Below are 69,418 nucleotides of genomic sequence, written 5' to 3' on the forward strand. Positions count from 1 at the left end.
TGCAAAGGGAAACTGTGCTCAGGGAACAAACCAGAGCCGCCATGCGGCTTGGCTCAGGATCCCAGCGCTTGCCTAGTTCTCACCTAGCCCTAGGCTCCCCATAGGGCCAAGGAGGGTCTGGGCTGCCTCTGGCTCCATGGGCACTGCTGCTTGGCTGGTGGTCTCCGCAGCTGGAACCCAACTCCAAGTGTCTTCCCCTTAGCGGAGAAGGTTGATTTGGCATAGAAAGGGCTTGATTGTACTGGCCCTATCAACGCACCCATAGCCTAGAGCTAGGGTGGGACCCACCTAAGGTGTAGCTCGGAAGTAGCACAAAACTCTCTTCTAGGAGCTGCATTCTGCAAAGGGAAACTGTGCTCGGGGAACAAACCTCAGCCCCAATGCCGCTTGGCTCAGGATCCCAGCGCTTGCCTAGTATTCAGCTAGCCCTAGGCTCCCATAGGGCCAAGGAGGGTCTGGGCTGCCTCTGGCTCCATGGGCACTGCTGCTTGGCTGGTGGTCTCCGCAGCTGGAAACCAACTCCAAGTGTCTTCTCCTTGGCAGAGAAGGATGATTTGGCCTGAAGAAGCCCAGTGTGCCATGGCCCTAGCAACCCACCCATAGCCAGCTCGGGAGGGAGCCACCTAGGGCCTAGCTCCGAAACAGCACAAAACGCGCTTCTAGGAGCTGCATTCTGCAAAGGGAAACTGTGCTCGGGGAACAAACCTCAGCCCCAATGCGGCTTGGCTCAGGATCCCAGCGCTTGCCTAGTTCTCACCTAGCCCTAGGCTCCCCATAGGGCCAAGGAGGGTCTGGGCTGCCTCTGGCTCCGTGGGCACTGCTGCTTGGCTGGTGGTCTCCGCAGCTGGCAACCAACTCCAAGCGTTTTCTCCTTAGCGGAGAAGGATGAGGTGGCATAGAAAGGCCTTGCTTGTACTGGCCCTATCAACCCACCCATAGCCTAGAACTAGGGTGGGACCCACCTATGCCCTAGCTCCGAAATAGCACAAAACTCGCTTCTAGGAGCTGCATTCTGCAAAGGGAAACTGTGCTCGGGGAACAAACCTCAGCCCCAATGCGGCTTGGCTCAGGATCCCAGCGCTTGCCTAGTTCTCACCTAGCCCTAGGCTCCCGACAGGGCCAAGGAGGGTCTGGGCTGCCTCTGGCTCCGTGGGCACTGCTGCTTGGCTGGTGGTCTCCGCAGCTGGAAACCAACTCCAAGCGTCTTCTCCTTGGCAGAGAAGGATGATTTGGCCTGAAGAAACTCAGTGTGCCATGGCCCTAGCACCACACCCATAGCCAGCTCTGCAGGGAGCCACCTAGGGCCTAGCTCCGAAACAGCACAAAACGTGCTTCCAGGAGCTGCATTCTGCAAAGGGAAACTGTGCTCAGGGAACAAACCACAGCCCCAATGCGGCTTGGCTCAGGATCCCAGCGCTTGCCTAGTTCTCACCTAGCCCTAGGCTCCCCATAGGGCCAAGGAGGGTCTGGGCTGCCTCTGGCTCCGTGCGCACTGCTGCTTGGCTGGTGGTCTCCGCAGCTGGAAACCAACTCCAAGCGTCTTCTCCTTGGCAGAGAAGGATGATTTGGCCTGAAGAAACCCAGTGTGCCATGGCCCTAGCAACCCACCCATAGCCAGCTCTGCAGGGAGCCACATAGGGCCTAGCTCCGAAACAGCACAAAACGTGCTTCCAGGAGCTGCACTCTGCAAAGGGAAACTGTGCTCAGGGAACAAACCACAGCCCCAATGCGGCTTGGCTCAGGATCCCAGCGCTTGCCTAGTTCTCGCCTAGCCCTAGGCTCCCGACAGGGCTAAGGAGGGTCTGGGCTTCCCCTGGCTCTGTGGGCACTGCTGCTTGGCTGGTGGTCTCCGCAGCTGGAACCCAACTCCAAGTGTCTTCTCCTTAGCGGAGAAGGTTGATTTGGCATAGAAAGGCCTTGATTGTACTGGCCCTTTCAACCCACCCATAGCCTAGATGTAGTGTGGGACCCACAAAGGGGCTATCTCGAAACAGCACAAAACGCGCTTCTAGGAGCTGCATTCTGCAAAGGGAAACTGTGCTCAGGGAACAAACCTCAGCCCCAATGCAGCTTGGCTCAGGATCCCAGTGCTTGCCTAGTTCTCACCTAGCCCTAGGCTCCCGACAGGGCCAAGGAGGGTCTGGGCTGCCTCTGGCTCCGTGGGCACTGCTGCTTGGCTGGTGGTCTCCGCAGCTGGCAACCAACTCCAAGCGTTTTCTCCTTAGCGGAGAAGGCTGATTTGGCATAGAAAGGCCTTGCTTGTACTGGCCCTATCAACGCACCCATAGCCTAGAACTAGGGTGGGACCCACCTATGCCCTAGCTCCGAAATAGCACAAAACTCGCTTCTAGGAGCTGCATTCTGCAAAGGGAAACTGTGCTCCGGGAACAAACCTCAGCCCCAATGCGGCTTGGCTCAGGATCCCAGCGCTTGCCTAGTTCTCACCTAGCCCTAGGCTCCCCATAGGGCCAAGGAGGGTCTGGGCTGCCTCTGGCTTCGTGGGCACTGCTGCTTGGCTGGTGGTCTCCGCAGCTGGAACCCAACTCCAAGCGTCTTCTCCTTCGCGGAGAAGGATGCGGTGGCATGAAAAAGCCCTGTGTGCACTGGCCGTATCCACCCAGCCATAGCCGGAAAGGGTGGGACCCACTTCTGGGCTACCTCGAAACAGCAGAAAACGCGCTTCTAGGAGCTGCATTCTGCAAAGGGAAACTGTGCTCAGGGAACAAACCTCAGCCCCAGTGCAGCTTGGCTCAGGATCCCAGCGCTTGCCTAGTTCTCACCTAGCCCTAGGCTCCCCATAGGGCCAAGGAGGGTCTGGGCTGCCTCTGGCTCCGTGGGCACTGCTGCTTGGCTGGTGGTCTCCGCAGCTGGAAACCAACTCCAAGCGTTTTCTCCCTAGCGGAGAAGGCTGATTTGGCATAGAAAGGCCTTGATTGTACTGGCCCTATCAACGCACCCATAGCCTAGAACTAGGGTGGGACCCACCTATGCCCTAGCTCCGAAATGGCACAAAACTCGCTTGTAGGAGCTGCATTCTGCAAAGGGAAACTGTGCTCAGGGAACAAACCAGAGCCGCCATGCGGCTTGGCTCAGGATCCCAGCGCTTGCCTAGTTCTCACCTAGCCCTAGGCTCCCCATAGGGCCAAGGAGGGTCTGGGCTGCCTCTGGCTCCATGGGCACTGCTGCTTGGCTGGTGGTCTCCGCAGCTGGAACCCAACTCCAAGTGTCTTCCCCTTAGCGGAGAAGGTTGATTTGGCATAGAAAGGGCTTGATTGTACTGGCCCTATCAACGCACCCATAGCCTAGAGCTAGGGTGGGACCCACCTAAGGTGTAGCTCGGAAGTAGCACAAAACTCTCTTCTAGGAGCTGCATTCTGCAAAGGGAAACTGTGCTCGGGGAACAAACCTCAGCCCCAATGCCGCTTGGCTCAGGATCCCAGCGCTTGCCTAGTATTCAGCTAGCCCTAGGCTCCCATAGGGCCAAGGAGGGTCTGGGCTGCCTCTGGCTCCATGGGCACTGCTGCTTGGCTGGTGGTCTCCGCAGCTGGAAACCAACTCCAAGTGTCTTCTCCTTGGCAGAGAAGGATGATTTGGCCTGAAGAAGCCCAGTGTGCCATGGCCCTAGCAACCCACCCATAGCCAGCTCGGGAGGGAGCCACCTAGGGCCTAGCTCCGAAACAGCACAAAACGCGCTTCTAGGAGCTGCATTCTGCAAAGGGAAACTGTGCTCGGGGAACAAACCTCAGCCCCAATGCGGCTTGGCTCAGGATCCCAGCGCTTGCCTAGTTCTCACCTAGCCCTAGGCTCCCCATAGGGCCAAGGAGGGTCTGGGCTGCCTCTGGCTCCGTGGGCACTGCTGCTTGGCTGGTGGTCTCCGCAGCTGGCAACCAACTCCAAGCGTTTTCTCCTTAGCGGAGAAGGATGAGGTGGCATAGAAAGGCCTTGCTTGTACTGGCCCTATCAACCCACCCATAGCCTAGAACTAGGGTGGGACCCACCTATGCCCTAGCTCCGAAATAGCACAAAACTCGCTTCTAGGAGCTGCATTCTGCAAAGGGAAACTGTGCTCGGGGAACAAACCTCAGCCCCAATGCGGCTTGGCTCAGGATCCCAGCGCTTGCCTAGTTCTCACCTAGCCCTAGGCTCCCGACAGGGCCAAGGAGGGTCTGGGCTGCCTCTGGCTCCGTGGGCACTGCTGCTTGGCTGGTGGTCTCCGCAGCTGGAAACCAACTCCAAGCGTCTTCTCCTTGGCAGAGAAGGATGATTTGGCCTGAAGAAACTCAGTGTGCCATGGCCCTAGCACCACACCCATAGCCAGCTCTGCAGGGAGCCACCTAGGGCCTAGCTCCGAAACAGCACAAAACGTGCTTCCAGGAGCTGCATTCTGCAAAGGGAAACTGTGCTCAGGGAACAAACCACAGCCCCAATGCGGCTTGGCTCAGGATCCCAGCGCTTGCCTAGTTCTCACCTAGCCCTAGGCTCCCCATAGGGCCAAGGAGGGTCTGGGCTGCCTCTGGCTCCGTGCGCACTGCTGCTTGGCTGGTGGTCTCCGCAGCTGGAAACCAACTCCAAGCGTCTTCTCCTTGGCAGAGAAGGATGATTTGGCCTGAAGAAACCCAGTGTGCCATGGCCCTAGCAACCCACCCATAGCCAGCTCTGCAGGGAGCCACATAGGGCCTAGCTCCGAAACAGCACAAAACGTGCTTCCAGGAGCTGCACTCTGCAAAGGGAAACTGTGCTCAGGGAACAAACCACAGCCCCAATGCGGCTTGGCTCAGGATCCCAGCGCTTGCCTAGTTCTCGCCTAGCCCTAGGCTCCCGACAGGGCTAAGGAGGGTCTGGGCTTCCTCTGGCTCTGTGGGCACTGCTGCTTGGCTGGTGGTCTCCGCAGCTGGAACCCAACTCCAAGTGTCTTCTCCTTAGCGGAGAAGGTTGATTTGGCATAGAAAGGCCTTGATTGTACTGGCCCTTTCAACCCACCCATAGCCTAGATGTAGTGTGGGACCCACAAAGGGGCTATCTCGAAACAGCACAAAACGCGCTTCTAGGAGCTGCATTCTGCAAAGGGAAACTGTGCTCAGGGAACAAACCTCAGCCCCAATGCAGCTTGGCTCAGGATCCCAGTGCTTGCCTAGTTCTCACCTAGCCCTAGGCTCCCGACAGGGCCAAGGAGGGTCTGGGCTGCCTCTGGCTCCGTGGGCACTGCTGCTTGGCTGGTGGTCTCCGCAGCTGGCAACCAACTCCAAGCGTTTTCTCCTTAGCGGAGAAGGCTGATTTGGCATAGAAAGGCCTTGCTTGTACTGGCCCTATCAACGCACCCATAGCCTAGAACTAGGGTGGGACCCACCTATGCCCTAGCTCCGAAATAGCACAAAACTCGCTTCTAGGAGCTGCATTCTGCAAAGGGAAACTGTGCTCCGGGAACAAACCTCAGCCCCAATGCGGCTTGGCTCAGGATCCCAGCGCTTGCCTAGTTCTCACCTAGCCCTAGGCTCCCCATAGGGCCAAGGAGGGTCTGGGCTGCCTCTGGCTTCGTGGGCACTGCTGCTTGGCTGGTGGTCTCCGCAGCTGGAACCCAACTCCAAGCGTCTTCTCCTTCGCGGAGAAGGATGCGGTGGCATGAAAAAGCCCTGTGTGCACTGGCCGTATCCACCCAGCCATAGCCGGAAAGGGTGGGACCCACTTCTGGGCTACCTCGAAACAGCAGAAAACGCGCTTCTAGGAGCTGCATTCTGCAAAGGGAAACTGTGCTCAGGGAACAAACCTCAGCCCCAGTGCAGCTTGGCTCAGGATCCCAGCGCTTGCCTAGTTCTCACCTAGCCCTAGGCTCCCCATAGGGCCAAGGAGGGTCTGGGCTGCCTCTGGCTCCGTGGGCACTGCTGCTTGGCTGGTGGTCTCCGCAGCTGGAAACCAACTCCAAGCGTTTTCTCCCTAGCGGAGAAGGCTGATTTGGCATAGAAAGGCCTTGATTGTACTGGCCCTATCAACGCACCCATAGCCTAGAACTAGGGTGGGACCCACCTATGCCCTAGCTCCGAAATAGCACAAAACTCGCTTCTAGGTGCTGCATTCTGCAAAGGGAAACTGTGCTCGGGGAACAAACCTCAGCCCCAATGCGGCTTGGCTCAGGATCCCAGAGCTTGCCTAGTTCTCACCTAGCCCTAGGCTCCCCATAGGGCCAAGGAGGGTCTGGGCTGCCTCTGGCTTCGTGGGCACTGCTGCTTGGCTGGTGGTCTCCGCAGCTGGAACCCAACTCCAAGCGTCTTCTCCTTCGCGGAGAAGGATGAGGTGGCATGAAAAAGCCCTGTGTGCACTGGCCCTATCCACCCAGCCATAGCCGGCTATGGTGGAACCCACCTATGGGCTACCTTGAGACAGCAGAAAACGCGCTTCTAGGAGCTGCATTCTGCAAAGGGAAACTGTGCTCGGGGAACAAACCTCAGCCCCAATGCAGATTGGCTCAGGATCCCAGCGCTTGCCTAGTTCTCACCTAGCCCTAGGCTCACCATAGGGCCAAGGAGGGTCTGGGCTGCCTCTGGCTCCGTGGGCACTGCTGCTTGGCTGGTGGTCTCCGCAGCTGGAAACCAACTCCAAGCGTCTTCTCCTTGACAGAGAAGGATGATTTGGCCTGAAGAAGCGCAGTGTGCCATGGCCCTAGCAACCCACCCATAGCCAGCTCGGGAGGGAGCCACCTAGGGCCTAGCTCCGAAACAGCACAAAACGTGCTTCCAGGAGCTGCATTCTGCAAAGGGAAACTGTGCTCAGGGAACAAACCTCAGCCCCAATGCCGCTTGGCTCAGGATCCCAGCGCTTGCCTAGTTCTCACCCAGCCCTAGGCTCCCAAAAGGGCCAAGGAGGCTCTGGGCTGCCTCTGGATCCATGGGCACTGCTGCTTGGCTGGTGGTCTCTGCAGCTGGAGCCCAATTCAAAGCGTCTTCCCCTTAGCAGAGAAGGCTGCTTTGGCATAGAAGGCCTTGATTGTACTGGCCCTATCAACCCACCCATAGCCTAGATGTAGTGTGGGACCCACAAAGGGGCTATCTCGAAACAGCACAAAACGCGCTTCTAGGAGCTGCATTCTGCAAAGGGAAACTGTGCTCAGGGAACAAACCTCAGCCCCAATGCAGCTTGGCTCAGGATCCCAGTGCTTGCCTAGTTCTCACCTAGCCCTAGGCTCCCGACAGGGCCAAGGAGGGTCTGGGCTGCCTCTGGCTCCGTGGGCACTGCTGCTTGGCTGGTGGTCTCCGCAGCTGGCAACCAACTCCAAGCGTTTTCTCCTTAGCGGAGAAAGCTGATTTGGCATAGAAAGGCCTTGCTTGTACTGGCCCTATCAACGCACCCATAGCCTAGAACTAGGGTGGGACCCACCTATGCCCTAGCTCCGAAATAGCACAAAACTCGCTTCTAAGAGCTGCATTCTGCAAAGGGAAACTGTGCTCCGGGAACAAACCTCAGCCCCAATGCGGCTTGGCTCAGGATCCCAGCGCTTGCCTAGTTCTCACCTAGCCCTAGGCTCCCCATAGGGCCAAGGAGGGTCTGGGCTGCCTCTGGCTCCGTGGGCACTGCTGCTTGGCTGGTGGTCTCCGCAGCTGGAACCCAACTCCAAGCGTCTTCTCCTTCGCGGAGAAGGATGCGGTGGCATGAAAAAGCCCTGTGTGCACTGGCCGTATCCACACAGCCATAGCCGGATAGGGTGGGACCCACTTCTGGGCTACCTCGAAACAGCAGAAAACGCGCTTCTAGGAGCTGCATTCTGCAAAGGGAAACTGTGCTCGGGGAACAAACCTCAGCCCCAGTGCAGCTTGGCTCAGGATCCCAGCGCTTGCCTAGTTCTCACCTAGCCCTAGGCTCCCCATAGGGCCAAGGAGGGTCTGGGCTGCCTCTGGCTCCGTGGGCACTGCTGCTTGGCTGGTGGTCTCCGCAGCTGGAAACCAACTCCAAGCGTTTTCTCCCTAGCGGAGAAGGCTGATTTGGCATAGAAAGGCCTTGCTTGTACTGGCCCTATCAACGAACCCATAGCCTAGAACTAGGGTGGGACCCACCTATGCCCTAGCTCCGAAATAGCACAAAACTCGCTTCTAAGAGCTGCATTCTGCAAAGGGAAACTGTGCTCCGGGAACAAACCTCAGCCCCAATGCGGCTTGGCTCAGGATCCCAGCGCTTGCCTAGTTCTCACCTAGCCCTAGGCTCCCCATAGGGCCAAGGAGGGTCTGGGCTGCCTCTGGCTCCGTGGGCACTGCTGCTTGGCTGGTGGTCTCCGCAGCTGGAAACCAACTCCAAGCGTCTTCTCCTTCGCGGAGAAGGATGCGGTGACGTGAAAAAGCCCTGTGTGCACTGGCCCTATCCACCCAGCCATAGCCAGCTAGGGTGGGACCCACTTATGGGCTACCACGAAACAGCAGAAAACGCGCTTCTAGGAGCTGCATTCTGCAAAGGGAAACTGTGCTCGGGGAACAAACCTCAGCCCCAATGCCGCTTGGCTCAGGATCCCAGCGCTTGCCTAGTATTCAGCTAGCCCTAGGCTCCCCATAGGGCCAAGGAGGGTCTGGACTGCCTCTGGCTCCGTGGGCACTGCTGCTTGGCTGGTGGTCTCCGCAGCTGGAAACCAACTCCAAGCGTCTTCTCCTTGACAGAGAAGGATGATTTGGCCTGAAGAAGCCCAGTGTGCCATGGCCCTACCAAAGCACCAATAGCCAGCTCGGGAGGGAGCCACATAGGGCCTAGCTCCGAAACAGCACAAAACGTGCTTCCAGGAGCAGCATTCTGCAAAGGGAAACTGTGCTCGGGGAACAAACCACAGCCCCAATGCGGCTTGGCTCAGGATCCCAGCGCTTGCCTAGTTCTCGCCTAGCCCTAGGCTCCCGACAGGGCCAAGGAGGGTCTGGGCTTCCTCTGGCTCTGTGGGCACTGCTGCTTGGCTGGTGGTCTCCGCAGCTGGAAACCAACTCCAAGCATCTTCTCCTTAGCGGAGAAGCATGATTTGGCATAAAAATGCCTTGATTGTCCTGGCCCTATCCCCCAGCTATAGCCTAGAGCTAGGGTGGGACAACAAATGGCGTAGCTCCGAAATGGCACAAAACTCGCTTGTAGGAGCTGCATTCTGCAAAGGGAAACTGTGCTCAGGGAACAAACCAGAGACGCCATGCGGCTTGGCTCAGGATCCCAGCGCTTGCCTAGTTCTCACCTAGCCCTAGGCTCCCCATAGGGCCAAGGAGGGTCTGGGCTGCCTCTGGCTCCATGGGCACTGCTGCTTGGCTGGTGGTCTCCGCAGCTGGAACCCAACTCCAAGTGTCTTCTCCTTAGCGGAGAAGGTTGATTTGGCATAGAAAGGCCTTGATTGTACTGGCCCTATCAACCCACCTATAGCCTAGATGTAGTGTGGGACCCACAAAGGGGCTATCTCGAAACAGCACAAAACGCGCTTCTAGGAGCTGCATTCTGCAAAGGGAAACTGTGCTCAGGGAACAAACCTCAGCCCCAATGCAGCTTGGCTCAGGATCCCAGTGCTTGCCTAGTTCTCACCTAGCCCTAGGCTCCCGACAGGGCCAAGGAGGGTCTGGGCTGCCTCTGGCTCCGTGGGCACTGCTGCTTGGCTGGTGGTCTCCGCAGCTGGAAACCAACTCCAAGCGTTTTATCCTTAGCGGAGAAGGCTGATTTGGCGTAGAAAGGCCTTGCTTGTACTGGCCCTATCAACGCACCCATAGCCTAGAACTAGGGTGGGACCCACCTATGCCCTAGCTCCGAAATAGCACAAAACTCGCTTCTAGGAGCTGCATTCTGCAAAGGGAAACTGTGCTCCGGGAACAAACCTCAGCCCCAATGCGGCTTGGCTCAGGATCCCAGCGCTTGCCTAGTTCTCACCTAGCTCTAGGCTCCCCATAGGGTCAAGGAGGGTCTGGGCTGCCTCTGGCTTCGTGGGCACTGCTGCTTGGCTGGTGGTCTCCGCAGCTGGAACCCAACTCCAAGCGTCTTCTCCTTCGCGGAGAAGGAGGAGGTGGCATGAAAAATCCCTGTGTGCACTGGCCCTATCCACCCAGCCATAGCCGGCTAGGGTGGAACCCACCTATGGGCTACCTCGAAACAGCAGAAAACGCGCTTCTAGGAGCTGCATTCTGCAAAGGGAAACTGTGCTCGGGGAACAAACCTCAGCCCCAATGCGGCTTGGCTCAGGATCCCAGCGCTTGCCTAGTATTCAGCTAGCCCTAGGCTCCCCATAGGGCCAAGGAGGGTCTGGGCTTCCTCTGGCTCTGTGGGCACTGCTGCTTGGCTGGTGGTCTCCGCAGCTGGAAACCAACTCCAAGCGTCTTCTCCTTGGCAGAGAAGGATGATTTGGCCTGAAGAAACCCAGTGTGCCATGGCCTTAGCAACCCACCCATAGCCAGCTCGGGAGGGAGCCACCTAGGGCCTAGCTCCGAAACAGCACAAAACGTGCTTCCAGGAGCTGCATTCTGCAAAGGGAAACTGTGCTCAGGGAACAAACCTCAGCCCCAATGCGGCTTGGCTCAGGATCCCAGCGCTTGCCTAGTTCTCGCCTAGCCCTTGGTTCCCAAAAGGCCAAGGAGGGTCTGGGCTGCCTCTGGATCCATGGGCACTGCTGCTTGGCTGGTGGTCTCCGCAGCTAGAGCCCAATTCAAAGCGTCTTGCCCTTAGCAGAGAAGGCTGATTTGGCATAGAAAGGCCTTGATTGTACTGGCCCTTTCAACCCACCCATAGCCTAGATGTAGGGTGGGACCCACAAAGGGGCTATCTCGAAACAGCACAAAACGCGCTTCTAGGAGCTGCATTCTGCAAAGGGAAACTGTGCTCGGGGAACAAACCTCAGCCCCAATGCCGCTTGGCTCATGAACCCACGCTTGCCTAGTATTCAGCTAGCCCTAGGCTCCCCATAGGGCCAAGGAGGGTCTTGGCAGCCTCTGGCTCCATGGGCACTGCTGCTTGGCTGGTGGCCTCCGCAGCTGGAAACCAACTCCAAGCGTTTTCTCCTTAGCGGAGAAGGCTGATTTGGCATAGAAAGGCCTTGCTTGTACTGGCCCTATCAACGCACCCATAGCCTAGAACTAGGGTGGGACCCACCTATGCCCTAGCTCCGAAATAGCACAAAACTCGCTTCTAGGAGCTGCATTCTGCAAAGGGAAACTGTGCTCGGGGAACAAACCACAGCCCCAATGCGGCTTGGCTCAGGATCCCAGCGCTTGCCTAGTTCTCGCCTAGCCCTAGGCTCCCGACAGGGCCAAGGAGGGTCTGGGCTTCCTCTGGCTCTGTGGGCACTGCTGCTTGGCTGGTGGTCTCCGCAGCTGGAACCCAACTCCAAGCATCTTCTCCTTAGCGGAGAAGCATGATTTGGCATAAAAATGCCTTGATTGTCCTGGACCTCTCCCCCAGCTATAGCCTAGAGCTAGGGTGGGACAACCAATGGCGTAGCTCCGAAATGGCACAAAACTCGCTTGTAGGAGCTGCATTCTGCAAAGGGAAACTGTGCTCAGGGAACAAACCAGAGCCGCCATGCGGCTTGGCTCAGGATCCCAGCGGTTGCCTAGTTCTCACCTAGCCCTAGGCTCCCCATAGGGCCAAGGAGGGTCTGGGCTGCCTCTGGCTCCATGGGCACTGCTGCTTGGCTGGTGGTCTCCGCAGCTGGAACCCAACTCCAAGTGTCTTCCCCTTAGCGGAGAAGGTTGATTTGGCATAGAAAGGGCTTGATTGTACTGGCCCTATCAACGCACCCATAGCCTAGAGCTAGGGTGGGACCCACCTAAGGTGTAGCTCGGAAGTAGCACAAAACTCTCTTCTAGGAGCTGCATTCTGCAAAGGGAAACTGTGCTCGGGGAACAAACCTCAGCCCCAATGCCGCTTGGCTCAGGATCCCAGCGCTTGCCTAGTATTCAGCTAGCCCTAGGCTCCCATAGGGCCAAGGAGGGTCTGGGCTGCCTCTGGCTCCATGGGCACTGCTGCTTGGCTGGTGGTCTCCGCAGCTGGAAACCAACTCCAAGTGTCTTCTCCTTGGCAGAGAAGGATGATTTGGCCTGAAGAAGCCCAGTGTGCCATGGCCCTAGCAACCCACCCATAGCCAGCTCGGGAGGGAGCCACCTAGGGCCTAGCTCCGAAACAGCACAAAACGCGCTTCTAGGAGCTGCATTCTGCAAAGGGAAACTGTGCTCGGGGAACAAACCTCAGTCCCAATGCATCTTGGCTCAGGATCGCAGCGCTTGCCCAGTTCTCACCTAGCCCTAGGCTCCCCATAGGGCCAAGGAGGGTCTGGGCTGCCTCTGGCTCCGTGGGCACTGCTGCTTGGCTGGTGGTCTCCGCAGCTGGCAACCAACTCCAAGCGTTTTCTCCTTAGCGGAGAAGGATGAGGTGGCATAGAAAGGCCTTGCTTGTACTGGCCCTATCAACCCACCCATAGCCTAGAACTAGGGTGGGACCCACCTATGCCCTAGCTCCGAAATAGCACAAAACTCGCTTCTAGGAGCTGCATTCTGCAAAGGGAAACTGTGCTCGGGGAACAAACCTCAGCCCCAATGCGGCTTGGCTCAGGATCCCAGCGCTTGCCTAGTTCTCACCTAGCCCTAGGCTCCCCATAGGGCCAAGGAGGGTCTGGGCTGCCTCTGGCTCCGTGGGCACTGCTGCTTGGCTGGTGGTCTCCGCAGCTGGAAACCAACTCCAAGCGTCTTCTCCTTGGCAGAGAAGGATGATTTGGCCTAAAGAAACTCAGTGTGCCATGGCCCTAGCACCACACCCATAGCCAGCTCTGCAGGGAGCCACCTAGGGCCTAGCTCCGAAACAGCACAAAACGTGCTTCCAGGAGCTGCATTCTGCAAAGGGAAACTGTGCTCAGGGAACAAACCACAGCCCCAATGCGGCTTGGCTCAGGATCCCAGCGCTTGCCTAGTTCTCACCTAGCCCTAGGCTCCCCATAGGGCCAAGGAGGGTCTGGGCTGCCTCTGGCTCCGTGCGCACTGCTGCTTGGCTGGTGGTCTCCGCAGCTGGAAACCAACTCCAAGCGTCTTCTCCTTGGCAGAGAAGGATGATTTGGCCTGAAGAAACCCAGTGTGCCATGGCCCTAGGAACCCACACATAGCCAGCTCTGCAGGGAGCCACATAGGGCCTAGCTCCGAAACAGCACAAAACGTGCTTCCAGGAGCTGCACTCTGCAAAGGGAAACTGTGCTCAGGGAACAAACCACAGCCCCAATGCGGCTTGGCTCAGGATCCCAGCGCTTGCCTAGTTCTCGCCTAGCCCTAGGCTCCCGACAGGGCCAAGGAGGGTCTGGGCTTCCTCTGGCTCTGTGGGCACTGCTGCTTGGCTGGTGGTCTCCGCAGCTGGAACCCAACTCCAAGTGTCTTCTCCTTAGCGGAGAAGGTTGATTTGGCATAGAAAGGCCTTGATTGTACTGGCCCTTTCAACCCACCCATAGCCTAGATGTAGTGTGGGACCCACAAAGGGGCTATCTCGAAACAGCACAAAACGCGCTTCTAGGAGCTGCATTCTGCAAAGGGAAACTGTGCTCAGGGAACAAACCTCAGCCCCAATGCAGCTTGGCTCAGGATCCCAGTGCTTGCCTAGTTCTCACCTAGCCCTAGGCTCCCGACAGGGCCAAGGAGGGTCTGGGCTGCCTCTGGCTCCGTGGGCACTGCTGCTTGGCTGGTGGTCTCCGCAGCTGGCAACCAACTCCAAGCGTTTTCTCCTTAGCGGAGAAGGCTGATTTGGCATAGAAAGGCCTTGCTTGTACTGGCCCTATCAACGCACCCATAGCCTAGAACTAGGGTGGGACCCACCTATGCCCTAGCTCCGAAATAGCACAAAACTCGCTTCTAGGAGCTGCATTCTGCAAAGGGAAACTGTGCTCCGGGAACAAACCTCAGCCCCAATGCGGCTTGGCTCAGGATCCCAGCGCTTGCCTAGTTCTCACCTAGCCCTAGGCTCCCCATAGGGCCAAGGAGGGTCTGGGCTGCCTCTGGCTTCGTGGGCACTGCTGCTTGGCTGGTGGTCTCTGCAGCTGGAACCCAACTCCAATCGTCTTCTCCTTCGCAGAGAAGGATGCGGTGGCATGAAAAAGCCCTGTGTGCACTGGCCGTATCCACACAGCCATAGCCGGATAGGGTGGGACCCACTTCTGGGCTACCTCGAAACAGCAGAAAACGCGCTTCTAGGAGCTGCATTCTGCAAAGGGAAACTGTGCTCGGGGAACAAACCTCAGCCCCAGTGCAGCTTGGCTCAGGATCCCAGCGCTTGCCTAGTTCTCACCTAGCCCTAGGCTCCCCATAGGGCCAAGGAGGGTCTGGGCTGCCTCTGGCTCCGTGGGCACTGCTGCTTGGCTGGTGGTCTCCGCAGCTGGAAACCAACTCCAAGCGTTTTCTCCCTAGCGGAGAAGGCTGATTTGGCATAGAAAGGCCTTGATTGTACTGGCCCTATCAACGCACCCATAGCCTAGAACTAGGGTGGGACCCACCTATGCCCTAGCTCCGAAATAGCACAAAACTCGCTTCTAGGTGCTGCATTCTGCAAAGGGAAACTGTGCTCGGGGAACAAACCTCAGCCCCAATGCGGCTTGGCTCAGGATCCCAGCGCTTGCCTAGTTCTCACCTAGCCCTAGGCTCCCCATAGGGCCAAGGAGGGTCTGGGCTGCCTCTGGCTTCGTGGGCACTGCTGCTTGGCTGGTGGTCTCCGCAGCTGGAACCCAACTCCAAGCGTCTTCTCCTTCGCGGAGAAGGATGATGTGGCATGAAAAAGCCCTGTGTGCACTGGCCCTATCCACCCAGCCATAGCCGGCTAGGGTGGAACCCACCTATGGGCTACCTTGAGACAGCAGAAAACGCGCTTCTAGGAGCTGCATTCTGCAAAGGGAAACTGTGCTCGGGGAACAAACCTCAGCCCCAATGCAGATTGGCTCAGGATCCCAGCGCTTGCCTAGTTCTCACCTAGCCCTTGGCTCCCCATAGGGCCAAGGAGGGTCTGGGCTGCCTCTGGCTCCGTGGGCACTGCTGCTTGGCTGGTGGTCTCCGCAGCTGGAAACCAACTCCAAGCGTCTTCTCCTTGGCAGAGAAGGATGATTTGGCCTGAAGAAACCCAGTGTGCCATGGCCCTAGCAACCCACCCATAGCCAGCTCGGGAGGGAGCCACCTAGGGCCTAGCTCCGAAACAGCACAAAACGTGCTTCCAGGAGCTGCATTCTGCAAAGGGAAACTGTGCTCAGGGAACAAACCACAGCCCCAATGCGGCTTGGCTCAGGATCCCAGCGCTTGCCTAGTTCTCGCCTAGCCCTTGGCTCCCAAAAGGCCAAGGAGGGTCTGGGCTGCCTCTGGATCCATGGGCACTGCTGCTTGGCTGGTGGTCTCCGCAGCTAGAGCCCAATTCAAAGCGTCTTGCCCTTAGCAGAGAAGGCTGATTTGGCATAGAAAGGCCTTGATTGTACTGGCCCTTTCAACCCACCCATAGCCTAGATGTAGGGTGGGACCCACAAAGGGGCTATCTCGAAACAGCACAAAACTCTCTTCTAGGAGCTGCATTCTGCAAAGGGAAACTGTGCTCGGGGAACAAACCTCAGCCCCAATGCCGCTTGGCTCAGGATCCCAGCGCTTGCCTAGTATTCAGCTAGCCCTAGGCTCCCCATAGGGCCAAGGAGGGTCTGGGCTGCCTCTGGCTCCATGGGCACTGCTGCTTGGCTGGTGGTCTTCGCAGCTGGAAACCAACTCCAAGTGTCTTCTCCTTGGCAGAGAAGGATGATTTGGCCTGAAGAAGCCCAGTGTGCCATGGCCCTAGCAACCCACCCATAGCCAGCTCGGGATGGAGCCACCTAGGGCCTAGCTCCGAAACAGCACAAAACGCGCTTCTAGGAGCTGCATTCTGCAAAGGGAAACTGTGCTCGGGGAACAAACCTCAGCCCCAATGCGGCTTGGCTCAGGATCCCAGCGCTTGCCTAGTTCTCACCTAGCCCTAGGCTCCCCATAGGGCCAAAGAGGGTCTGGGCTGCCTCTGGCTCCGTGCGCACTGCTGCTTGGCTGGTGGTCTCCGCAGCTGGAAACCAACTCCAAGCGTCTTCTCCTTGGCAGAGAAGGATGATTTGGCCTGAAGAAACCCAGTGTGCCATGGCCCTAGCAACCCACCCATAGCCAGCTCTGCAGGGAGCCACATAGGGCCTAGCTCCGAAACAGCACAAAACGTGCTTCCAGGAGCTGCACTCTGCAAAGGGAAACTGTGCTCAGGGAACAAACCACAGCCCCAATGCGGCTTGGCTCAGGATCCCAGCGCTTGCCTAGTTCTCGCCTAGCCCTAGGCTCCCGACAGGGCCAAGGAGGGTCTGGGCTTCCTCTGGCTCTGTGGGCACTGCTGCTTGGCTGGTGGTCTCCGCAGCTGGAACCCAACTCCAAGTGTCTTCTCCTTAGCGGAGAAGGCTGATTTGGCATAGAAAGGCCTTGATTGTACTGGCCCTATCAACGCACCCATAGCCTAGATCTAGGGTGGGACCCACCTATGCCCTAGCTCCGAAATAGCACAAAACGCGCTTCTAGGTGCTGCATTCTGCAAAGGGAAACTGTGCTCCGGGAACAAACCTCAGCCCCAATGCCGCTTGGCTCAGGATCCCAGCGCTTGCCTAGTTCTCACCTAGCCCTAGGCTCCCCATAGGGCCAAGGAGGGTCTGGGCTGCCTCTGGCTTCTTGGGCACTGCTGCTTGGCTGGTGGTCTCCGCAGCTGGAACCCAACTCCAAGCGTCTTCTCCTTCGCGGAGAAGGATGCGGTGGCATGAAAAAGCCCTGTGTGCACTGGCCGTATCCACCCAGCCATAGCCGGATAGGGTGGGACCCACTTCTGGGCTACCTCGAAACAGCAGAAAACGCGCTTCTAGGAGCTGCATTCTGCAAAGGGAAACTGTGCTCGGGGAACAAACCTCAGCCCCAGTGCAGCTTGGCTCAGGATCCCAGCGCTTGCCTAGTTCTCACCTAGCCCTAGGCTCCCCATAGGGCCAAGGAGGGTCTGGGCTGCCTCTGGCTCCGTGGGCACTGCTGCTTGGCTGGTGGTCTCCGCAGCTGGAAACCAACTCCAAGCGTTTTCTCCCTAGCGGAGAAGGCTGATTTGGCATAGAAAGGCCTTGATTGTACTGGCCCTATCAACGCACCCATAGCCTAGAACTAGGGTGGGACCCACCTATGCCCTAGCTCCGAAATAGCACAAAACTCGCTTCTAGGTGCTGCATTCTGCAAAGGGAAACTGTGCTCGGGGAACAAACCTCAGCCCCAATGCGGCTTGGCTCAGGATCCCAGCGCTTGCCTAGTTCTCACCTAGCCCTAGGCTCCCCATAGGGCCAAGGAGGGTCTGGGCTGCCTCTGGCTTCGTGGGCACTGCTGCTTGGCTGGTGGTCTCCGCAGCTGGAACCCAACTCCAAGCGTCTTCTCCTTCGCGGAGAAGGATGAGGTGGCATGAAAAAGCCCTGTGTGCACTGGCCCTATCCACCCAGCCATAGCCGGCTAGGGTGGAACCCACCTATGGGCTACCTTGAGACAGCAGAAAACGCGCTTCTAGGAGCTGCATTCTGCAAAGGGAAACTGTGCTCGGGGAACAAACCTCAGCCCCAATGCAGATTGGCTCAGGATCCCAGCGCTTGCCTAGTTCTCACCTAGCCCTAGGCTCCCCATAGGGCCAAGGAGGGTCTGGGCTGCCTCTGGCTCCGTGGGCACTGCTGCTTGGCTGGTGGTCTCCGCAGCTGGAAACCAACTCCAAGCGTCTTCTCCTTGGCAGAGAAGGATGATTTGGCCTGAAGAAACCCAGTGTGCCATGGCCCTAGCAACCCACCCATAGCCAGCTCGGGAGGGAGCCACCTAGGGCCTAGCTCCGAAACAGCACAAAACGTGCTTCCAGGAGCTGCATTCTGCAAAGGGAAACTGTGCTCAGGGAACAAACCACAGCCCCAATGCGGCTTGGCTCAGGATCCCAGCGCTTGCCTAGTTCTCGCCTAGCCCTTGGCTCCCAAAAGGCCAAGGAGGGTCTGGGCTGCCTCTGGATCCATGGGCACTGCTGCTTGGCTGGTGGTCTCCGCAGCTAGAGCCCAATTCAAAGCGTCTTGCCCTTAGCAGAGAAGGCTGATTTGGCATAGAAAGGCCTTGATTGTACTGGCCCTTTCAACCCACCCATAGCCTAGATGTAGGGTGGGACCCACAAAGGGGCTATCTCGAAACAGCACAAAACTCTCTTCTAGGAGCTGCATTCTGCAAAGGGAAACTGTGCTCGGGGAACAAACCTCAGCCCCAATGCCGCTTGGCTCAGGATCCCAGCGCTTGCCTAGTATTCAGCTAGCCCTAGGCTCCCCATAGGGCCAAGGATGGTCTGGGCTGCCTCTGGCTCCATGGGCACTGCTGCTTGGCTGGTGGTCTTCGCAGCTGGAAACCAACTCCAAGTGTCTTCTCCTTGGCAGAGAAGGATGATTTGGCCTGAAGAAGCCCAGTGTGCCATGGCCCTAGCAACCCACCCATAGCCAGCTCGGGAGGGAGCCACCTAGGGCCTAGCTCCGAAACAGCACAAAACGCGCTTCTAGGAGCTGCATTCTGCAAAGGGAAACTGTGCTCGGGGAACAAACCTCAGCCCCAATGCGGCTTGGCTCAGGATCCCAGCGCTTGCCTAGTTCTCACCTAGCCCTAGGCTCCCCATAGGGCCAAGGATGGTCTGGGCTGCCTCTGGCTCCGTGGGCACTGCTGCTTGGCTGGTGGTCTCCGCAGCTGGAAACCAACTCCAAACGTCTTCTCCTTCGCGGAGAAGGAGGAGGTGGCATGAAAAAGCCCTGTGTGCACTGGCCCTATACACCCAGCCATAGCCGGCTAGGGTGGAACCCACCTATGGGCTACCTCGAAACAGCAGAAAACGCGCTTCTAGGAGCTGCATTCTGCAAAGGGAAACTGTGCTCGGGGAACAAACCTCAGCCCCAATGCGGCTTGGCTCAGGATTCCAGCGCTTGCCTAGTTCTCACCTAGCCCTAGGCTCCCCATAGGGCCAAGGAGGGTCTGGGCTGCTTCTGGCTCCGTGGGCACTGCTGCTTGGCTGGTGGTCTCCGCAGCTGGAACCCAACTCCAAGTGTCTTCTACTTAGCAGAGAAGGCTGATTTGGCATAGAAAGGCCTTGATTGTACTGGCCCTATCAACCCACCTATAGCCTAGAGCTAGGGTGGGCCCACCTAAGGTGTAGCTCGGAAATAGCACAAAACTCTCTTCTAGGAGCTGCATTCTGCAAAGGGAAACTGTGCTCGGGGAACAAACCTCAGCCCCAATGCCGCTTGGCTCAGGACCCCACGCTTGCCTAGTATTCAGCTAGCCCTAGGCTCCCCATAGGGCCAAGGAGGGTCTGGGCTGCCTCTGGCTCCATGGGCACTGCTGCTTGGCTGATGGTCTCCGCAGCTGGAAACCAACTCCAAGCGTCTTCTCCTTGACAGAGAAGGATGATTTGGCCTGAAGAAGCCCAGTGTGCCATGGCCCTAGCAACCCACCCATAGCCAGCTCGGGAGGGAGCCACCTAGGGCCTAGCTCCGAAACAGCACAAAACGTGCTTCCAGGAGCTGCATTCTGCAAAGGGAAACTGTGCTCGGGGAACAAACCTCAGCCCCAATGCGGCTTGGCTCAGGATCCCAGCGCTTGCCTAGTTCTCGCCTAGCCCTAGGCTCCCAAAAGGGCCAAGGATGGTCTGGGCTGCCTCTGGATCCATGGGCACTGTTGCTTGGCTGGTGGTCTCCGCAGCTAGAGCCCAATTCAAAGCGTCTTGCCCTTAGCAGAGAAGGCTGATTTGGCATAGAAAGGCCTTGATTGTACTGGCCCTTTCAACCCACCCATAGCCTAGATGTAGGGTGGGACCCACAAAGGGGCTATCTCGAAACAGCACAAAACGCGCTTCTAGGAGCTGCATTCTGCAAAGGGAAACTGTGCTCAGGGAACAAACCTCAGCCCCAATGCAGCTTGGCTCAGGATCCCAGTGCTTGCCTAGTTCTCACCTAGCCCTAGGCTCCCGACAGGGCCAAGGAGGGTCTGGGCTGCCTCTGGCTCCGTGGGCACTGCTGCTTGGCTGGTGGTCTCCGCAGCTGGAAACCAACTCCAAGCGTTTTCTCCTTAGCGGAGAAGGCTGATTTGGCATAGAAAGGCCTTGATTGTACTGGCCCTATCAACGCACCCATAGCCTAGAACTAGGGTGGGACCCACCTATGCCCTAGCTCCGAAATAGCACAAAACTCGCTTCTAGGAGCTGCATTCTGCAAAGGGAAACTGTGCTCGGGGAACAAACCTCAGCCCCAATGCGGCTTGGCTCAGGATCCCAGCGCTTGCCTAGTTCTCACCTAGCCCTAGGCTCCCCATAGGGCCAAGGAGGGTCTGGGCTGCCTCTGGCTCCGTGGGCACTGCTGCTTGGCTAGTGGTCTCCGCAGCTGGAAACCAACTCCAAGCGTCTTCTCCTTCGCGGAGAAGGATGCGGTGGCGTGAAAAAGCCCTGTGTGCACTGGCCCTATCCACCCAGCCATAGCCAGCTAGGGTGGGACCCACTTATGGGCTACCTCGAAACAGCAGAAAACGCGCTTCTAGGAGCTGCATTCTGCAAAAGGAAACTGTGTTCGGGGCACAAACCTCAGCCCCAATGCCGCTTGGCTCAGGATCCCAGCGCTTGCCTAGTATTCAGCTAGCCCTAGGCTCCCCATAGGTCCAAGGAGGGTCTGGACTGCCTCTGGCTCCGTGGGCACTGCTGCTTGGCTGGTGGTCTCCGCAGCTGGAAACCAACTCCAAGCGTCTTCTCCTTGACAGAGAAGGATGATTTGGCCTGAAGAAGCCCAGTGTGCCATGGCCCTAGCAACCCACCCATAGCCAGCTCGGGAGGGAGCCACCTAGGGCCTAGCTCCGAAACAGCACAAAACATGCTTCCAGGAGCTGCATTCTGCAAAGGTAAACTTTGCTAGGGGAACAAACCACAGCCCCAGTGCGGCTTGGCTCAGGATCCCAGCGCTTGCCTAGTTCTCGCCTAGCCCTAGGCTCCCGACAGGGCCAAGGAGGGTCTGGGCTTCCTCTGGCTCTGTGGGCACTGCTGCTTGGCTGGTGGTCTCCTCAGCTGGAACCCAACTCCAAGCATCTTCTCCTTAGCGGAGAAGCATGATTTGGCATAAAAATGCCTTGATTGTCCTGGCCCTATCCCCCAGCTATAGCCTAGAGCTAGGGTGGGACAACCAATGGCGTAGCTCCGAAATGGCACAAAACTCGCTTGTAGGAGCTGCATTCTGCAAAGGGAAACTGTGCTCAGGGAACAAACCAGAGCCGCCATGCGGCTTGGCTCAGGATCCCAGCGCTTGCCTAGTTCTCACCTAGCCCTAGGCTCCCCATAGGGCCAAGGAGGGTCTGGGCTGCCTCTGGCTCCATGGGCACTGCTGCTTGGCTGGTGGTCTCCGCAGCTGGAACCCAACTCCAAGTGTCTTCTCCTTAGCGGAGAAGGTTGATTTGGCATAGAAAGGCCTTGATTGTACTGGCCCTATCAACCCACCTATAGCCTAGAGCTAGGGTGGGACCCACCTAAGGTGTAGCTCGGAAGTAGCACAAAACTCTCTTCTAGGAGCTGCATTCTGCAAAGGGAAACTGTGCTCGGGGAACAAACCTCAGCCCCAATGCCGCTTGGCTCAGGATCCCAGCGCTTGCCTAGTATTCAGCTAGCCCTAGGCTCCCCATAGGGCCAAGGAGGGTCTGGGCTGCCTCTGGCTCCATGGGCACTGCTGCTTGGCTGGTGGTCTCCGCAGCTGGAAACCAACTCCAAGTGTCTTCTCCTTGGCAGAGAAGGATGATTTGGCCTGAAGAAGCCCAGTGTGCCATGGCTCTAGCAACCCACCCATAGCCAGCTCGGGAGGGAGCCACCTAGGGCCTAGCTCCGAAACAGCACAAAACGTGCTTCCAGGAGCTGCATTCTGCAAAGGGAAACTGTGCTCCGGGAACAAACCTCAGCCCCAATGCGGCTTGGCTCAGGATCCCAGCGCTTGCCTAGTTCTCGCCTAGCCCTAGGCTCCCAAAAGGGCCAAGGATGGTCTGGGCTGCCTCTGGATCCATGGGCACTGTTGCTTGGCTGGTGGTCTCCGCAGCTAGAGCCCAATTCAAAGCGTCTTGCCCTTAGCAGAGAAGGCTGATTTGGCATAGAAAGGCCTTGATTGTACTGGCCCTTTCAACCCACCCATAGCCTAGATGTAGGGTGGGACCCACAAAGGGGCTATCTCGAAACAGCACAAAACGCGCTTCTAGGAGCTGCATTCTGCAAAGGGAAACTGTGCTCAGGGAACAAACCTCAGCCCCAATGCAGCTTGGCTCATGATCCCAGTGCTTTCCTAGTTCTCACCTAGCCCTAGGCTCCCGACAGGGCCAAGGAGGGTCTGGGCTGCCTCTGGCTCCGTGGGCACTGCTGCTTGGCTGGTGGTCTCCGCAGCTGGAAACCAACTCCAAGCGTTTTCTCCTTAGCGGAGAAGGCTGATTTGGCATAGAAAGGCCTTGATTGTACTGGCCCTATCAACGCACCCATAGCCTAGAACTAGGGTGGGACCCACCTATGCCCTAGCTCCGAAATAGCACAAAACTCGCTTCTAGGAGCTGCATTCTGCAAAGGGAAACTGTGCTCGGGGAACAAACCTCAGCCCCAATGCGGCTTGGCTCAGGATCCCAGCGCTTGCCTAGTTCTCACCTAGCCCTAGGCTCCCCATAGGGCCAAGGAGGGTCTGGGCTGCCTCTGGCTCCGTGGGCACTGCTGCTTGGCTAGTGGTCTCCGCAGCTGGAAACCAACTCCAAGCGTCTTCTCCTTCGCGGAGAAGGATGCGGTGGCGTGAAAAAGCCCTGTGTGCACTGGCCCTATCCACCCAGCCATAGCCAGCTAGGGTGGGACCCAATTATGGGCTACCTCGAAACAGCAGAAAACGCGCTTCTAGGAGCTGCATTCTGCAAAGGGAAACTGTGTTCGGGGCACAAACCTCAGCCCCAATGCCGCTTGGCTCAGGATCCCAGCGCTTGCCTAGTATTCAGCTAGCCCTAGGCTCCCCATAGGTCCAAGGAGGGTCTGGACTGCCTCTGGCTCCGTGGGCACTGCTGCTTGGCTGGTGGTCTCCGCAGCTGGAAACCAACTCCAAGCGTCTTCTCCTTGACAGAGAAGGATGATTTGGCCTGAAGAAGCCCAGTGTGCCATGGCCCTAGCAACCCACCCATAGCCAGCTCGGGAGGTAGCCACCTAGGGCCTAGCTCCGAAACAGCACAAAACGCGCTTCTAGGAGCTGCATTCTGCAAAGGAAAACTTTGCTAGGGGAACAAACCACAGCCCCAGTGCGGCTTGGCTCAGGATCCCAGCGCTTGCCTAGTTCTCGCCTAGCCCTAGGCTCCCGACAGGGCCAAGGAGGGTCTGGGCTTCCTCTGGCTCTGTGGGCACTGCTGCTTGGCTGGTGGTCTCCTCAGCTGGAACCCAACTCCAAGCATCTTCTCCTTAGCGGAGAAGCATGATTTGGCATAAAAATGCCTTGATTGTCCTGGCCCTATCCCCCAGCTATAGCCTAGAGCTAGGGTGGGACAACCAATGGCGTAGCTCCGAAATGGCACAAAACTCGCTTGTAGGAGCTGCATTCTGCAAAGGGAAACTGTGCTCAGGGAACAAACCAGAGACGCCATGCGGCTTGGCTCAGGATCCCAGCGCTTGCCTAGTTCTCACCTAGCCCTAGGCTCCCCATAGGGCCAAGGAGGGTCTGGGCTGCCTCTGGCTCCATGGGCACTGCTGCTTGGCTGGTGGTCTCCGCAGCTGGAACCCAACTCCAAGTGTCTTCTCCTTAGCGGAGAAGGTTGATTTGGCATAGAAAGGCCTTGATTGTACTGGCCCTATCAACCCACCTATAGCCTAGAGCTAGGGTGGGACCCACCTAAGGTGTAGCTCGGAAGTAGCACAAAACTCTCTTCTAGGAGCTGCATTCTGCAAAGGGAAACTGTGCTCGGGGAACAAACCTCAGCCCCAATGCCGCTTGGCTCAGGATCCCAGCGCTTGCCTAGTATTCAGCTAGCCCTAGGCTCCCCATAGGGCCAAGGAGGGTCTGGGCTGCCTCTGGCTCCATGGGCACTGCTGCTTGGCTGGTGGTCTCCACAGCTGGAAACCAACTCCAAGTGTCTTCTCCTTGGCAGAGAAGGATGATTTGGCCTGAAGAAGCCCAGTGTGCCATGGCCCTAGCAACCCACCCATAGCCAGCTCGGGAGGGAGCCACCTAGGGCCTAGCTCCGAAACAGCACAAAACGTGCTTCCAGGAGCTGCATTCTGCAAAGGGAAACTGTGCTCGGGGAACAAACCTCAGCCCCAATGCGGCTTGGCTCAGGATCCCAGCGCTTGCCTAGTTCTCACCTAGCCCTAGGCTCCCAAAAGGGCCAAGGAGGGTCTGGGCTGCCTCTGGATCCATGGGCACTGCTGCTTGGCTGGTGGTCTCTGCAGCTGGAGCCCAATTCAAAGCGTCTTCCTCTTAGCAGAGAAGGCTGATTTGGCATAGAAAGGCCTTGATTGTACTGGCCCTATCAACCCACCCATAGCCTAGATGTAGTGTGGGACCCACAAAGGGGCTATCTCGAAACAGCACAAAACGCGCTTCTAGGAGCTGCATTCTGCAAAGGGAAACTGTGCTCAGGGAACAAGCCTCAGCCCCAATGCAGCTTGGCTCAGGATCCCAGTGCTTGCCTAGTTCTCACCTAGCCCTAGGCTCCCGACAGGGCCAAGGAGGGTCTGGGCTGCCTCTGGCTCCGTGGGCACTGCTGCTTGGCTGGTGGTCTCCGCAGCTGGCAACCAACTCCAAGCGTTTTCTCCTTAGCGGAGAAGGCTGATTTGGCATAGAAAGGCCTTGCTTGTACTGGCCCTATCAACGCACCCATAGCCTAGAACTAGGGTGGGACCCACCTATGCCCTAGCTCCGAAATAGCACAAAACTCGCTTCTAGGAGCTGCATTCTGCAAAGGGAAACTGTGCTCCGGGAACAAACCTCAGCCCCAATGCGGCTTGGCTCAGGATCCCAGCGCTTGCCTAGTTCTCACCTAGCCCTAGGCTCCCCATAGGGCCAAGGAGGGTCTGGGCTGCCTCTGGCTTCGTGGGCACTGCTGCTTGGCTGGTGGTCTCCGCAGCTGGAACCCAACTCCAAGCGTCTTCTCCTTCGCGGAGAAGGATGCGGTGGCATGAAAAAGCCCTGTGTGCACTGGCCGTATCCACACAGCCATAGCCGGATAGGGTGGGACCCACTTCTGGGCTACCTCGAAACAGCAGAAAACGCGCTTCTAGGAGCTGCATTCTGCAAAGGGAAACTGTGCTCAGGGAACAAACCTCAGCCCCAGTGCAGCTTGGCTCAGGATCCCAGCGCTTGCCTAGTTCTCACCTAGCCCTAGGCTCCCCATAGGGCCAAGGAGGGTCTGGGCTGCCTCTGGCTCCGTGGGCACTGCTGCTTGGCTGGTGGTCTCCGCAGCTGGAAACCAACTCCAAGCGTTTTCTCCCTAGCGGAGAAGGCTGATTTGGCATAGAAAGGCCTTGATTGTACTGGCCCTATCAACGCACCCATAGCCTAGAACTAGGGTGGGACCCACCTATGCCCTAGCTCCGAAATAGCACAAAACTCGCTTCTAGGTGCTGCATTCTGCAAAGGGAAACTGTGCTCGGGGAACAAACCTCAGCCCCAATGCGGCTTGGCTCAGGATCCCAGAGCTTGCCTAGTTCTCACCTAGCCCTAGGCTCCCCATAGGGCCAAGGAGGGTCTGGGCTGCCTCTGGCTTCGTGGGCACTGCTGCTTGGCTGGTGGTCTCCGCAGCTGGAACCCAACTCCAAGCGTCTTCTCCTTCGCGGAGAAGGATGAGGTGGCATGAAAAAGCCCTGTGTGCACTGGCCCTATCCACCCAGCCATAGCCGGCTAGGGTGGAACCCACCTATGGGCTACCTTGAGACAGCAGAAAACGCGCTTCTAGGAGCTGCATTCTGCAAAGGGAAACTGTGCTCGGGGAACAAACCTCAGCCCCAATGCAGATTGGCTCAGGATCCCAGCGCTTGCCTAGTTCTCACCTAGCCCTAGGCTCCCCATAGGGCCAAGGAGGGTCTGGGCTGCCTCTGGCTCCGTGGGCACTGCTGCTTGGCTGGTGGTCTCCGCAGCTGGAAACCAACTCCAAGCGTCTTCTCCTTGGCAGAGAAGGATGATTTGGCCTGAAGAAACCCAGTGTGCCATGGCCCTAGCAACCCACCCATAGCCAGCTCAGGAGGGAGCCACCTAGGGCCTAGCTCCGAAACAGCACAAAACGTGCTTCCAGGAGCTGCATTCTGCAAAGGGAAACTGTGCTCAGGGAACAAACCACAGCCCCAATGCGGCTTGGCTCAGGATCCCAGCGCTTGCCTAGTTCTCGCCTAGCCCTTGGCTCCCAAAAGGCCAAGGAGGGTCTGGGCTGCCTCTGGATCCATGGGCACTGCTGCTTGGCTGGTGGTCTCCGCAGCTAGAGCCCAATTCAAAGCGTCTTGCCCTTAGCAGAGAAGGCTGATTTGGCATAGAAAGGCCTTGATTGTACTGGCCCTTTCAACCCACCCATAGCCTAGATGTAGGGTGGGACCCACAAAGGGGCTATCTCGAAACAGCACAAAACGCGCTTCTAGGAGCTGCATTCTGCAAAGGGAAACTGTGCTCGGGGAACAAACCTCAGCCCCAATGCCGCTTGGTTCATGACCCCACGCTTGCCTAGTTCTCACCTAGCCCTAGGCTCCCCATAGGGCCAAGGAGGGTCTTGGCAGCCCCTGGCTCCATGGGCACTGCTGCTTGGCTGGTGGTCTCCGCAGCTGGAAACCAACTCCAAGCGTTTTCTCCTTAGCGGAGAAGGCTGATTTGGCATAGAAAGGCCTTGCTTGTACTGGCCCTATCAACGCACCCATAGCCTAGAACTAGGGTGGGACCCACCTATGCCCTAGCTCCGAAATAGCACAAAACTCGCTTCTAGGAGCTGCATTCTGCAAAGGGAAACTGTGCTCGGGGAACAAACCTCAGCCCCAATGCCGCTTGGCTCAGGATCCCAGCGCTTGCCTAGTTCTCACCTAGCCCTAGGCTCCCCATAGGGCCAAGGAGGGTCTGGGCTGCCTCTGGCTCCGTGGGCACTGCTGCTTGGCTGGTGGTCTCCGCAGCTGGAAACCAACTCCAAGCGTCTTCTCCTTCGCGGAGAAGGATGCGGTGACGTGAAAAAGCCCTGTGTGCACTGGCCCTATCCACCCAGCCATAGCCAGCTAGGGTGGGACCCACTTATGGGCTACCTCGAAACAGCAGAAAACGCGCTTCTAGGAGCTGCATTCTGCAAAGGGAAACTGTGCTCGGGGGACAAACCTCAGCCCCAATGCGGCTTGGCTCAGGATCCCAGCGCTTGCCTAGTATTCAGCTAGCCCTAGGCTCCCCATAGGGCCAAAGATGGTCTGGACTGCCTCTGGCTCCGTGGGCACTGCTGCTTGGCTGGTGGTCTCCGCAGCTGGAAACCAACTCCAAGCGTCTTCTCCTTGACAGAGAAGGATGATTTGGCCTGAGGAAGCCCAGTGTGCCATGGCCCAAGCAACCCACCCATAGCCAGCTCGGGAGGGAGCCACCTAGGGCCTAGCTTCGAAACAGCACAAAACGTGCTTCCAGGAGCTGCATTCTGAAAAGGGAAACTGTGCTCAGGGTACAAACCAGAGCCGCCATGCGGCTTGGCTCAGGATCCCAGCGCTTGCCTAGTTCTCACCTAGCCCTAGGCTCCCCATAGGGCCAAGGAGGGTCTGGGCTGCCTCTGGCTCCATGGGCACTGCTGCTTGGCTGGTGGTCTCCGCAGCAGGAACCCAACTCCAAGTGTCTTCCCCTTAGCGGAGAAGGTTGATTTGGCATAGAAAAGCCTTGATTTTACTGGCCCTATCAACCCACCTATAGCCTAGAGCTAGGGTGGGACCCACCTAAGGTGTAGCTCGGAAGTAGCACAGAACTCTCTTCTAGGAGCTGCATTCTGCAAAGGGAAACTGTGCTGGGGGAACAAACCTCAGCCCCAATGCCGCTTGGCTCAGGATCCCAGCGCTTGCCTAGTATTCAGCTAGCCCTAGGCTCCCCATAGGGCCAAGGAGGGTCTGGGCTGCCTCTGGCTCCATGGGCACTGCTGCTTGGCTGGTGGTCTCCGCAGCTGGAAACCAACTCCAAGTGTCTTCTCCTTGGCAGAGAAGGATGATTTGGCCTGAAGAAGCCCAGTGTGCCATGGCCCTAGCAACCCACCCATAGCCAGCTCGGGAGGGAGCCACCTAGGGCCTAGCTCCGAAACAGCACAAAACGCGCTTCTAGGAGCTGCATTCTGCAAAGGGAAACTGTGCTCGGGGAACAAACCTCAGCCCCAATGCGGCTTGGCTCAGGATTCCAGCGCTTGCCTAGTTCTCACCTAGCCCTAGGCTCCCCATAGGGCCAAGGAGGGTCTGGGCTGCTTCTGGCTCCGTGGGCACTGCTGCTTGGCTGGTGGTCTCCGCAGCTGGAACCCAACTCCAAGTGTCTTCTACTTAGCAGAGAAGGCTGATTTGGCATAGAAAGGCCTTGATTGTACTGGCCCTATCAACCCACCTATAGCCTAGAGCTAGGGTGGGACCCACCTAAGGTGTAGCTCGGAAATAGCACAAAACTCTCTTCTAGGAGCTGCATTCTGCAAAGGGAAACTGTGCTCGGGGAACAAACCTCAGCCCCAATGCCGCTGGGCTCAGGATCCCAGCGCTTGCCTAGTATTCAGCTAGCCCTAGGCTCCCCATAGGGCCAAGGAGGGTCTGGGCTGCCTCTGGCTCCATGGGCACTGCTGCTTGGCTGGTGGTCTCCGCAGCCGAAAACCAACTCCAAGCGTCTTCTCCTTGACAGAGAATGATGATTTGGCCTGAAGAAGCCCAGTGTGCCATGGCCCTAGCAACCCCCCCATAGCCAGCTCGGGAGGGAGCCACCTAGGGCCTAGCTCTGAAACAGCACAAAACATGCTTCCAGGAGCTGCATTCTGCAAAGGGAAACTGTGCTCGGGGAACAAACCTCAGCCCCAATGCGGCTTGGCTCAGGATCCCAGCGCTTGCCTAGTTCTCGCCTAGCCCTAGGCTCCCAAAAAGGCCAAGGATGGTCTGGGCTGCCTCTGGATCCATGGGCACTGCTGCTTGGCTGGTGGTCTCCGCAGCTAGAGCCCAATTCAAAGCGTCTTCCCCTTAGCAGAGAAGGCTGATTTGGCATAGAAAGGCCTTGATTGTACTGGCCCTTTCAACCCACCCATAGCCTAGATGTAGGGTGGGACCCACAAAGGGGCTATCTCGAAACAGCACAAAACGCGCTTCTAGGAGCTGCATTCTGCAAAGGGAAACTGTGCTCAGGGAACAAACCACAGCCCCAATGCGGCTTGGCTCAGGATCCCAGCGCTTGCCTAGTTCTCGCCTAGCCCTAGGCTCCCGACAGGGCCAAGGAGGGTCTGGGCTTCCTCTGGCTCCGTGGGCACTGCTGCTTGGCTGGTGGTCTCCTCAGCTGGAACCCAACTCCAAGCATCTTCTCCTTAGTGGAGAAGCATGATTTGGCATAAAAATGCCTTGATTGTCCTGGCCCTATCCCCCAGCTATAGCCTAGAGCTAGGGTGGGAGAACCAATGGCGTAGCTCCGAAATGGCACAAAACTCGCTTCTAGGAGCTGCATTCTGCAAAGGGAAACTGTGCTCAGGGAACAAACCAGAGACGCCATGCGGCTTGGCTCAGGATCCCAGCGCTTGCCTAGTTCTCACCTAGCCCTAGGCTCCCCATAGGGCCAAGGAGGGTCTGGGCTGCCTCTGGCTCCGTGGGCACTGCTGCTTGGCTGGTGGTCTCCGCAGCTGGAAACCAACTCCAAACGTCTTCTCCTTCGCGGAGAAGGAGGAGGTGGCATGAAAAAGCCCTGTGTGCACTGGCCCTATACACCCAGCCATAGCCGGCTAGGGTGGAACCCACCTATGGGCTACCTCGAAACAGCAGAAAACGCGCTTCTAGGAGCTGCATTCTGCAAAGGGAAACTGTGCTCGGGGAACAAACCTCAGCCCCAATGCGGCTTGGCTCAGGATCCCAGCGCTTGCCTAGTTCTCACCTAGCCCTAGGCTCCCCATAGGGCCAAGGAGGGTCTGGGCTGCTTCTGGCTCCGTGGGCACTGCTGCTTGGCTGGTGGTCTCCACAGCTGGAACCCAACCAAGCGTCTTCTACTTAGCAGAGAAGGCTGATTTGGCATAGAAAGGCCTTGATTGTACTGGCCCTATCAACCCACCTATAGCCTAGAGCTAGGGTGGGACCCACCTAAGGTGTAGCTCTGAAATAGCACAAAACTCTCTTCTAGGAGCTGCATTCTGCAAAGGGAAACTGTGCTCGGGGAACAAACCTCAGCCCCAATGCCGCTTGGCTCAGGACCCCACGCTTGCCTAGTATTCAGCTAGCCCTAGGCTCCCCATAGGGCCAAGGAGGGTCTGGGCTGCCTCTGGCTCCATGGGCACTGCTGCTTGGCTGGTGGTCTCCGCAGCTGGAAACCAACTCCAAGCGTCTTCTCCTTGACAGAGAAGGATGATTTGGCCTGAAGAAGCCCAGTGTGCCATGGCCCTAGCAACCCCCCCATAGCCAGCTCGGGAGGTAGCCACCTAGGGCCTAGCTCCGAAACAGCAGAAAACGTGCTTCCAGGAGCTGCATTCTGCAAAGGGAAACTGTGCTAGGGGAACAAACCTCAGCCCCAATGCGGCTTGGCTCAGGATCCCAGCGCTTGCCTAGTTCTCGCCTAGCCCTAGGCTCCCAAAAGGGCCAAGGATGGTCTGGGCTGCCTCTGGATCCATGGGCACTGTTGCTTGGCTGGTGGTCTCCGCAGCTAGAGCCCAATTCAAAGCGTCTTCCCCTTAGCAGAGAAGGCTGATTTGGCATAGAAAGGCCTTGATTGTACTGGCCCTATCAACGCACCCATAGCCTAGATGTAGGGTGGGACCCACAAAGGGGCTATCTCGAAACAGCACAAAACGCGCTTCTAGGAGCTGCATTCTGCAAAGGGAAACTGTGCTCAGGGAACAAACCTCAGCCCCAATGCAGCTTGGCTCAGGATCCCAGTGCTTGCCTAGTTCTCACCTAGCCCTAGGCTCCCGACAGGGCCAAGGAGGGTCTGGGCTGCCTCTGGCTCCGTGGGCACTGCTGCTTGGCTGGTGGTCTCCGCAGCTGGAAACCAACTCCAAGCGTTTTCTCCTTAGCGGAGAAGGCTGATTTGGCATAGAAAGGCCTTGCTTGTACTGGCCCTATCAACGCACCCATAGCCTAGAACTAGGGTGGGACCCACCTATGCCTTAGCTCCGAAATAGCACAAAACTCGCTTCTAGGAGCTGCATTCTGCAAAGGGAAACTGTGCTCCGGGAACAAACCTCAGCCCCAATGCGGCTTGGCTCAGGATCCCAGCGCTTGCCTAGTTCTCACCTAGCCCTAGGCTCCCCATAGGGCCAAGGAGGGTCTGGGCTGCCTCTGGCTTCGTGGGCACTGCTGCTTGGCTGGTGGTCTCCGCAGCTGGAACCCAACTCCAAGCGTCTTCTCCTTCGCAGAGAAGGATGCGGTGGCATGAAAAAGCCCTGTGTGCACTGGCCGTATCCACACAGCCATAGCCGGATAGGGTGGGACCCACTTCTGGGCTACCTCGAAACAGCAGAAAAAGCGCTTCTAGGAGCTGCATTCTGCAAAGGGAAACTGTGCTCGGGGAACAAACCTCAGCCCCAATGCGGCTTGGCTCAGGATCCCAGCGCTTGCCTAGTTCTCACCTAGCCCTAGGCTCCCCATAGGGCCAAGGAGGGTCTGGGCTGCCTCTGGCTCCGTGGGCACTGCTGCTTGGCTGGTGGTCTCCGCAGCTGGAAACCAACTCCAAGCGTCTTCTCCTTGGCAGAGAAGGATGATTTGGCCTGAAGAAACCCAGTGTGCCATGGCCCTAGCAACCCACCCATAGCCAGCTCGGGAGGGAGCCACCTAGGGCCTAGCTCCGAAACAGCACAAAACGTGCTTCCAGGAGCTGCATTCTGCAAAGGGAAACTGTGCTCAGGGAGCAAACCACAGCCCCAATGCGGCTTGGCTCAGGATCCCAGCGCTTGCCTAGTACTCGCCTAGCCCTTGGCTCCCAAAAGGCCAAGGAGGGTCTGGGCTGCCTCTGGATCCATGGGCACTGCTGCTTGGCTGGTGGTCTCCGCAGCTAGAGCCCAATTCAAAGCGTCTTGCCCTTAGCAGAGAAGGCTGATTTGGCATAGAAAGGCCTTGATTGTACTGGCCCTTTCAACCCACCCATAGCCTAGATGTAGGGTGGGACCCACAAAGGGGCTATCTCGAAACAGCACAAAACGTGCTTCTAGGAGCTGCATTCTGCAAAGGGAAACTGTGCTCGGGGAACAAACCTCAGCCCCAATGCCGCTTGGTTCATGACCCCACGCTTGCCTAGTATTCAGCTAGCCCTAGGCTCCCCATAGGGCCAAGGAGGGTCTTGGCAGCCTCTGGCTCCATGGGAACTGCTGCTTGGCTGGTGGTCTCCGCAGCTGGCAACCAACTCCAAGCGTTTTCTCCTTAGCGGAGAAGGCTGATTTGGCATAGAAAGGCCTTGCTTGTACTGGCCCTATCAACGCACCCATAGCCTAGAACTAGGGTGGGACCCACCTATGCCCTAGCTCCGAAATAGCACAAAACTCGCTTCTAGGAGCTGCATTCTGCAAAGGGAAACTGTGCTCGGGGAACAAACCTCAGCCCCAATGCGGCTTGGCTCAGGATCCCAGCGCTTACCTAGTTCTCACCTAGCCCTAGGCTCCCCATACGGCCAAGGAGGGTCTGGGCTGCCTCTGGCTCCGTGGGCACTGCTGCTTGGCTGGTGGTCTCCGCAGCTGGAACCCAACTCCAAGCGTCTTCTCCTTTGCGGAGAAGGATGCGGTGACGTGAAAAAGCCCTGTGTGCACTGGCCCTATCCACCCAGCCATAGCCAGCTAGGTGGGACCCACTTATGGGCTACCTCGAAACAGCAGAAAACGCGCTTCTAGGAGCTGCATTCTGCAAAGGGAAACTGTGCTCGGGGAAGAAACCTCAGCCCCAATGCGGCTTGGCTCAGGATCCCAGCGCTTGCCTAGTATTCAGCTAGCCCTAGGCTCCCCATAGGGCCAAGGATGGTCTGGACTGCCTCTGGCTCCGTGGGCACTGCTGCTTGGCTGGTGGTCTCCGCAGCTGGAAACCAACTCCAAGCGTCTTCTCCTTGACAGAGAAGGATGATTTGGCCTGAAGAAGCCCAGTGTGCCATGGCCCTAGCAACCCACCCATAGCCAGCTCGGGAGGGAGCCACCTAGGGCCTAGCTTCGAAACAGCACAAAACGTGCTTCCAGGAGCTGCATTCTGCAAAGGGAAACTGTGCTCAGGGAACAAACCACAGCCCCAATGCGGCTTGGCTCAGGATCCCAGCGCTTGCCTAGTTCTCGCCTAGCCCTAGGCTCCCGACAGGGCCAAGGAGGGTCTGGGCTTCCTCTGGCTCTGTGGGCACTGCTGCTTGGCTGGTGGTCTCCTCAGCTGGAACCCAACTCCAAGCATCTTCTCCTTAGTGGAGAAGCATGATTTGGCATAAAAATGCCTTGATTGTCCTGGCCCTATCCCCCAGCTACAGCCTACAGCTAGGGTGGGAGAACCAATGGCGTAGCTCCGAAATGGCACAAAACTCGCTTGTAGGAGCTGCATTCTGCAAAGGGAAACTGTGCTCAGGGAACAAACCAGAGACGCCATGCGGCTTGGCTCAGGATCCCAGCGCTTGCCTAGTTCTCACCTAGCCCTAGGCTCCCCATAGGGCCAAGGAGGGTCTGGGCTGCCTCTGGCTCCGTGGGCACTGCTGCTTGGCTGGTGGTCTCCGCAGCTGGAAACCAACTCCAAACGTCTTCTCCTTCGCGGAGAAGGAGGAGGTGGCATGAAAAAGCCCTGTGTGCACTGGCCCTATCCACCCAGCCATAGCCGGCTAGGGTGGAACCCACCTATGGGCTACCTCGAAACAGCAGAAAACGCGCTTCTAGGAGCTGCATTCTGCAAAGGGAAACTGTGCTCAGGGAACAAACCTCAGCCCCAATGCGGCTTGGCTCAGGATCCCAGCGCTTGCCTAGTTCTCACCTAGCCCTAGGCTCCCCATAGGGCCAAGGAGGGTCTGGGCTGCTTCTGGCTCCGTGGGCACTGCTGCTTGGCTGGTGGTCTCCGCAGCTGGAACCCAACTCCAAGCGTCTTCTACTTAGCAGAGAAGGCTGATTTGGCATAGAAAGGCCTTGATTGGACTGGCCCTATCAACCCACCTATAGCCTAGAGCTAGGGTGGGGCCCACCTAAGGTGTAGCTCGGAAATAGCACAAAACTCTCTTCTAGGAGCTGCATTCTGCAAAGGGAAACTGTGCTCGGGGAACAAACCTCAGCCCCAATGCCGCTTGGCTCAGGATCCCAGCGCTTGCCTAGTATTCAGCTAGCCCTAGGCTCCCCATAGGGCCAAGGAGGGTCTGGGCTGCCTCTGGCTCCATGGGCACTGCTGCTTGGCTGGTGGTCTCCGCAGCTGGAAACCAACTCCAAGCGTCTTCTCCTTGACAGAGAAGGATGATTTGGCCTGAAGAAGCCCAGTGTGCCATGGCCCTAGCAACCCCCCCATAGCCAGCTCGGGAGGGAGCCACCTAGGGCCTAGCTCCGAAACAGCACAAAACGTGCTTCCAGGAGCTGCATTCTGCAAAGGGAAACTGTGCTAGGGGAACAAACCTCAGCCCCAATGCGGCTTGGCTCAGGATCCCAGCGCTTGCCTAGTTCTCGCCTAGCCCTAGGCTCCCAAAAGGGCCAAGGATGGTCTGGGCTGCCTCTGGATCCATGGGCACTGTTGCTTGGCTGGTGGTCTCCGCAGCTAGAGCCCAATTCAAAGCGTCTTGCCCTTAGCAGAGAAGGCTGATTTGGCATAGAAAGGCCTTGATTGTACTGGCCCTTTCAACCCACCCATAGCCTAGATGTAGGGTGGGACCCACAAAGGGGCTATCTCGAAACAGCACAAAACGCGCTTCTAGGAGCTGCATTCTGCAAAGGGAAACTGTGCTCAGGGAACAAACCTCAGCCCCAATGCAGCTTGGCTCAGGATCCCAGTGCTTGCCTAGTTCTCACCTAGCCCTAGGCTCCCGACAGGGCCAAGGAGGGTCTGGGCTGCCTCTGGCTCCGTGGGCACTGCTGCTTGGCTGGTGGTCTCCGCAGCTGGAACCCAACTCCAAGCGTTTTCTCCTTAGCGGAGAAGGCTGATTTGGCATAGAAAGGCCTTGATTGTACTGGCCCTATCAACGCACCCATAGCCTAGAACTAGGGTGGGACCCACCTATGCCCTAGCTCCGAAATAGCACAAAACTCGCTTCTAGGAGCTGCATTCTGCAAAGGGAAACTGTGCTCGGGGAACAAACCTCAGCCCCAATGCGGCTTGGCTCAGGATCCCAGCGCTTGCCTAGTTCTCACCTAGCCCTAGGCTCCCCATAGGGCCAAGGAGGGTCTGGGCTGCCTCTGGCTTCGTGGGCACTGCTGCTTGGCTGGTGGTCTCCGCAGCTGGAACCCAACTCCAAGCGTCTTCTCCTTCGCGGAGAAGGATGAGGTGGAATGAAAAATCCCTGTGTGCACTGGCCCTATCCACCCAGCCATAGCCGGCTAGGGTGGATCCCACCTATGGGCTACCTCGAAACAGCAGAAAACGCGCTTCTAGGAGCTGCATTCTGCAATGGGAAACTGTGCTCGGGGAACAAACCTCAGCCCCAATGCAGATTGGCTCAGGATCCCAGCGCTTGCCTAGTTCTCACCTAGCCCTAGGCTCCCCATAGGGCCAAGGAGGGTCTGGGCTGCCTCTGGCTCCGTGGGCACTGCTGCTTGGCTGGTGGTCTCCGCAGCTGGAAACCAACTCCAAGCGTCTTCTCCTTGGCAGAGAAGGATGATTTGGCCTGAAGAAACCCAGTGTGCCATGGCCCTAGCAACCCACCCATAGCCAGCTCGGGAGGGAGCCACCTAGGGCCTAGCTCCGAAACAGCACAAAACGTGCTTCCAGGAGCTGCATTCTGCAAAGGGAAACTGTGCTCAGGGAGCAAACCACAGCCCCAATGCGGCTTGGCTCAGGATCCCAGCGCTTGCCTAGTTCTCGCCTAGCCCTTGGCTCCCAAAAGGCCAAGGAGGGTCTGGGCTGCCTCTGGATCCATGGGCACTGCTGCTTGGCTGGTGGTCTCCGCAGCTGGAAACCAACTCCAAGCGTTTTCTCCTTAGCGGAGAAGGCTGATTTGGCATAGAAAGGCCTTGCTTGTACTGGCCCTATCAACGCACCCATAGCCTAGAACTAGGGTGGGACCCACCTATGCCCTAGCTCCGAAATAGCACAAAACTCGCTTCTAGGAGCTGCATTCTGCAAAGGGAAACTGTGCTCGGGGAACAAACCTCAGCCCCAATGCGGCTTGGCTCAGGATCCCAGCGCTTGCCTAGTTCTCACCTAGCCCTAGGCTCCCCATAGGGCCAAGGAGGGTCTGGGCTGCCTCTGGCTCCGTGGGCACTGCTGCTTGGCTGGTGGTCTCCGCAGCTGGAAACCAACTCCAAGCGTCTTCTCCTTCGCGGAGAAGGATGCGGTGACGTGAAAAAGCCCTGTGTGCACTGGCCCTATCCACCCAGCCATAGCCAGCTAGGTGGGACCCACTTATGGGCTACCTCGAAACAGCAGAAAAAGCGCTTCTAGGAGCTGCATTCTGCAAAGGGAAACTGTGCTCGGGGAAGAAACCTCAGCCCCAATGCGGCTTGGCTCAGGATCCCAGCGCTTGCCTAGTATTCAGCTAGCCCTAGGCTCCCCATAGGGCCAAGGATGGTCTGGACTGCCTCTGGCTCCGTGGGCACTGCTGCTTGGCTGGTGGTCTCCGCAGCTGGAAACCAACTCCAAGCGTCTTCTCCTTGACAGAGAAGGATGATTTGGCCTGAAGAAGCCCAGTGTGCCATGGCCCTAGCAACCCACCCATAGCCAGCTCGGGAGGGAGCCACCTAGGGCCTAGCTTCGAAACAGCACAAAACGTGCTTCCAGGAGCTGCATTCTGCAAAGGGAAACTGTGCTCAGGGAACAAACCACAGCCCCAATGCGGCTTGGCTCAGGATCCCAGCGCTTGCCTAGTTCTCGCCTAGCCCTAGGCTCCCGACAGGGCCAAGGAGGGTCTGGGCTTCCTCTGGCTCTGTGGGCACTGCTGCTTGGCTGGTGGTCTCCTCAGCTGGAACCCAACTCCAAGCATCTTCTCCTTAGTGGAGAAGCATGATTTGGCATAAAAATGCCTTGATTGTCCTGGCCCTATCCCCCAGCTATAGCCTAGAGCTAGGGTGGGAGAACCAATGGCGTAGCTCCGAAATGGCACAAAACTCGCTTGTAGGAGCTGCATTCTGCAAAGGGAAACTGTGCTCAGGGAACAAACCAGAGACGCCATGCGGCTTGGCTCAGGATCCCAGCGCTTGCCTAGTTCTCACCTAGCCCTAGGCTCCCCATAGGGCCAAGGAGGGTCTGGGCTGCCTCTGGCTCCGTGGGCACTGCTGCTTGGCTGGTGGTCTCCGCAGCTGGAAACCAACTCCAAACGTCTTCTCCTTCGCGGAGAAGGAGGAGGTGGCATGAAAAAGCCCTGTGTGCACTGGCCCTATCCACCCAGCCATAGCCGGCTAGGGTGGAACCCACCTATGGGCTACCTCGAAACAGCAGAAAACGCGCTTCTAGGAGCTGCATTCTGCAAAGGGAAACTGTGCTCAGGGAACAAACCTCAGCCCCAATGCGGCTTGGCTCAGGATCCCAGCGCTTGCCTAGTTCTCACCTAGCCCTAGGCTCCCCATAGGGCCAAGGAGGGTCTGGGCTGCTTCTGGCTCCGTGGGCACTGCTGCTTGGCTGGTGGTCTCCGCAGCTGGAACCCAACTCCAAGCGTCTTCTACTTAGCAGAGAAGGCTGATTTGGCATAGAAAGGCCTTGATTGTACTGGCCCTATCAACCCACCTATAGCCTAGAGCTAGGGTGGGACCCACCTAAGGTGTAGCTCGGAAGTAGCACAAAACTCTCTTCTAGGAGCTGCATTCTGCAAAGGGAAACTGTGCTCGGGGAACAAACCTCAGCCCCAATGCCGCTTGGCTCAGGACCCCACGCTTGCCTAGTATTCAGCTAGCCCTAGGCTCCCCATAGGGCCAAGGAGGGTCTGGGCTGCCTCTGGCTCCATGGGCACTGCTGCTTGGCTGGTGGTCTCCGCAGCTGGAAACCAACTCCAAGCGTCTTCTCCTTGACAGAGAAGGATGATTTGGCCTGAAGAAGCCCAGTGTGCCATGGCCCTAGCAACCCCCCCATAGCTGCTCGGGAGGGAGCCACCTAGGGCCTAGCTCCGAAACAGCACAAAACGTGCTTCCAGGAGCTGAATTCTGCAAAGGGAAACTGTGCTAGGGGAACAAACCTCAGCCCCAATGCGGCTTGGCTCAGGATCCCAGCGCTTGCCTAGTTCTCGCCTAGCCCTAGGCTCCCAAAAGGCCAAGGAGGGTCTGGGCTGCCTCTGGATCCATGGGCACTGCTGCTTGGCTGGTGGTCTCCGCAGCTGGAAACCAACTCCAAGCGTTTTCTCCTTAGCGGAGAAGGCTGATTTGGCATAGAAAGGCCTTGCTTGTACTGGCCCTATCAACGCACCCATAGCCTAGAACTAGGGTGGGACCCACCTATGCCCTAGCTCCGAAATAGCACAAAACTCGCTTCTAGGAGCTGCATTCTGCAAAGGGAAACTGTGCTCGGGGAACAAACCTCAGCCCCAATGCGGCTTGGCTCAGGATCCCAGCGCTTGCCTAGTTCTCACCTAGCCCTAGGCTCCCCATAGGGCCAAGGAGGGTCTGGGCTGCCTCTGGCTCCGTGGGCACTGCTGCTTGGCTGGTGGTCTCCGCAGCTGGAAACCAACTCCAAGCGTCTTCTCCTTCGCGGAGAAGGATGCGGTGACGTGAAAAAGCCCTGTGTGCACTGGCCCTATCCACCCAGCCATAGCCAGCTAGGTGGGACCCACTTATGGGCTACCTCGAAACAGCAGAAAAAGCGCTTCTAGGAGCTGCATTCTGCAAAGGGAAACTGTGCTCGGGGAAGAAACCTCAGCCCCAATGCGGCTTGGCTCAGGATCCCAGCGCTTGCCTAGTATTCAGCTAGCCCTAGGCTCCCCATAGGGCCAAGGATGGTCTGGACTGCCTCTGGCTCCGTGGGCACTGCTGCTTGGCTGGTGGTCTCCGCAGCTGGAAACCAACTCCAAGCGTCTTCTCCTTGACAGAGAAGGATGATTTGGCCTGAAGAAGCCCAGTGTGCCATGGCCCTAGCAACCCACCCATAGCCAGCTCGGGAGGGAGCCACCTAGGGCCTAGCTTCGAAACAGCACAAAACGTGCTTCCAGGAGCTGCATTCTGCAAAGGGAAACTGTGCTCAGGGAACAAACCACAGCCCCAATGCGGCTTGGCTCAGGATCCCAGCGCTTGCCTAGTTCTCGCCTAGCCCTAGGCTCCCGACAGGGCCAAGGAGGGTCTGGGCTTCCTCTGGCTCTGTGGGCACTGCTGCTTGGCTGGTGGTCTCCTCAGCTGGAACCCAACTCCAAGCATCTTCTCCTTAGTGGAGAAGCATGATTTGGCATAAAAATGCCTTGATTGTCCTGGCCCTATCCCCCAGCTATAGCCTAGAGCTAGGGTGGGAGAACCAATGGCGTAGCTCCGAAATGGCACAAAACTCGCTTGTAGGAGCTGCATTCTGCAAAGGGAAACTGTGCTCAGGGAACAAACCAGAGACGCCATGCGGCTTGGCTCAGGATCCCAGCGCTTGCCTAGTTCTCACCTAGCCCTAGGCTCCCCATAGGGCCAAGGAGGGTCTGGGCTGCCTCTGGCTCCGTGGGCACTGCTGCTTGGCTGGTGGTCTCCGCAGCTGGAAACCAACTCCAAACGTCTTCTCCTTCGCGGAGAAGGAGGAGGTGGCATGAAAAAGCCCTGTGTGCACTGGCCCTATCCACCCAGCCATAGCCGGCTAGGGTGGAACCCACCTATGGGCTACCTCGAAACAGCAGAAAACGCGCTTCTAGGAGCTGCATTCTGCAAAGGGAAACTGTGCTCAGGGAACAAACCTCAGCCCCAATGCGGCTTGGCTCAGGATCCCAGCGCTTGCCTAGTTCTCACCTAGCCCTAGGCTCCCCATAGGGCCAAGGAGGGTCTGGGCTGCTTCTGGCTCCGTGGGCACTGCTGCTTGGCTGGTGGTCTCCGCAGCTGGAACCCAACTCCAAGCGTCTTCTACTTAGCAGAGAAGGCTGATTTGGCATAGAAAGGCCTTGATTGTACTGGCCCTATCAACCCACCTATAGCCTAGAGCTAGGGTGGGACCCACCTAAGGTGTAGCTCGGAAGTAGCACAAAACTCTCTTCTAGGAGCTGCATTCTGCAAAGGGAAACTGTGCTCGGGGAACAAACCTCAGCCCCAATGCCGCTTGGCTCAGGACCCCACGCTTGCCTAGTATTCAGCTAGCCCTAGGCTCCCCATAGGGCCAAGGAGGGTCTGGGCTGCCTCTGGCTCCATGGGCACTGCTGCTTGGCTGGTGGTCTCCGCAGCTGGAAACCAACTCCAAGCGTCTTCTCCTTGACAGAGAAGGATGATTTGGCCTGAAGAAGCCCAGTGTGCCATGGCCCTAGCAACCCCCCCATAGCTGCTCGGGAGGGAGCCACCTAGGGCCTAGCTCCGAAACAGCACAAAACGTGCTTCCAGGAGCTGAATTCTGCAAAGGGAAACTGTGCTAGGGGAACAAACCTCAGCCCCAATGCGGCTTGGCTCAGGATCCCAGCGCTTGCCTAGTTCTCGCCTAGCCCTAGGCTCCCAAAAGGGCCAAGGATGGTCTGGGCTGCCTCTGGATCCATGGGCACTGTTGCTTGGCTGGTGGTCTCCGCAGCTAGAGCCCAATTCAAAGCGTCTTCCCCTTAGCAGAGAAGGCTGATTTGGCATAGAAAGGCCTTGATTGTACTGGCCCTATCAACGCACCCATAGCCTAGAACTAGGGTGGGACCCACCTATGCCCTAGCTCCGAAATAGCACAAAACTCGCTTCTAGGAGCTGCATTCTGCAAAGGGAAACTGTGCTCGGGGAACAAACCTCAGCCCCAATGCGGCTTGGCTCAGGATCCCAGCGCTTGCCTAGTTCTCACCTAGCCCTAGGCTCCCCATAGGGCCAAGGAGGGTCTGGGCTGCCTCTGGCTTCGTGGGCACTGCTGCTTGGCTGGTGGTCTCCGCAGCTGGAACCCAACTCCAAGCGTCTTCTCCTTCGCGGAGAAGGATGAGGTGGCATGAAAAAGCCCTGTGTGCACTGGCCCTATCCACCCAGCCATAGCCGGCTAGGGTGGAACCCACCTATGGGCTACCTCGAAACAGCAGAAAACGCGCTTCTAGGAGCTGCATTCTGCAAAGGGAAACTGTGCTCGGGGAACAAACCTCAGCCCCAATGCAGATTGGCTCAGGATCCCAGCGCTTGCCTAGTTCTCACCTAGCCCTAGGCTCCCCATAGGGCCAAGGAGGGTCTGGGCTGCCTCTGGCTCCGTGGGCACTGCTGCTTGGCTGGTGGTCTCCGCAGCTGGAAACCAACTCCAAGCGTCTTCTCCTTGGCAGAGAAGGATGATTTGGCCTGAAGAAACCCAGTGTGCCATGGCCCTAGCAACCCACCCATAGCCAGCTCGGGAGGGAGCCACCTAGGGCCTAGCTCCGAAACAGCACAAAACGTGCTTCCAGGAGCTGCATTCTGCAAAGGGAAACTGTGCTCAGGGAACAAACCACAGCCCCAATGCGGCTTGGCTCAGGATCCCAGCGCTTGCCTAGTTCTCGCCTAGCCCTTGGCTCCCAAAAGGCCAAGGAGGGTCTGGGCTGCCTCTGGAACCATGGGCACTGCTGCTTGGCTGGTGGTCTCCGCAGCTAGAGCCCAATTCAAAGCGTCTTGCCCTTAGCAGAGAAGGCTGATTTGGCATAGAAAGGCCTTGATTGTACTGGCCCTTTCAACCCACCCATAGCCTAGATGTAGGGTGGGACCCACAAAGGGGCTATCTCGAAACAGCACAAAACGCGATTCTAGGAGCTGCATTCTGCAAAGGGAAACTGTGCTCGGGGAACAAACCTCAGCCCCAATGCCGCTTGGTTCATGACCCCACGCTTGCCTAGTATTCAGCTAGCCCTAGGCTCCCCATAGGGCCAAGGAGGGTCTTGGCAGCCTCTGGCTCCATGGGCACTGCTGCTTGGCTGGTGGTCTCCGCAGCTGGCAACCAACTCCAAGCGTTTTCTCCTTAGCCGAGAAGGCTGATTTGGCATAGAAAGGCCTTGCTTGTACTGGCCCTATCAACGCACCCATAGCCTAGAACTAGGGTGGGACCCACCTATGCCCTAGCTCCGAAATAGCACAAAACTCGCTTCTAGGAGCTGCATTCTGCAAAGGGAAACTGTGCTCGGGGAACAAACCTCAGCCCCAATGCGGCTTGGCTCAGGATCCCAGCGCTTGCCTAGTTCTCACCTAGCCCTAGGCTCCCCATAGGGCCAAGGAGGGTCTGGGCTGCCTCTGGCTCCGTGGGCACTGCTGCTTGGCTGGTGGTCTCCGCAGCTGGAAACCAACTCCAAGCGTCTTCTCCTTCGCGGAGAAGGATGATTTGGCCTGAAGAAGCCCAGTGTGCCATGGCCCTAGCAACCCACCCATAGCCAGCTCGGGAGGGAGCCACCTAGGGCCTAGCTTCGAAACAGCACAAAACGTGCTTCCAGGAGCTGCATTCTGCAAAGGGAAACTGTGCTCAGGGAACAAACCACAGCCCCAATGCGGCTTGGCTCAGGATCCCAGCGCTTGCCTAGTTCTCGCCTAGCCCTAGGCTCCCGACAGGGCCAAGGAGGGTCTGGGCTTCCTCTGGCTCTGTGGGCACTGCTGCTTGGCTGGTGGTCTCCTCAGCTGGAACCCAACTCCAAGCATCTTCTCCTTAGTGGAGAAGCATGATTTGGCATAAAAATGCCTTGATTGTCCTGGCCCTATCCCCCAGCTACAGCCTACAGCTAGGGTGGGAGAACCAATGGCGTAGCTCCGAAATGGCACAAAACTCGCTTGTAGGAGCTGCATTCTGCAAAGGGAAACTGTGCTCAGGGAACAAACCAGAGACGCCATGCGGCTTGGCTCAGGATCCCAGCGCTTGCCTAGTTCTCACCTAGCCCTAGGCTCCCCATAGGGCCAAGGAGGGTCTGGGCTGCCTCTGGCTCCGTGGGCACTGCTGCTTGGCTGGTGGTCTCCGCAGCTGGAAACCAACTCCAAACGTCTTCTCCTTCGCGGAGAAGGAGGAGGTGGCATGAAAAAGCCCTGTGTGCACTGGCCCTATCCACCCAGCCATAGCCGGCTAGGGTGGAACCCACCTATGGGCTACCTCGAAACAGCAGAAAACGCGCTTCTAGGAGCTGCATTCTGCAAAGGGAAACTGTGCTCAGGGAACAAACCTCAGCCCCAATGCGGCTTGGCTCAGGATCCCAGCGCTTGCCTAGTTCTCACCTAGCCCTAGGCTCCCCATAGGGCCAAGGAGGGTCTGGGCTGCTTCTGGCTCCATGGGCACTGCTGCTTGGCTGGTGGTCTCCGCAGCTGGAACCCAACTCCAAGCGTCTTCTACTTAGCAGAGAAGGCTGATTTGGCATAGAAAGGCCTTGATTGTACTGGCCCTATCAACCCACCTATAGCCTAGAGCTAGGGTGGGACACACCTAAGGTGTAGCTCGGAAATAGCACAAAACTCTCTTCTAGGAGCTGCATTCTGCAAAGAGAAACTGTGCTCGGGGAACAAACCTCAGCCCCAATGCCGCTTGGCTCAGGACCCCACGCTTGCCTAGTATTCAGCTAGCCCTAGGCTCCCCATAGGGCCAAGGAGGGTCTGGGCTGCCTCTGGCTCCATGGGCACTGCTGCTTGGCTGGTGGTCTCCGCAGCTGGAAACCAACTCCAAGCGTCTTCTCCTTGACAGAGAAGGATGATTTGGCCTGAAGAAGCCCAGTGTGCCATGGCCCTAGCAACCCCCCCATAGCCAGCTCGGGAGGGAGCCACCTAGGGCCTAGCTCCGAAACAGCACAAAACGTGCTTCCAGGAGCTGTATTCTGCAAAGGGAAACTGTGCTAGGGGAACAAACCTCAGCCCCAATGCGGCTTGGCTCAGGATCCCAGCGCTTGCCTAGTTCTCGCCTAGCCCTAGGCTCCCAAAAGGGCCAAGGATGGTCTGGGCTGCCTCTGGATCCATGGGCACTGTTGCTTGGCTGGTGGTCTCCGCAGCTAGAGCCCAATTCAAAGCGTCTTCCCCTTAGCAGAGAAGGCTGATTTGGCATAGAAAGGCCTTGATTGTACTGGCCCTTTCAACCCACCCATAGCCTAGATGTAGGGTGGGACCCACAAAGGGGCTATCTCGAAACAGCACAAAACGCGCTTCTAGGAGCTGCATTCTGCAAAGGGAAACTGTGCTCAGGGAACAAACCTCAGCCCCAATGCAGCTTGGCTCAGGATCCCAGTGCTTGCCTAGTTCTCACCTAGCCCTAGGCTCCCGACAGGGCCAAGGAGGGTCTGGGCTGCCTCTGGCTCCGTGGGCACTGCTGCTTGGCTGGTGGTCTCCGCAGCTGGAAACCAACTCCAAGCGTTTTCTCCTTAGCGGAGAAGGCTGATTTGGCATAGAAAGGCCTTGCTTGTACTGGCCCTATCAACGCACCCATAGCCTAGAACTAGGGTGGGACCCACCTATGCCCTAGCTCCGAAATAGCACAAAACTCGCTTCTAGGAGCTGCATTCTGCAAAGGGAAACTGTGCTCGGGGAACAAACCTCAGCCCCAATGCGGCTTGGCTCAGGATCCCAGCGCTTGCCTAGTTCTCACCTAGCCCTAGGCTCCCCATAGGGCCAAGGAGGGTCTGGGCTGCCTCTGGCTCCGTGGGCACTGCTGCTTGGCTGGTGGTCTCCGCAGCTGGAAACCAACTCCAAGCGTCTTCTCCTTCGTGGAGAAGGATGCGGTGGCGTGAAAAAGCCCTGTGTGCACTGGCCCTATCCACCCAGCCATAGCCAGCTAGGGTGGGACCCACTTATGGGCTACCTCGAAACAGCAGAAAACGCGCTTCTAGGAGCTGCATTCTGCAAAGGGAAACTGTGCTCGGGGCACAAACCTCAGCCCCAATGCGGCTTGGCTCAGGATCCCAGCGCTTGCCTAGTATTCAGCTAGCCCTAGGCTCCCCATAGGGCCAAGGAGGGTCTGGACTGCCTCTGGCTCCGTGGGCACTGCTGCTTGGCTGGTGGTCTCCGCAGCTGGAAACCAACTCCAAGCGTCTTCTCCTTGACAGAGAAGGATGATTTGGCCTGAAGAAGCCCAGTGTGCCATGGCCCTAGCAACCCACCCTTAGCCAGCTCGGGAGGGAGCCACCTAGGGCCTAGCTCCGAAACAGCACAAAACATGCTTCCAGGAGCTGCATTCTGCAAAGGTAAACTTTGCTAGGGGAACAAACCACAGCCCCAGTGCGGCTTGGCTCAGGATCCCAGCGCTTGCCTAGTTCTCGCCTAGCCCTAGGCTCCCGACAGGGCCAAGGAGGGTCTGGGCTTCCTCTGGCTCTGTGGGCACTGCTGCTTGGCTGGTGGTCTCCGAAGCTGGAACCCAACTCCAAGCATCTTCTCCTTAGCGGAGAAGCATGATTTGGCATAAAAATGCCTTGATTGTCCTGGCCCTATCCCCCAGCTATAGCCTAGTGCTAGGGTGGGACAACCAATGGCGTAGCTCCGAAATGGCACAAAACTCGCTTGTAGGAGCTGCATTCTGCAAAGGGAAACTGTGCTCAGGGAACAAACCAGAGACGCCATGCGGCTTGGCTCAGGATCCCAGCGCTTGCCTAGTTCTCACCTAGCCCTAGGCTCCCCATAGGGCCAAGGAGGGTCTGGGCTGCCTCTGGCTCCATGGGCACTGCTGCTTGGCTGGTGGTCTCCGCAGCTGGAACCCAACTCCAAGTGTCTTCTCCTTAGCGGAGAAGGTTGATTTGGCATAGAAAGGCCTTGATTGTACTGGCCCTATCAACCCACCTATAGCCTAGAGCTAGGGTGGGACCCACCTAAGGTGTAGCTCGGAAGTAGCACAAAACTCTCTTCTAGGAGCTGCATTCTGCAAAGGGAAACTGTGCTCGGGGAACAAACCTCAGCCCCAATGCCGCTTGGCTCAGGATCCCAGCGCTTGCCTAGTATTCAGCTAGCCCTAGGCTCCCCATAGGGCCAAGGAGGGTCTGGGCTGCCTCTGGCTCCATGGGCACTGCTGCTTGGCTGGTGGTCTCCGCAGCTGGAACCCAACTCCAAGTGTCTTCTCCTTGGCAGAGAAGGATGATTTGGCCTGAAGAAGCCCAGTGTGCCATGGCCCTAGCAACCCACCCATAGCCAGCTCGGGAGGGAGCCACCTAGGGCCTAGCTCCGAAACAGCACAAAACGTGCTTCCAGGAGCTGCATTCTGCAAAGGGAAACTGTGCTCGGGGAACAAACCACAGCCCCAATGCGGCTTGGCTCAGGATCCCAGCGCTTGCCTAGTTCTCACCTAGCCCTAGGCTCCCAAAAGGGCCAAGGAGGGTCTGGGCTGCCTCTGGATCCATGGGCACTGCTGCTTGGCTGGTGGTCTCTGCAGCTGGAGCCCAATTCAAAGCGTCTTCCCCTTAGCAGAGAAGGCTGCTTTGGCATAGAAAGGCCTTGATTGTACTGGCCCTATCAACCCACCCATAGCCTAGATGTAGTGTGGGACCCACAAAGGGGCTATCTCGAAACAGCACAAAACGCGCTTCTAGGAGCTGCATTCTGCAAAGGGAAACTGTGCTCAGGGAACAAACCTCAGCCCCAATGCAGCTTGGCTCAGGATCCCAGTGCTTGCCTAGTTCTCACCTAGCCCTAGGCTCCCGACAGGGCCAAGGAGGGTCTGGGCTGCCTCTGGCTCCGTGGGCACTGCTGCTTGGCTGGTGGTCTCCGCAGCTGGAAACCAACTCCAAGCGTTTTCTCCTTAGCGGAGAAGGCTGATTTGGCATAGAAAGGCCTTGATTGTACTGGCCCTATCAACGCACCCATAGCCTAGAACTAGGGTGGGACCCACCTATGCCCTAGCTCCGAAATAGCACAAAACTCGCTTCTAGGAGCTGCATTCTGCAAAGGGAAACTGTGCTCGGGGAACAAACCTCAGCCCCAATGCGGCTTGGCTCAGGATCCCAGCGCTTGCCTAGTTCTCACCTAGCCCTAGGCTCCCCATAGGGCCAAGGAGGGTCTGGGCTGCCTCTGGCTTCGTGGGCACTGCTGCTTGGCTGGTGGTCTCCGCAGCTGGAACCCAACTCCAAGCGTCTTCTCCTTCGCGGAGAAGGATGAGGTGGAATGAAAAATCCCTGTGTGCACTGGCCCTATCCACCCAGCCATAGCCGGCTAGGGTGGAACCCACCTATGGGCTACCTCGAAACAGCAGAAAACGCGCTTCTAGGAGCTGCATTCTGCAAAGGGAAACTGTGCTCGGGGAACAAACCTCAGCCCCAATGCAGATTGGCTCAGGATCCCAGCGCTTGCCTAGTTCTCACCTAGCCCTAGGCTCCCCATAGGGCCAAGGAGTGTCTGGGCTGCCTCTGGCTCCGTGGGCACTGCTGCTTGGCTGGTGGTCTCCGCAGCTGGAAACCAACTCCAAGCGTCTTCTCCTTGGCAGAGAAGGATGATTTGGCCTGAAGAAACCCAGTGTGCCATGGCCCTAGCAACCCACCCATAGCCAGCTCGGGAGGGAGCCACCTAGGGCCTAGCTCCGAAACAGCACAAAACGTGCTTCCAGGAGCTGCATTCTGCAAAGGGAAACTGTGCTCAGGGAGCAAACCACAGCCCCAATGCGGCTTGGCTCAGGATCCCAGCGCTTGCCTAGTTCTCGCCTAGCCCTTGGCTCCCAAAAGGCCAAGGAGGGTCTGGGCTGCCTCTGGATCCATGGGCACTGCTGCTTGGCTGGTGGTCTCCGCAGCTGGAAACCAACTCCAAGCGTTTTCTCCTTAGCGGAGAAGGCTGATTTGGCATAGAAAGGCCTTGCTTGTACTGGCCCTATCAACGCACCCATAGCCTAGAACTAGGGTGGGACCCACCTATGCCCTAGCTCCGAAATAGCACAAAACTCGCTTCTAGGAGCTGCATTCTGCAAAGGGAAACTGTGCTCGGGGAACAAACCTCAGCCCCAATGCGGCTTGGCTCAGGATCCCAGCGCTTGCCTAGTTCTCACCTAGCCCTAGGCTCCCCATAGGGCCAAGGAGGGTCTGGGCTGCCTCTGGCTCCGTGGGCACTGCTGCTTGGCTGGTGGTCTCCGCAGCTGGAAACCAACTCCAAGCGTCTTCTCCTTCGCGGAGAAGGATGCGGTGACGTGAAAAAGCCCTGTGTGCACTGGCCCTATCCACCCAGCCATAGCCAGCTAGGTGGGACCCACTTATGGGCTACCTCGAAACAGCAGAAAAAGCGCTTCTAGGAGCTGCATTCTGCAAAGGGAAACTGTGCTCGGGGAAGAAACCTCAGCCCCAATGCGGCTTGGCTCAGGATCCCAGCGCTTGCCTAGTATTCAGCTAGCCCTAGGCTCCCCATAGGGCCAAGGATGGTCTGGACTGCCTCTGGCTCCGTGGGCACTGCTGCTTGGCTGGTGGTCTCCGCAGCTGGAAACCAACTCCAAGCGTCTTCTCCTTGACAGAGAAGGATGATTTGGCCTGAAGAAGCCCAGTGTGCCATGGCCCTAGCAACCCACCCATAGCCAGCTCGGGAGGGAGCCACCTAGGGCCTAGCTTCGAAACAGCACAAAACGTGCTTCCAGGAGCTGCATTCTGCAAAGGGAAACTGTGCTCAGGGAACAAACCACAGCCCCAATGCGGCTTGGCTCAGGATCCCAGCGCTTGCCTAGTTCTCGCCTAGCCCTAGGCTCCCGACAGGGCCAAGGAGGGTCTGGGCTTCCTCTGGCTCTGTGGGCACTGCTGCTTGGCTGGTGGTCTCCTCAGCTGGAACCCAACTCCAAGCATCTTCTCCTTAGTGGAGAAGCATGATTTGGCATAAAAATGCCTTGATTGTCCTGGCCCTATCCCCCAGCTATAGCCTAGAGCTAGGGTGGGAGAACCAATGGCGTAGCTCCGAAATGGCACAAAACTCGCTTGTAGGAGCTGCATTCTGCAAAGGGAAACTGTGCTCAGGGAACAAACCAGAGACGCCATGCGGCTTGGCTCAGGATCCCAGCGCTTGCCTAGTTCTCACCTAGCCCTAGGCTCCCCATAGGGCCAAGGAGGGTCTGGGCTGCCTCTGGCTCCGTGGGCACTGCTGCTTGGCTGGTGGTCTCCGCAGCTGGAAACCAACTCCAAACGTCTTCTCCTTCGCGGAGAAGGAGGAGGTGGCATGAAAAAGCCCTGTGTGCACTGGCCCTATCCACCCAGCCATAGCCGGCTAGGGTGGAACCCACCTATGGGCTACCTCGAAACAGCAGAAAACGCGCTTCTAGGAGCTGCATTCTGCAAAGGGAAACTGTGCTCAGGGAACAAACCTCAGCCCCAATGCGGCTTGGCTCAGGATCCCAGCGCTTGCCTAGTTCTCACCTAGCCCTAGGCTCCCCATAGGGCCAAGGAGGGTCTGGGCTGCTTCTGGCTCCGTGGGCACTGCTGCTTGGCTGGTGGTCTCCGCAGCTGGAACCCAACTCCAAGCGTCTTCTACTTAGCAGAGAAGGCTGATTTGGCATAGAAAGGCCTTGATTGTACTGGCCCTATCAACCCACCTATAGCCTAGAGCTAGGGTGGGACCCACCTAAGGTGTAGCTCGGAAGTAGCACAAAACTCTCTTCTAGGAGCTGCATTCTGCAAAGGGAAACTGTGCTCGGGGAACAAACCTCAGCCCCAATGCCGCTTGGCTCAGGACCCCACGCTTGCCTAGTATTCAGCTAGCCCTAGGCTCCCCATAGGGCCAAGGAGGGTCTGGGCTGCCTCTGGCTCCATGGGCACTGCTGCTTGGCTGGTGGTCTCCGCAGCTGGAAACCAACTCCAAGCGTCTTCTCCTTGACAGAGAAGGATGATTTGGCCTGAAGAAGCCCAGTGTGCCATGTCCCTAGCAACCCCCCCATAGCTGCTCGGGAGGGAGCCACCTAGGGCCTAGCTCCGAAACAGCACAAAACGTGCTTCCAGGAGCTGCATTCTGCAAAGGGAAACTGTGCTAGGGGAACAAACCTCAGCCCCAATGCGGCTTGGCTCAGGATCCCAGCGCTTGCCTAGTTCTCGCCTAGCCCTAGGCTCCCAAAAGGGCCAAGGATGGTCTGGGCTGCCTCTGGATCCATGGGCACTGTTGCTTGGCTGGTGGTCTCCGCAGCTAGAGCCCAATTCAAAGCGTCTTCCCCTTAGCAGAGAAGGCTGATTTGGCATAGAAAGGCCTTGATTGTACTGGCCCTATCAACGCACCCATAGCCTAGAACTAGGGTGGGACCCACCTATGCCCTAGCTCCGAAATAGCACAAAACTCGCTTCTAGGAGCTGCATTCTGCAAAGGGAAACTGTGCTCGGGGAACAAACCTCAGCCCCAATGCGGCTTGGCTCAGGATCCCAGCGCTTGCCTAGTTCTCACCTAGCCCTAGGCTCCCCATAGGGCCAAGGAGGGTCTGGGCTGCCTCTGGCTTCGTGGGCACTGCTGCTTGGCTGGTGGTCTCCGCAGCTGGAACCCAACTCCAAGCGTCTTCTCATTCGCGGAGAAGGATGAGGTGGCATGAAAAATCCCTGTGTGCACTGGCCCTATCCACCCAGCCATAGCCGGCTAGGGTGGAACCCACCTATGGGCTACCTCGAAACAGCAGAAAACGCGCTTCTAGGAGCTGCATTCTGCAAAGGGAAACTGTGCTCGGGGAACAAACCTCAGCCCCAATGCAGATTGGCTCAGGATCCCAGCGCTTGCCTAGTTCTCACCTAGCCCTAGGCTCCCCATAGGGCCAAGGAGGGTCTGGGCTGCCTCTGGCTCCGTGGGCACTGCTGCTTGGCTGGTGGTCTCCGCAGCTGGAAACCAACTCCAAGCGTCTTCTCCTTGGCAGAGAAGGATGATTTGGCCTGAAGAAACCCAGTGTGCCATGGCCCTAGCTACCCACCCATAGCCAGCTCGGGAGGGAGCCACCTAGGGCCTAGCTCCGAAACAGCACAAAACGTGCTTCCAGGAGCTGCATTCTGCAAAGGGAAACTGTGCTCAGGGAACAAACCACAGCCCCAATGCGGCTTGGCTCAGGATCCCAGCGCTTGCCTAGTTCTCGCCTAGCCCTTGGCTCCCAAAAGGCCAAGGAGGGTCTGGGCTGCCTCTGGATCCATGGGCACTGCTGCTTGGCTGGTGGTCTCCGCAGCTAGAGCCCAATTCAAAGCGTCTTGCCCTTAGCAGAGAAGGCTGATTTGGCATAGAAAGGCCTTGATTGTACTGGCCCTTTCAACCCACCCATAGCCTAGATGTAGGGTGGGACCCACAAAGGGGCTATCTCGAAACAGCACAAAACGCGCTTCTAGGAGCTGCATTCTGCAAAGGGAAACTGTGCTCGGGGAACAAACCTCAGCCCCAATGCCGCTTGGTTCATGACCCCACGCTTGCCTAGTATTCAGCTAGCCCTAGGCTCCCCATAGGGCCAAGGAGGGTCTTGGCAGCCTCTGGCTCCATGGGCACTGCTGCTTGGCTGGTGGTCTCCGCAGCTGGAAACCAACTCCAAGCGTTTTCTCCTTAGCGGAGAAGGCTGATTTGGCATAGAAAGGCCTTGCTTGTACTGGCCCTATCAACGCACCCATAGCCTAGAACTAGGGTGGGACCCACCTATGCCCTAGCTCCGAAATAGCACAAAACTCGCTTCTAGGAGCTGCATTCTGCAAAGGGAAACTGTGCTCGGGGAACAAACCTCAGCCCCAATGCGGCTTGGCTCAGGATCCCAGCGCTTGCCTAGTTCTCACCTAGCCCTAGGCTCCCCATAGGGCCAAGGAGGGTCTGGGCTGCCTCTGGCTCCGTGGGCACTGCTGCTTGGCTGGTGGTCTCCGCAGCTGGAAACCAACTCCAAGCGTCTTCTCCTTCGCGGAGAAGGATGATTTGGCCTGAAGAAGCCCAGTGTGCCATGGCCCTAGCAACCCACCCATAGCCAGCTCGGGAGGGAGCCACCTAGGGCCTAGCTTCGAAACAGCACAAAACGTGCTTCCAGGAGCTGCATTCTGCAAAGGGAAACTGTGCTCAGGGAACAAACCACAGCCCCAATGCGGCTTGGCTCAGGATCCCAGCGCTTGCCTAGTTCTCGCCTAGCCCTAGGCTCCCGACAGGGCCAAGGAGGGTCTGGGCTTCCTCTGGCTCTGTGGGCACTGCTGCTTGGCTGGTGGTCTCCGCAGCTGGAACCCAACTCCAAGCATCTTCTCCTTAGTGGAGAAGCATGATTTGGCATAAAAATGCCTTGATTGTCCTGGCCCTATCCCCCAGCTATAGCCTACAGCTAGGGTGGGAGAACCAATGGCGTAGCTCCGAAATGGCACAAAACTCGCTTGTAGGAGCTGCATTCTGCAAAGGGAAACTGTGCTCAGGGAACAAACCAGAGACGCCATGCGGCTTGGCTCAGGATCCCAGCGCTTGCCTAGTTCTCACCTAGCCCTAGGCTCCCCATAGGGCCAAGGAGGGTCTGGGCTGCCTCTGGCTCCGTGGGCACTGCTGCTTGGCTGGTGGTCTCCGCAGCTGGAAACCAACTCCAAACGTCTTCTCCTTCGCGGAGAAGGAGGAGGTGGCATGAAAAAGCCCTGTGTGCACTGGCCCTATCCACCCAGCCATAGCCGGCTAGGGTGGAACCCACCTATGGGCTACCTCGAAACAGCAGAAAACGCGCTTCTAGGAGCTGCATTCTGCAAAGGGAAACTGTGCTCAGGGAACAAACCTCAGCCCCAATGCGGCTTGGCTCAGGATCCCAGCGCTTGCCTAGTTCTCACCTAGCCCTAGGCTCCCCATAGGGCCAAGGAGGGTCTGGGCTGCTTCTGGCTCCATGGGCACTGCTGCTTGGCTGGTGGTCTCCGCAGCTGGAACCCAACTCCAAGCGTCTTCTACTTAGCAGAGAAGGCTGATTTGGCATAGAAAGGCCTTGATTGTACTGGCCCTAACAACCCACCTATAGCCTAGAGCTAGGGTGGGACACACCTAAGGTGTAGCTCGGAAATAGCACAAAACTCTCTTCTAGGAGCTGCATTCTGCAAAGAGAAACTGTGCTCGGGGAACAAACCTCAGCCCCAATGCCGCTTGGCTCAGGACCCCACGCTTGCCTAGTATTCAGCTAGCCCTAGGCTCCCCATAGGGCCAAGGAGGGTCTGGGCTGCCTCTGGCTCCATGGGCACTGCTGCTTGGCTGGTGGTCTCCGCAGCTGGAAACCAACTCCAAGCGTCTTCTCCTTGACAGAGAAGGATGATTTGGCCTGAAGAAGCCCAGTGTGCCATGGCCCTAGCAACCCCCCCATAGCCAGCTCGGGAGGGAGCCACCTAGGGCCTAGCTCCGAAACAGCACAAAACGTGCTTCCAGGAGCTGCATTCTGCAAAGGGAAACTGTGCTAGGGGAACAAACCTCAGCCCCAATGCGGCTTGGCTCAGGATCCCAGCGCTTGCCTAGTTCTCGCCTAGCCCTAGGCTCCCAAAAGGGCCAAGGATGGTCTGGGCTGCCTCTGGATCCATGGGCACTGTTGCTTGGCTGGTGGTCTCCGCAGCTAGAGCCCAATTCAAAGCGTCTTCCCCTTAGCAGAGAAGGCTGATTTGGCATAGAAAGGCCTTGATTGTACTGGCCCTTTCAACCCACCCATAGCCTAGATGTAGGGTGGGACCCACAAAGGGGCTATCTCGAAACAGCACAAAACGCGCTTCTAGGAGCTGCATTCTGCAAAGGGAAACTGTGCTCAGGGAACAAACCTCAGCCCCAATGCAGCTTGGCTCAGGATCCCAGTGCTTGCCTAGTTCTCACCTAGCCCTAGGCTCCCGACAGGGCCAAGGAGGGTCTGGGCTGCCTCTGGCTCCGTGGGCACTGCTGCTTGGCTGGTGGTCTCCGCAGCTGGAAACCAACTCCAAGCGTTTTCTCCTTAGCGGAGAAGGCTGATTTGGCATAGAAAGGCCTTGCTTGTACTGGCCCTATCAACGCACCCATAGCCTAGAACTAGGGTGGGACCCACCTATGCCCTAGCTCCGAAATAGCACAAAACTCGCTTCTAGGAGCTGCATTCTGCAAAGGGAAACTGTGCTCGGGGAACAAACCTCAGCCCCAATGCGGCTTGGCTCAGGATCCCAGCGCTTGCCTAGTTCTCACCTAGCCCTAGGCTCCCCATAGGGCCAAGGAGGGTCTGGGCTGCCTCTGGCTCCGTGGGCACTGCTGCTTGGCTGGTGGTCTCCGCAGCTGGAAACCAACTCCAAGCGTCTTCTCCTTCGTGGAGAAGGATGCGGTGGCGTGAAAAAGCCCTGTGTGCACTGGCCCTATCCACCCAGCCATAGCCAGCTAGGGTGGGACCCACTTATGGGCTACCTCGAAACAGCAGAAAACGCGCTTCTAGGAGCTGCATTCTGCAAAGGGAAACTGTGCTCGGGGCACAAACCTCAGCCCCAATGCGGCTTGGCTCAGGATCCCAGCGCTTGCCTAGTATTCAGCTAGCCCTAGGCTCCCCATAGGGCCAAGGAGGGTCTGGACTGCCTCTGGCTCCGTGGGCACTGCTGCTTGGCTGGTGGTCTCCGCAGCTGGAAACCAACTCCAAGCGTCTTCTCCTTGACAGAGAAGGATGATTTGGCCTGAAGAAGCCCAGTGTGCCATGGCCCTAGCAACCCACCCTTAGCCAGCTCGGGAGGGAGCCACCTAGGGCCTAGCTCCGAAACAGCACAAAACATGCTTCCAGGAGCTGCATTCTGCAAAGGTAAACTTTGCTAGGGGAACAAACCACAGCCCCAGTGCGGCTTGGCTCAGGATCCCAGCGCTTGCCTAGTTCTCGCCTAGCCCTAGGCTCCCGACAGGGCCAAGGAGGGTCTGGGCTTCCTCTGGCTCTGTGGGCACTGCTGCTTGGCTGGTGGTCTCCGCAGCTGGAACCCAACTCCAAGCATCTTCTCCTTAGCGGAGAAGCATGATTTGGCATAAAAATGCCTTGATTGTCCTGGCCCTATCCCCCAGCTATAGCCTAGTGCTAGGGTGGGACAACCAATGGCGTAGCTCCGAAATGGCACAAAACTCGCTTGTAGGAGCTGCATTCTGCAAAGGGAAACTGTGCTCAGGGAACAAACCAGAGACGCCATGCGGCTTGGCTCAGGATCCCAGCGCTTGCCTAGTTCTCACCTAGCCCTAGGCTCCCCATAGGGCCAAGGAGGGTCTGGGCTGCCTCTGGCTCCATGGGCACTGCTGCTTGGCTGGTGGTCTCCGCAGCTGGAACCCAACTCCAAGTGTCTTCTCCTTAGCGGAGAAGGTTGATTTGGCATAGAAAGGCCTTGATTGTACTGGCCCTATCAACCCACCTATAGCCTAGAGCTAGGGTGGGACCCACCTAAGGTGTAGCTCGGAAGTAGCACAAAACTCTCTTCTAGGAGCTGCATTCTGCAAAGGGAAACTGTGCTCGGGGAACAAACCTCAGCCCCAATGCCGCTTGGCTCAGGATCCCAGCGCTTGCCTAGTATTCAGCTAGCCCTAGGCTCCCCATAGGGCCAAGGAGGGTCTGGGCTGCCTCTGGCTCCATGGGCACTGCTGCTTGGCTGGTGGTCTCCGCAGCTGGAACCCAACTCCAAGTGTCTTCTCCTTGGCAGAGAAGGATGATTTGGCCTGAAGAAGCCCAGTGTGCCATGGCCCTAGCAACCCACCCATAGCCAGCTCGGGAGGGAGCCACCTAGGGCCTAGCTCCGAAACAGCACAAAACGTGCTTCCAGGAGCTGCATTCTGCAAAGGGAAACTGTGCTCGGGGAACAAACCACAGCCCCAATGCGGCTTGGCTCAGGATCCCAGCGCTTGCCTAGTTCTCACCTAGCCCTAGGCTCCGAAAAGGGCCAAGGAGGGTCTGGGCTGCCTCTGGATCCATGGGCACTGCTGCTTGGCTGGTGGTCTCTGCAGCTGGAGCCCAATTCAAAGCGTCTTCCCCTTAGCAGAGAAGGCTGCTTTGGCATAGAAAGGCCTTGATTGTACTGGCCCTATCAACCCACCCATAGCCTAGATGTAGTGTGGGACCCACAAAGGGGCTATCTCGAAACAGCACAAAACGCGCTTCTAGGAGCTGCATTCTGCAAAGGGAAACTGTGCTCAGGGAACAAACCTCAGCCCCAATGCAGCTTGGCTCAGGATCCCAGTGCTTGCCTAGTTCTCACCTAGCCCTAGGCTCCCGACAGGGCCAAGGAGGGTCTGGGCTGCCTCTGGCTCCGTGGGCACTGCTGCTTGGCTGGTGGTCTCCGCAGCTGGCAACCAACTCCAAGCGTTTTCTCCTTAGCGGAGAAGGCTGATTTGGCATAGAAAGGCCTTGCTTGTACTGGCCCTATCAACGCACCCATAGCCTAGAACTAGGGTGGGACCCACCTATGCCCTAGCTCCGAAATAGCACAAAACTCGCTTCTAGGAGCTGCATTCTGCAAAGGGAAACTGTGCTCCGGGAACAAACCTCAGCCCCAATGCGGCTTGGCTCAGGATCCCAGCGCTTGCCTAGTTCTCACCTAGCCCTAGGCTCCCCATAGGGCCAAGGAGGGTCTGGGCTTCCTCTGGCTCTGTGGGCACTGCTGCTTGACTGGTGGTCTCCGCAGCTGGAAACCAACTCCAAGCATCTTCTCCTTAGTGGAGAAGCATGATTTGGCATAAAAATGCCTTGATTGTCCTGGCCCTATCCCCCAGCTATAGCCTACAGCTAGGGTGGGACAACCAATGGCGTAGCTCCGAAATGGCACAAAACTCGCTTGTAGGAGCTGCATTCTGCAAAGGGAAACTGTGCTCAGGGAACAAACCAGAGACGCCATGCGGCTTGGCTCAGGATCCCAGCGCTTGCCTAGTTCTCACCTAGCCCTAGGCTCCCCATAGGGCCAAGGAGGGTCTGGGCTGCCTCTGGCTCCGTGGGCACTGCTGCTTGGCTGGTGGTCTCCGCAGCTGGAAACCAACTCCAAACGTCTTCTCCTTCGCGGAGAAGGAGGAGGTGGCATGAAAAAGCCCTGTGTGCACTGGCCCTATACACCCAGCCATAGCCGGCTAGGGTGGGACCCACCTATGGGCTACCTTGAAACAGCAGAAAACGCGCTTCTAGGAGCTGCATTCTGCAAAGGGAAACTGTGCTCGGGGAACAAACCTCAGCCCCAATGCGGCTTGGCTCAGGATCCCAGCGCTTGCCTAGTTCTCACCTAGCCCTAGGCTCCCCATAGGGCCAAGGAGGGTCTGGGCTGCTTCTGGCTCCGTGGGCACTGCTGCTTGGCTGGTGGTCTCCGCAGCTGGAACCCAACTCCAAGCGTCTTCTACTTAGCAGAGAAGGCTGATTTGGCATAGAAAGGCCTTGATTGTACTGGCCCTATCAACCCACCTATAGCCTAGAGCTAGGGTGGGACCCACCTAAGGTGTAGCTCGGAAATAGCACAAAACTCTCTTCTAGGAGCTGCATTCTGCAAAGGGAAACTGTGCTCGGGGAACAAACCTCAGCCCCAATGCCGCTTGGCTCAGGACCCCACGCTTGCCTAGTATTCAGCTAGCCCTAGGCTCCCCATAGGGCCAAGGAGGGTCTGGGCTGCCTCTGGCTCCATGGGCACTGCTGCTTGGCTGGTGGTCTCCGCAGCTGGAAACCAACTCCAAGCGTCTTCTCCTTGACAGAGAAGGATGATTTGGCCTGAAGAAGCCCAGTGTGCCATGGCCCTAGCAACCCCCCCATAGCCAGCTCGGGAGGGAGCCACCTAGGGCCTAGCTCCGAAACAGCACAAAACGTGCTTCCAGGAGCTGCATTCTGCAAAGGGAAACTGTGCTAGGGGAACAAACCTCAGCCCCAATGCGGCTTGGCTCAGGATCCCAGCGCTTGCCTAGTTCTCGCCTAGCCCTAGGCTCCCTAAAGGGCCAAGGATGGTCTGGGCTGCCTCTGGATCCATGGGCACTGTTGCTTGGCTGGTGGTCTCCGCAGCTAGAGCCCAATTCAAAGCGTCTTGCCCTTAGCAGAGAAGGCTGATTTGGCATAGAAAGGCCTTGATTGTACTGGCCCTTTCAACCCACCCATAGCCTAGATGTAGGGTGGGACCCACAAAGGGGCTATCTCGAAACAGCACAAAACGCGCTTCTAGGAGCTGCATTCTGCAAAGGGAAACTGTGCTCAGGGAACAAACCTCAGCCCCAATGCAGCTTGGCTCAGGATCCCAGTGCTTGCCTAGTTCTCACCTAGCCCTAGGCTCCCGACAGGGCCAAGGAGGGTCTGGGCTGCCTCTGGCTCCGTGGGCACTGCTGCTTGGCTGGTGGTCTCCGCAGCTGGAAACCAACTCCAAGCGTTTTCTCCTTAGCGGAGAAGGCTGATTTGGCATAGAAAGGCCTTGATTGTACTGGCCCTATCAACGCACCCATAGCCTAGAACTAGGGTGGGACCCACCTATGCCCTAGCTCCGAAATAGCACAAAACTCGCTTCTAGGAGCTGCATTCTGCAAAGGGAAACTGTGCTCCGGGAACAAACCTCAGCCCCAATGCGGCTTGGCTCAGGATCCCAGCGCTTGCCTAGTTCTCACCTAGCCCTAGGCTCCCCATAGGGCCAAGGAGGGTCTGGGCTTCCTCTGGCTCTGTGGGCACTGCTGCTTGGCTGGTGGTCTCCGCAGCTGGAACCCAACTCCAAGCATCTTCTCCTTAGTGGAGAAGCATGATTTGGCATAAAAATGCCTTGATTGTCCTGGCCCTATCCCCCAGCTATAGCCTACAGCTAGGGTGGGACAACCAATGGCGTAGCTCCGAAATGGCACAAAACTCGCTTGTAGGAGCTGCATTCTGCAAAGGGAAACTGTGCTCAGGGAACAAACCAGAGACGCCATGCGGCTTGGCTCAGGATCCCAGCGCTTGCCTAGTTCTCACCTAGCCCTAGGCTCCCCATAGGGCCAAGGAGGGTCTGGGCTGCCTCTGGCTCCGTGGGCACTGCTGCTTGGCTGGTGGTCTCCGCAGCTGGAAACCAACTCCAAACGTCTTCTCCTTCGCGGAGAAGGAGGAGGTGGCATGAAAAAGCCCTGTGTGCACTGGCCCTATACACCCAGCCATAGCCGGCTAGGGTGGGACCCACCTATGGGCTACCTTGAAACAGCAGAAAACGCGCTTCTAGGAGCTGCATTCTGCAAAGGGAAACTGTGCTCGGGGAACAAACCTCAGCCCCAATGCGGCTTGGCTCAGGATCCCAGCGCTTGCCTAGTTCTCACCTAGCCCTAGGCTCCCCATAGGGCCAAGGAGGGTCTGGGCTGCTTCTGGCTCCGTGGGCACTGCTGCTTGGCTGGTGGTCTCCGCAGCTGGAACCCAACTCCAAGCGTCTTCTACTTAGCAGAGAAGGCTGATTTGGCATAGAAAGGCCTTGATTGTACTGGCCCTATCAACCCACCTATAGCCTAGAGCTAGGGTGGGACCCACCTAAGGTGTAGCTCGGAAATAGCACAAAACTCTCTTCTAGGAGCTGCATTCTGCAAAGGGAAACTGTGCTCGGGGAACAAACCTCAGCCCCAATGCCGCTTGGCTCAGGACCCCACGCTTGCCTAGTATTCAGCTAGCCCTAGGCTCCCCATAGGGCCAAGGAGGGTCTGGGCTGCCTCTGGCTCCATGGGCACTGCTGCTTGGCTGGTGGTCTCCGCAGCTGGAAACCAACTCCAAGCGTCTTCTCCTTGACAGAGAAGGATGATTTGGCCTGAAGAAGCCCAGTGTGCCATGGCCCTAGCAACCCCCCCATAGCCAGCTCGGGAGGGAGCCACCTAGGGCCTAGCTCCGAAACAGCACAAAACGTGCTTCCAGGAGCTGCATTCTGCAAAGGGAAACTGTGCTAGGGGAACAAACCTCAGCCCCAATGCGGCTTGCCTCAGGATCCCAGCGCTTGCCTAGTTCTCGCCTAGCCCTAGGCTCCCTAAAGGGCCAAGGATGGTCTGGGCTGCCTCTGGATCCATGGGCACTGTTGCTTGGCTGGTGGTCTCCGCAGCTAGAGCCCAATTCAAAGCGTCTTGCCCTTAGCAGAGAAGGCTGATTTGGCATAGAAAGGCCTTGATTGTACTGGCCCTTTCAACCCACCCATAGCCTAGATGTAGGGTGGGACCCACAAAGGGGCTATCTCGAAACAGCACAAAACGCGCTTCTAGGAGCTGCATTCTGCAAAGGGAAACTGTGCTCAGGGAACAAACCTCAGCCCCAATGCAGCTTGGCTCAGGATCCCAGTGCTTGCCTAGTTCTCACCTAGCCCTAGGCTCCCGACAGGGCCAAGGAGGGTCTGGGCTGCCTCTGGCTCCGTGGGCACTGCTGCTTGGCTGGTGGTCTCCGCAGCTGGAAACCAACTCCAAGCGTTTTCTCCTTAGCGGAGAAGGCTGATTTGGCATAGAAAGGCCTTGATTGTACTGGCCCTATCAACGCACCCATAGCCTAGAACTAGGGTGGGACCCACCTATGCCCTAGCTCCGAAATAGCACAAAACTCGCTTCTAGGAGCTGCATTCTGCAAAGGGAAACTGTGCTCCGGGAACAAACCTCAGCCCCAATGCGGCTTGGCTCAGGATCCCAGTGCTTGCCTAGTTCTCACCTAGCCCTAGGCTCCCCATAGGGCCAAGGAGGGTCTGGGCTGCCTCTGGCTCCGTGGGCACTGCTGCTTGGCTGGTGGTCTCCGCAGCTGGAAACCAACTCCAAGCATTTTCTCCTTAGCGGAGAAGGCTGATTTGGCATAGAAAGGCCTTGATTGTACTGGCCCTATCAACGCACCCATAGCCTAGAACTAGGGTGGGACCCACCTATGCCCTAGCTCCGAAATAGCACAAAATTCGCTTCTAGGAGCTGCATTCTGCAAAGGGAAACTGTGCTCGGGGCACAAACCTCAGCCCCAATGCGGCTTGGCTCAGGATCCCAGCGCTTGCCTAGTATTCAGCTAGCCCTAGGCTCCCCATAGGGCCAAGGAGGGTCTGGACTGCCTCTGGCTCCGTGGGCACTGCTGCTTGGCTGGTGGTCTCCGCAGCTGGAAACCAACTCCAAGCGTCTTCTCCTTGACAGAGAAGGATGATTTGGCCTGAAGAAGCCCAGTGTGCCATGGCCCTAGCAACCCACCCTTAGCCAGCTCGGGAGGGAGCCACCTAGGGCCTAGCTCCGAAACAGCACAAAACATGCTTCCAGGAGCTGCATTCTGCAAAGGTAAACTTTGCTAGGGGAACAAACCACAGCCCCAGTGCGGCTTGGCTCAGGATCCCAGCGCTTGCCTAGTTCTCGCCTAGCCCTAGGCTCCCGACAGGGCCAAGGAGGGTCTGGGCTTCCTCTGGCTCTGTGGGCACTGCTGCTTGGCTGGTGGTCTCCGAAGCTGGAACCCAACTCCAAGCATCTTCTCCTTAGCGGAGAAGCATGATTTGGCATAAAAATGCCTTGATTGTCCTGGCCCTATCCCCCAGCTATAGCCTAGTGCTAGGGTGGGACAACCAATGGCGTAGCTCCGAAATGGCACAAAACTCGCTTGTAGGAGCTGCATTCTGCAAAGGGAAACTGTGCTCAGGGAACAAACCAGAGACGCCATGCGGCTTGGCTCAGGATCCCAGCGCTTGCCTAGTTCTCACCTAGCCCTAGGCTCCCCATAGGGCCAAGGAGGGTCTGGGCTGCCTCTGGCTCCATGGGCACTGCTGCTTGGCTGGTGGTCTCCGCAGCTGGAACCCAACTCCAAGTGTCTTCTCCTTAGCGGAGAAGGTTGATTTGGCATAGAAAGGCCTTGATTGTACTGGCCCTATCAACCCACCTATAGCCTAGAGCTAGGGTGGGACCCACCTAAGGTGTAGCTCGGAAGTAGCACAAAACTCTCTTCTAGGAGCTGCATTCTGCAAAGGGAAACTGTGCTCGGGGAACAAACCTCAGCCCCAATGCCGCTTGGCTCAGGATCCCAGCGCTTGCCTAGTATTCAGCTAGCCCTAGGCTCCCCATAGGGCCAAGGAGGGTCTGGGCTGCCTCTGGCTCCATGGGCAAAGCTGCTTGGCTGGTGGTCTCCGCAGCTGGAAACCAACTCCAAGTGTCTTCTCCTTGGCAGAGAAGGATGATTTGGCCTGAAGAAGCCCAGTGTGCCATGGCCCTAGCAACCCACCCATAGCCAGCTCGGGAGGGAGCCACCTAGGGCCTAGCTCCGAAACAGCACAAAACGTGCTTCCAGGAGCTGCATTCTGCAAAGGGAAACTGTGCTCGGGGAACAAACCACAGCCCCAATGCGGCTTGGCTCAGGATCCCAGCGCTTGCCTAGTTCTCACCTAGCCCTAGGCTCCCAAAAGGGCCAAGGAGGGTCTGGGCTGCCTCTGGATCCATGGGCACTGCTGCTTGGCTGGTGGTCTCTGCAGCTGGAGCCCAATTCATAGCGTCTTCCCCTTAGCAGAGAAGGCTGCTTTGGCATAGAAAGGCCTTGATTGTACTGGCCCTATCAACCCACCCATAGCCTAGATGTAGTGTGGGACCCACAAAGGGGCTATCTCGAAACAGCACAAAACGCGCTTCTAGGAGCTGCATTCTGCAAAGGGAAACTGTGCTCAGGGAACAAACCTCAGCCCCAATGCAGCTTGGCTCAGGATCCCAGTGCTTGCCTAGTTCTCACCTAGCCCTAGGCTCCCGACAGGGCCAAGGAGGGTCTGGGCTGCCTCTGGCTCCGTGGGCACTGCTGCTTGGCTGGTGGTCTCCGCAGCTGGCAACCAACTCCAAGCGTTTTCTCCTTAGCGGAGAAGGCTGATTTGGCATAGAAAGGCCTTGCTTGTACTGGCCCTATCAACGCACCCATAGCCTAGAACTAGGGTGGGACCCACCTATGCCCTAGCTCCGAAATAGCACAAAACTCGCTTCTAGGAGCTGCATTCTGCAAAGGGAAACTGTGCTCCGGGAACAAACCTCAGCCCCAATGCGGCTTGGCTCAGGATCCCAGCGCTTGCCTAGTTCTCACCTAGCCCTAGGCTCCCCATAGGGCCAAGGAGGGTCTGGGCTTCCTCTGGCTCTGTGGGCACTGCTGCTTGGCTGGTGGTCTCCGCAGCTGGAACCCAACTCCAAGCATCTTCTCCTTAGTGGAGAAGCATGATTTGGCATAAAAATGCCTTGATTGTCCTGGCCCTATCCCCCAGCTATAGCCTACAGCTAGGGTGGGACAACCAATGGCGTAGCTCCGAAATGGCACAAAACTCGCTTGTAGGAGCTGCATTCTGCAAAGGGAAACTGTGCTCAGGGAACAAACCAGAGACGCCATGCGGCTTGGCTCAGGATCCCAGCGCTTGCCTAGTTCTCACCTAGCCCTAGGCTCCCCATAGGGCCAAGGAGGGTCTGGGCTGCCTCTGGCTCCGTGGGCACTGCTGCTTGGCTGGTGGTCTCCGCAGCTGGAAACCAACTCCAAACGTCTTCTCCTTCGCGGAGAAGGAGGAGGTGGCATGAAAAAGCCCTGTGTGCACTGGCCCTATACACCCAGCCATAGCCGGCTAGGGTGGGACCCACCTATGGGCTACCTTGAAACAGCAGAAAACGCGCTTCTAGGAGCTGCATTCTGCAAAGGGAAACTGTGCTCGGGGAACAAACCTCAGCCCCAATGCGGCTTGGCTCAGGATCCCAGCGCTTGCCTAGTTCTCACCTAGCCCTAGGCTCCCCATAGGGCCAAGGAGGGTCTGGGCTGCTTCTGGCTCCGTGGGCACTGCTGCTTGGCTGGTGGTCTCCGCAGCTGGAACCCAACTCCAAGCGTCTTCTACTTAGCAGAGAAGGCTGATTTGGCATAGAAAGGCCTTGATTGTACTGGCCCTATCAACCCACCTATAGCCTAGAGCTAGGGTGGGACCCACCTAAGGTGTAGCTCGGAAATAGCACAAAACTCTCTTCTAGGAGCTGCATTCTGCAAAGGGAAACTGTGCTCGGGGAACAAACCTCAGCCCCAATGCCGCTTGGCTCAGGACCCCACGCTTGCCTAGTATTCAGCTAGCCCTAGGCTCCCCATAGGGCCAAGGAGGGTCTGGGCTGCCTCTGGCTCCATGGGCACTGCTGCTTGGCTGGTGGTCTCCGCAGCTGGAAACCAACTCCAAGCGTCTTCTCCTTGACAGAGAAGGATGATTTGGCCTGAAGAAGCCCAGTGTGCCATGGCCCTAGCAACCCCCCCATAGCCAGCTCGGGAGGGAGCCACCTAGGGCCTAGCTCCGAAACAGCACAAAACGTGCTTCCAGGAGCTGCATTCTGCAAAGGGAAACTGTGCTAGGGGAACAAACCTCAGCCCCAATGCGGCTTGGCTCAGGATCCCAGCGCTTGCCTAGTTCTCGCCTAGCCCTAGGCTCCCTAAAGGGCCAAGGATGGTCTGGGCTGCCTCTGGATCCATGGGCACTGTTGCTTGGCTGGTGGTCTCCGCAGCTAGAGCCCAATTCAAAGCGTCTTGCCCTTAGCAGAGAAGGCTGATTTGGCATAGAAAGGCCTTGATTGTACTGGCCCTTTCAACCCACCCATAGCCTAGATGTAGGGTGGGACCCACAAAGGGGCTATCTCGAAACAGCACAAAACGCGCTTCTAGGAGCTGCATTCTGCAAAGGGAAACTGTGCTCAGGGAACAAACCTCAGCCCCAATGCAGCTTGGCTTAGGATCCCAGTGCTTGCCTAGTTCTCACCTAGCCCTAGGCTCCCGACAGGGCCAAGGAGGGTCTGGGCTGCCTCTGGCTCCGTGGGCACTGCTGCTTGGCTGGTGGTCTCCGCAGCTGGAAACCAACTCCAAGCGTTTTCTCCTTAGCGGAGAAGGCTGATTTGGCATAGAAAGGCCTTGATTGTACTGGCCCTATCAACGCACCCATAGCCTAGAACTAGGGTGGGACCCACCTATGCCCTAGCTCCGAAATAGCACAAAACTCGCTTCTAGGAGCTGCATTCTGCAAAGGGAAACTGTGCTCCGGGAACACACCTCAGCCCCAATGCGGCTTGGCTCAGGATCCCAGCGCTTGCCTAGTTCTCACCTAGCCCTAGGCTCCCCATAGGGCCAAGGAGGGTCTGGGCTTCCTCTGGCTCTGTGGGCACTGCTGCTTGGCTGGTGGTCTCCGCAGCTGGAACCCAACTCCAAGCATCTTCTCCTTAGTGGAGAAGCATGATTTGGCATAAAAATGCCTTGATTGTCCTGGCCCTATCCCCCAGCTATAGCCTACAGCTAGGGTGGGACAACCAATGGCGTAGCTCCGAAATGGCACAAAACTCGCTTGTAGGAGCTGCATTCTGCAAAGGGAAACTGTGCTCAGGGAACAAACCAGAGACGCCATGCGGCTTGGCTCAGGATCCCAGCGCTTGCCTAGTTCTCACCTAGCCCTCGGCTCCCCATAGGGCCAAGGAGGGTCTGGGCTGCCTCTGGCTCCGTGGGCACTGCTGCTTGGCTGGTGGTCTCCGCAGCTGGAAACCAACTCCAAACGTCTTCTCCTTCGCGGAGAAGGAGGAGGTGGCATGAAAAAGCCCTGTGTGCACTGGCCCTATACACCCAGCCATAGCCGGCTAGGGTGGGACCCACCTATGGGCTACCTTGAAACAGCAGAAAACGCGCTTCTAGGAGCTGCATTCTGCAAAGGGAAACTGTGCTCGGGGAACAAACCTCAGCCCCAATGCGGCTTGGCTCAGGATCCCAGCGCTTGCCTAGTTCTCACCTAGCCCTAGGCTCCCCATAGGGCCAAGGAGGGTCTGGGCTGCTTCTGGCTCCGTGGGCACTGCTGCTTGGCTGGTGGTCTCCGCAGCTGGAACCCAACTCCAAGCGTCTTCTACTTAGCAGAGAAGGCTGATTTGGCATAGAAAGGCCTTGATTGTACTGGCCCTATCAACCCACCTATAGCCTAGAGCTAGGGTGGGACCCACCTAAGGTGTAGCTCGGAAATAGCACAAAACTCTCTTCTAGGAGCTGCATTCTGCAAAGGGAAACTGTGCTCGGGGAACAAACCTCAGCCCCAATGCCGCTTGGCTCAGGACCCCACGCTTGCCTAGTATTCAGCTAGCCCTAGGCTCCCCATAGGGCCAAGGAGGGTCTGGGCTGCCTCTGGCTCCATGGGCACTGCTGCTTGGCTGGTGGTCTCCGCAGCTGGAAACCAACTCCAAGCGTCTTCTCCTTGACAGAGAAGGATGATTTGGCCTGAAGAAGCCCAGTGTGCCATGGCCCTAGCAACCCCCCCATAGCCAGCTCGGGAGGGAGCCACCTAGGGCCTAGCTCCGAAACAGCACAAAACGTGCTTCCAGGAGCTGCATTCTGCAAAGGGAAACTGTGCTAGGGGAACAAACCTCAGCCCCAATGCGGCTTGGCTCAGGATCCCAGCGCTTGCCTAGTTCTCGCCTAGCCCTAGGCTCCCTAAAGGGCCAAGGATGGTCTGGGCTGCCTCTGGATCCATGGGCACTGTTGCTTGGCTGGTGGTCTCCGCAGCTAGAGCCCAATTCAAAGCGTCTTGCCCTTAGCAGAGAAGGCTGATTTGGCATAGAAAGGCCTTGATTGTACTGGCCCTATCAACGCACCCATAGCCTAGAACTAGGGTGGGACCCACCTATGCCCTAGCTCCGAAATAGCACAAAACTCGCTTCTAGGAGCTGCATTCTGCAAAGGGAAACTGTGCTCCGGGAACAAACCTCAGCCCCAATGCGGCTTGGCTCAGGATCCCAGTGCTTGCCTAGTTCTCACCTAGCCCTAGGCTCCCCATAGGGCCAAGGAGGGTCTGGGCTGCCTCTGGCTCCGTGGGCACTGCTGCTTGGCTGGTGGTCTCCGCAGCTGGAAACCAACTCCAAGCATTTTCTCCTTAGCGGAGAAGGCTGATTTGGCATAGAAAGGCCTTGATTGTACTGGCCCTATCAACGCACCCATAGCCTAGAACTAGGGTGGGACCCACCTATGCCCTAGCTCCGAAATAGCACAAAACTCGCTTCTAGGAGCTGCATTCTGCAAAGGGAAACTGTGCTCGGGGCACAAACCTCAGCCCCAATGCGGCTTGGCTCAGGATCCCAGCGCTTGCCTAGTATTCAGCTAGCCCTAGGCTCCCCATAGGGCCAAGGAGGGTCTGGACTGCCTCTGGCTCCGTGGGCACTGCTGCTTGGCTGGTGGTCTCCGCAGCTGGAAACCAACTCCAAGCGTCTTCTCCTTCGTGGAGAAGGATGCGGTGGCGTGAAAAAGCCCTGTGTGCACTGGCCCTATCCACCCAGCCATAGCCAGCTAGGGTGGGACCCACTTATGGGCTACCTCGAAACAGCAGAAAACGCGCTTCTAGGAGCTGCATTCTGCAAAGGGAAACTGTGCTCGGGGCACAAACCTCAGCCCCAATGCGGCTTGGCTCAGGATCCCAGCGCTTGCCTAGTATTCAGCTAGCCCTAGGCTCCCCATAGGGCCAAGGAGGGTCTGGACTGCCTCTGGCTCCGTGGGCACTGCTGCTTGGCTGGTGGTCTCCGCAGCTGGAAACCAACTCCAAGCGTCTTCTCCTTGACAGAGAAGGATGATTTGGCCTGAAGAAGCCCAGTGTGCCATGGCCCTAGCAACCCACCCTTAGCCAGCTCGGGAGGGAGCCACCTAGGGCCTAGCTCCGAAACAGCACAAAACATGCTTCCAGGAGCTGCATTCTGCAAAGGTAAACTTTGCTAGGGGAACAAACCACAGCCCCAGTGCGGCTTGGCTCAGGATCCCAGCGCTTGCCTAGTTCTCGCCTAGCCCTAGGCTCCCGACAGGGCCAAGGAGGGTCTGGGCTTCCTCTGGCTCTGTGGGCACTGCTGCTTGGCTGGTGGTCTCCGAAGCTGGAACCCAACTCCAAGCATCTTCTCCTTAGCGGAGAAGCATGATTTGGCATAAAAATGCCTTGATTGTCCTGGCCCTATCCCCCAGCTATAGCCTAGTGCTAGGGTGGGACAACCAATGGCGTAGCTCCGAAATGGCACAAAACTCGCTTGTAGGAGCTGCATTCTGCAAAGGGAAACTGTGCTCAGGGAACAAACCAGAGACGCCATGCGGCTTGGCTCAGGATCCCAGCGCTTGCCTAGTTCTCACCTAGCCCTAGGCTCCCCATAGGGCCAAGGAGGGTCTGGGCTGCCTCTGGCTCCATGGGCACTGCTGCTTGGCTGGTGGTCTCCGCAGCTGGAACCCAACTCCAAGTGTCTTCTCCTTAGCGGAGAAGGTTGATTTGGCATAGAAAGGCCTTGATTGTACTGGCCCTATCAACCCACCGATAGCCTAGAGCTAGGGTGGGACCCACCTAAGGTGTAGCTCGGAAGTAGCACAAAACTCTCTTCTAGGAGCTGCATTCTGCAAAGGGAAACTGTGCTCGGGGAACAAACCTCAGCCCCAATGCCGCTTGGCTCAGGATCCCAGCGCTTGCCTAGTATTCAGCTAGCCCTAGGCTCCCCATAGGGCCAAGGAGGGTCTGGGCTGCCTCTGGCTCCATGGGCACTGCTGCTTGGCTGGTGGTCTCCGCAGCTGGAAACCAACTCCAAGTGTCTTCTCCTTGGCAGAGAAGGATGATTTGGCCTGAAGAAGCCCAGTGTGCCATGGCCCTAGCAACCCACCCATAGCCAGCTCGGGAGGGAGCCACCTAGGGCCTAGCTCCGAAACAGCACAAAACGTGCTTCCAGGAGCTGCATTCTGCAAAGGGAAACTGTGCTCGGGGAACAAACCACAGCCCCAATGCGGCTTGGCTCAGGATCCCAGCGCTTGCCTAGTTCTCACCTAGCCCTAGGCTCCCAAAAGGGCCAAGGAGGGTCTGGGCTGCCTCTGGATCCATGGGCACTGCTGCTTGGCTGGTGGTCTCTGCAGCTGGAGCCCAATTCAAAGCGTCTTCCCCTTAGCAGAGAAGGCTGCTTTGGCATAGAAAGGCCTTGATTGTACTGGCCCTATCAACCCACCCATAGCCTAGATGTAGTGTGGGACCCACAAAGGGGCTATCTCGAAACAGCACAAAACGCGCTTCTAGGAGCTGCATTCTGCAAAGGGAAACTGTGCTCAGGGAACAAACCTCAGCCCCAATGCAGCTTGGCTCAGGATCCCAGTGCTTGCCTAGTTCTCACCTAGCCCTAGGCTCCCGACAGGGCCAAGGAGGGTCTGGGCTGCCTCTGGCTCCGTGGGCACTGCTGCTTGGCTGGTGGTCTCCGCAGCTGGCAACCAACTCCAAGCGTTTTCTCCTTAGCGGAGAAGGCTGATTTGGCATAGAAAGGCCTTGCTTGTACTGGCCCTATCAACGCACCCATAGCCTAGAACTAGGGTGGGACCCACCTATGCCCTAGCTCCGAAATAGCACAAAACTCGCTTCTAGGAGCTGCATTCTGCAAAGGGAAAC

Source organism: Sus scrofa, chromosome 4 (assembly GCF_054392235.1).
Source record: "Sus scrofa isolate SSC_HxYL_T2T_F1_AM1 chromosome 4, Sscrofa_HxYL_maternal_Yorkshire_Landrace_v2.0, whole genome shotgun sequence".
NCBI classification, from domain to species: Eukaryota; Metazoa; Chordata; class Mammalia; order Artiodactyla; family Suidae; genus Sus; species Sus scrofa.